At 35.4% G+C, this 72089-nt stretch overlaps 7 protein-coding genes, 1 long non-coding RNA gene and 2 other non-coding genes across 10 annotated transcripts; 5 read left to right on the top strand and 5 right to left on the bottom strand.

The window, feature by feature from the left end:
- Positions 1 to 14866: 14866 nt before the first annotated feature.
- On the bottom strand, positions 14867 to 16736 carry LOC130821575 (uncharacterized). The gene is made up of 2 exons (XM_057687365.1): positions 16253 to 16736; positions 14867 to 16167 (listed from the first exon to the last, which is right to left on the bottom strand). The coding sequence occupies exons 1-2, from the start codon at positions 16734 to 16736 to the stop codon at positions 14867 to 14869; spliced, it is 1785 nt and encodes a 594-aa protein (XP_057543348.1).
- Positions 16737 to 22985: 6249 nt separating this feature from the next.
- On the top strand, positions 22986 to 26618 carry LOC130820517 (uncharacterized). The gene is made up of 2 exons (XM_057685923.1): positions 22986 to 23434; positions 26198 to 26618. The coding sequence occupies exon 1, from the start codon at positions 22993 to 22995 to the stop codon at positions 23431 to 23433; it is 441 nt and encodes a 146-aa protein (XP_057541906.1). The 5' UTR covers positions 22986 to 22992; the 3' UTR covers position 23434; positions 26198 to 26618.
- Positions 26619 to 28508: 1890 nt separating this feature from the next.
- LOC130823003 (small nucleolar RNA R44/J54/Z268 family) lies at positions 28509 to 28601 on the bottom strand. Its single transcript, XR_009046496.1, has one exon. It is a non-coding gene; the product is annotated as a small nucleolar RNA R44/J54/Z268 family (small nucleolar RNA).
- Positions 28602 to 28684: 83 nt separating this feature from the next.
- LOC130823002 (small nucleolar RNA Z267) lies at positions 28685 to 28759 on the bottom strand. Its single transcript, XR_009046495.1, has one exon. It is a non-coding gene; the product is annotated as a small nucleolar RNA Z267 (small nucleolar RNA).
- Positions 28760 to 30215: 1456 nt separating this feature from the next.
- On the bottom strand, positions 30216 to 54058 carry LOC130820516 (uncharacterized). The gene is made up of 4 exons (XR_009045219.1): positions 53772 to 54058; positions 31873 to 31917; positions 31471 to 31515; positions 30216 to 30832 (listed from the first exon to the last, which is right to left on the bottom strand). It is a non-coding gene; the product is annotated as an uncharacterized LOC130820516 (long non-coding RNA).
- LOC130820515 (probable disease resistance protein At1g61300) lies at positions 36075 to 40796 on the top strand. Its single transcript, XM_057685922.1, has 2 exons — positions 36075 to 39081; positions 39367 to 40796. The coding sequence occupies exons 1-2, from the start codon at positions 36338 to 36340 to the stop codon at positions 39392 to 39394; spliced, it is 2772 nt and encodes a 923-aa protein (XP_057541905.1). The 5' UTR covers positions 36075 to 36337; the 3' UTR covers positions 39395 to 40796.
- A 1635-nt stretch (positions 54059 to 55693) lies between the features above and the next one.
- LOC130821574 (uncharacterized) lies at positions 55694 to 56041 on the top strand. Its single transcript, XM_057687364.1, has one exon. It carries the CDS (start codon positions 55694 to 55696, stop codon positions 56039 to 56041), a length of 348 nt encoding a protein of 115 aa, XP_057543347.1.
- A 120-nt stretch (positions 56042 to 56161) lies between these two features.
- LOC130821573 (serine/threonine-protein phosphatase 7 long form homolog) lies at positions 56162 to 57059 on the top strand. Its single transcript, XM_057687363.1, has 3 exons — positions 56162 to 56248; positions 56325 to 56814; positions 56896 to 57059. Exons 1-3 carry the CDS (start codon positions 56162 to 56164, stop codon positions 57057 to 57059), a joined length of 741 nt encoding a protein of 246 aa, XP_057543346.1.
- Positions 57060 to 57487: 428 nt separating this feature from the next.
- On the top strand, positions 57488 to 58142 carry LOC130820514 (uncharacterized). Its single transcript, XM_057685921.1, has 2 exons — positions 57488 to 57761; positions 57841 to 58142. The coding sequence occupies exons 1-2, from the start codon at positions 57500 to 57502 to the stop codon at positions 58011 to 58013; spliced, it is 435 nt and encodes a 144-aa protein (XP_057541904.1). The 5' UTR covers positions 57488 to 57499; the 3' UTR covers positions 58014 to 58142.
- Positions 58143 to 68589: 10447 nt separating this feature from the next.
- LOC130821572 (uncharacterized) lies at positions 68590 to 69864 on the bottom strand. The gene is made up of 2 exons (XM_057687362.1): positions 69843 to 69864; positions 68590 to 69062 (listed from the first exon to the last, which is right to left on the bottom strand). Exons 1-2 carry the CDS (start codon positions 69862 to 69864, stop codon positions 68590 to 68592), a joined length of 495 nt encoding a protein of 164 aa, XP_057543345.1.
- Between the last annotated feature and the right edge of the window lie 2225 nt (positions 69865 to 72089).

Here is a 72089-nt window from a genome sequence, read left to right as displayed (position 1 = left end):
CGTAACTTGCATGACAACGAAAAACGCAGGACACACACACTATGTTAACACGACACTTGTAAAGAGGCAAGACTATAAGTCAAAGAGGTTACGCCTACACAAAACACTCGCGCGAAATTCTTATCGCCTTCTACCCCCCTTAAGAAGTTACGTCCCCGTAACGCTACTAACTTGAAAAAGTTAAGGGTACTTTAGAGAAGACCGCTCTGATACCAATTGTAACGGTCCGGTTTAAGTGACCCGGAAATCCATATGAAAATACAAATTCCGGTTCACCTTTTTGGACTTCAGAGAAGACTTTTCTCTAGGACCGTCAACGTTCCGTCGATAAAGAAATATAGATAAAACAAAAATAGTACCAGCGTGAAAAATAATAAGTCAACGGAAGTTCTAACGTACAACTTGAGAGCCTAAAGGCCTCTAAACCAACTAATTGAAGTAGCGGAAGCGAAAAGAAAAACTACTCTATCTCCTGGTACATAAATACAGAGTTTCATTCTACTCATAATCTAATACAAAAGATAATAGCATAGTCTTGATGATTACAGGTTCTAAGTCAAGACCTCACTCCAGATCCCACCTACAATCAGCCTACTAGTCGTCGTAAGACAACAAACAGTAGGTTTCAAAGAAACAATTCAATACACGTCAGAGACTTCATACAAATATCAACCAGGTTGAAAAACAAGCAATGTGTTCATCCTAGCATGCATAGGCTCTAATACATTCATAATTCCGATAATTCCAACTTGTAACGTTGCCCGTCCTGTTCGGGTCGTTCAAGTATAAAACCAATCCATTTGGTGGAATACACTTGAGAGAGCTAATCCCAAGGCAACCACCGATCTAAGACGTTGCCCGTCCTGTTCGGGTCGCCAAAGGCTAAAGTATGCAGACCCCCATGGTGACCGTAATGATCCAAAACTGCCATGGGAACAATAATTATAATAATCCAAACCAATCGTTAACCCCTTTGGGTAACATAACCAAACGTCAACCCCTTTGGGTGACAAGCAAATAAATTCAATTTTCAATTAATTATTTCATATTATTTGAGGTGTCTAATCCTTATGTGATTTACAATGCCTCAATTAGAAATGAAACAACACTACTTGCACAACCACATAAACAATATGGTCTAAGCGTGTACCTTTAAGCACTGCAACCAAACAACGTTTAAGCACGATAAGAATTTCGCCCTCTGATGAATCGAGGTCCTAAATAACACACACACAAAACGGTCACGTATTAGAACGTGTTTACACATTTAATCCACTCCATACTACTAAGATATTACTAAGACTTGATAATTTTAAATTTTTTTCATCCAATTTCCAATGATTCCAAATTTAATTTCTGACCAGAAACTTTATTGGCCATTTCGGACAGTTTAGAAAATTCAAATGAAAAATCCGACTTCACCACTGCGTCCGGAATACATCAATTACCTTGGGTACCAAATTTTATAATTTCTAACATCCAATTGCTATTTTTAATTATCTCAAGCGTTTAACGAGTTTTTTTTAACGCATCGGATACACGAACCAATAACAGAACACGACTAACGTTTCCGGATCGGCACCTTTACCGGGACAGAACAGCTGCTGCCCGAATATTTTTTTATCATTAATAATATTATTATTATAATAATTATTATTATTAGGCAAAATGTTAAAAAACTACCTAACATAAACCCAACTTTGCAAATAACTACCTTAAATAAAAAATTTTGCAAAAAACTACCTTACATAATCCATATTTTTGCAAAAGAGTACCTTGTAACGGAATTTGGCGTTTGACCGGCATTTTTAACCGTTGACCATCATGTGCCTTGCACGTGGTCCCTTTATTAACCTAAAATCGTCTTCTTTTCAATTCAGAGCATTCGAAGTACTGCTTTCATTCCTTCTTCTTCGCAGCGAAGAACCCTAAATCTTCTTCGTTTCAATTCACAGCTTTCTTTCATTCAATTCGCAGCGAAGAACCCTAAATCTCTAATTCATTCAAAGATCATCGTTTTCTTCCAATTAATCAGCTATGTCCTCTTGTTCTTCAAGCGAAAATTCTTCAATTGAAAAATGTGGGTGTGGAGTTCCCTTTGCAAGGAGGGTTTCATGGACCAAGGAAAATCCTGGAAGAAGGTTTAATACTTGCGTTTTTTATGATCCTGATACAAAATCGAGGGGTTGCAAAAAGTTTAAATGGGTTGATGAACCTGAAATGGCTGTTTGGCAAAGAAAACTCACTAACAAGCTTGTGGAGGAAAAGCGACAATTGGCAACCGAAATCAAGATTTTGACATCAAGGATATCTTGCTTGGAACATGAAAAGGAACAAGCTTTTTCAGAAATTAAAATGATTAAGAAGAAATGGATGAATGAGAGGGAGCATGGAAATCATATTAAAAGCTTTGTATTAGGGTTTTTGTTTTGTTTTCTGTTGGTGTTTCTTGTAAAAATCAAGATTTCTGTTGGTGTTTTGTAACATTGATTTGGATATTGTAACATGATGATGATGAATGAATGAATTAACTTTTTAGTCAAGGCTGTGCTGTGCTGTGTTTTTCTGTTGGTGTTTTTTGTTCTGTGTTGTGCCAATTGTTGTTGTTGGTCTTGATTTGGATATTAGCGTAATTGTTGGTGTTTTCTGTGCTGTGCTGTGTATTAGTCAAGGATGCACAACCTAATTCAAACACATGATCAGTTCATTACTGATTCAAACACATTGCTGCACAACCTGAAATGGCTGATTTTAGTTCAATTACTGATTAGTCAAGGCTCACTTTTGCTCCACATGATCAGTTCATTACTGATTCAAACACATTGCTGCACAACACAATTAATGATTTGCTGCATACTGATTCAATTTGTTGATTCAAACACATTACTGATTCAAACACATTTGCTGCACATATTCAACTTCAGTAGGTATTGATTCAAACACACAGTACAACTGATTCCAATAATGATTTGATTACAACTAGTTCAAGAACTTAGTTCAAACAGGGTACATATTCTGTGGTTGCTGTGCATAATAAACTTCAGCTCAATTGCTGTGCTGTGCTGTGTATTAGTCAAGGCTCAATTGCATTGAACACTAAAATTATGAACATTGAACACTAAAATTATGTGCTGTGTACATATTCTGTTGGTGATGTGTTTGATGATCAGTTCAAAATCAACATTGAACACTAAAATGAATGAATTAATACATGCTGCATACTTATGAACATTGAATTGTTTTGCTGAACATTGAACATACTCAGGTCTTCCACCAGAAGATTTAGAAACCAAATCCATGTTTCTACATTTTCAGTTTCAACCACAGCCCATGCAATGGGAAAGATATTATTGTTCCCATCTTTACCAACAGCAGTCAACAAAACCCCAGGGAATTTTCCCTTTAGATGTGCCCCATCAACACCTATAATAGGCCTACAGCCAGCTACAAACCCCTCCTTACACGCTGTCAAGCATATATACATCCTTTGGAACAAAGGTGGGGGTGTGTCTATTCCAATGCATTTAACGATTGCTGTGCTTCCTGGATTAAACGTCCTTATTGCTTCCGCATAATCCCAAACCCTGCTATACTCTTCACTAGCATCACCATATAGCATTTTCATTGCAATTCTTTTAGCCATGTAACACTTAGAATACTTCACTTCACAACCTAACTCTCTATTAACCCGTTTCTTAAATGCCTTTAATTCCCAAGTTGGATTGTCCCTCCAATCATCTATGTATTTCTCAGCTAAATACAAAGCAGTGACTTATTTTGGTGTTTGGTGACCACATGTGTGGTTTGGAAAATAACTCCTTATTTGAACTGTCTCCTCATCTTTCAATTTCACGGCATGAACCTTAAAATAACACTTCTTCTCCTTCCCACAAACACAGTTCACAATTCTACCTTTCAATTTCATGCAATCGCATCTGTTGTAGCAATACACACTGATCCTATTTGTACCATTATGCAGGTAATAATAATTGTAACCACATTCAATAGCATGGTACCTTAGTGCTTTTCTAAACACATATGTCGAAGGAAACTTAAGGCCTAAAGACAAATTAATCTTACCCTTGAAATCAACCTCAGGGTTGAATGTAGGATAGCTGCATATACCTTCCTCATCATCATTCAAGGCACTCAAATCATAATCATCAGACTGCGGTTCATCATCATTAAAGTACATGTCTGTGTTGTTTTGCTCATCAACCTCCTTATCTAATATCAACCTAATTTCCTCATCATCTATAAACACATCATCAAGACCATAAACTACATTTTCCGCAAACAAATCAGAATCATCCTCATATTCATCTTCATTAACACATGTATAATCATCATCACTACTACTATCCTCAACCTCATCAGCATTACCATCTACATTTGCTAAAACCAACTCAGAACTTTCAATCAGGACATCATCTACCCTTACATTTCCCACCTCAGTTGACAACTCACACTGCTTCTTTTTCGAATCAATGGCTTTTTTACGGATTGTCAATTTCTTCATCTTAGCTAATTCTTACGGATTGATATAGCTAATTTTAAGAACCCTAATACAGTATTCAGATACAACAACAATCAAATTACAAATTAAAAGATATGAAACAACAATTTCAAATACAAAAAACGCAGCAGGAGGAAGCAAATCTGAAAACGAACTAAGATGCAACAAAGAAGAACAAAACCATAATTAATTAGTAGTACATACCGGATTTGCTTAGAAATTCCAATGAACTTGATCTTACGAGCTGGATGGGACCGAAATGAGAAGGTGAAAGCTTCAGGAAGAATGGCTGGAAGAGAGCAGGATTGAGTGCTGCGAATTTGGGAGAAAGGAGAATTAGGTTAATAAGGGTAACACGTGACTGGCACGTGCTGGTCAACGTCAAAATTACCGGTCAAACGCCTAATTCCGTTAAAATGTAGTCTTTTGCAAAATATTGTATTATGTAAGGTAGTTTTTTGCAAAATTTTTTATTTAAGGTAGTTATTTGCAAAGTTGGGTTTATGTTAGGTATTTTTTTAACATTTTGCCTTATTATTATTATTATTATTATTATATATAAATTATTCAAATGATTTAACTTTTAAATCTCATGACCAAAATACATCTAACAAGATCACATTCACAAAATCTTTCAAGAAACTTAAAATTTCATAAATTATGATAATTAAATTAAATACTTAATTCTCTTGACAAACTAAAATTTTGTAGAGAATGGTAAAACCCAAATCACCCTTTTAAATCAAAACGTATATGTATAAACACAATCCTTCAAACAAATCAAATTTTGCTAAAGGATTTATAATCTCTTGAATAACTACACTACTTGGTTTATACCATTTAAATTTCATCTAACAATTGAAATTTTGTTAGAGAAAAGTAAACCATAAAAATTATTTAAATATCAATATAACTTTAATTCTTAATTCTTATAACAAATTTAAATTTAATTAAAGAATATTGATCAAGAAGTTCTTTTCTTAATCCTTTTAACAAATTAAAGTTTATTAAAGAATTATTACAGAAAATTTTCATATATAAAAGAAAAATATTCAATCCTCTTATAAGTCATTGGATATCATCATACATAAATTATAATTCTTTTTAGAAATCTTTGTATATAAAATCTATAATTAACAATTCAATTAAACTTACCCTTTGATCAAAAGATTGGATTGAACAACAAGAATTGTTTTTTTTTTTTCCTTTTGAATGTGCCGAATTCAAGGAGCAAAAAGGGAGAAAGAATTTCTGAATTTTTTTGTTTACTTGAAGTTTTGAAATGGTGAGGAAAATCAAAGGAGTTTAAGGATTAATAGGCACTTAAGATAATGGCCATAATTGTGCCATAATACACAATTATGAGAGGAGTTACAAGACTCCTCCCATGCCTCCACCAACTGGCCACCCCCTCAATTTCCCCTAATTATTATTATTATTATTTTAAAAAATTTAATTAATTAATTAAGTAATTATTATGATATTGTTAAAACAGAAAAGAAACGTTACGCGATGACATCGTACGTGATAAAACTCGTTACCGTTAAAATTTAATTACTTTATTCTTATAATTATATATGTAAAATAATATAATTTAATAATCTTATTTATTTTTATCTTATTATATTTTCTTTTTAAACCCGATAAATCATGGGGTGTTACAATAACAGTAGAAATAATTATTATTACAATAACATCAAAATCTTTACATAAAAGATTTTCCAGCCTTTGAATAACTTTAATATATAAATAAACCAATGACACTAAATGAACTCAACTACATAATAATCTAAGACGTTGAAATCATTACAAATTCAATATCTAACAAAATAATTAGCTGATTTCTAATGTTCTTTCACATAATATCTTTCCATTATAAAATACTGGTCTCATTGAATGCTTAGAATCAACATGTCATAGACGTATATCTGTTTATTAATCTATTTTCTTATTTATAGAAAAAGATCCATAAAAACTACTAAAGAAGAAACAGTCATGACACGTGTCAGACTGTAGGCAAAATATTTCCCCCCCATTCTTCATGTTAATGTGGTAGAAAAAAAGATTAATATTTATAATTCATTTCTTAATATAGTAAATATGCAAACACACCTTTCTTATTTCCCTAATCAAAGTAGATGTCTATACAACTCTTAATTAATTATTCATTTTTATTGAAGCAATATAATAGCTTTCTATAAAAAAAGATATGCCAATTTTTGAAAAACACAAAATAAATATCTTATTTCTGTAAATTATGATCAAGCTCCACTAATGTTTGTGTGAGGCATTCCCCTCAAAGCAAAATAAGAATCGGAAAGATTGATTCATCCAAAAAAATCTATATTAAGAAATTAATCATTGAAAGGTTCAGATATGTTGTTATTTAAAGTATGTGCTATGGATGCTTTCTTAGATGCATTTTTAAATTTATCAGACCAAAGTAGTATTTGTTTATTTTATTTGTTATAGTCCTCATATTAAAAAAAAGGAAAAGGAAAAGAAAAAACGAGGACAAAATTTTATTTTTATCATCATTTTTATTTTTATTTTCGAAAATCCCAGCATAATTATAAGTCGAAAAATTGCAAGCACATATATTCATGAAATTAAGTTAGTCAACAAAAGATAATTAAAAGTAGCAGTCGGACCATCGCCAACTTTCATATCAAGTAAACTGACATTCTTTCCTCATTCCTTGAACCTACCCACTAACCTTTCATTCCTCAATTTTGTTCAAACTTCCAAATAAGAAAGTGAACAAATTAAAACCCAATTAATGATACCTATAAAATCGTACACCCCTTTCAAGCAATCCACTCCGACCACTACTTCACGTCACCATCAATCAGTCACACCCCAAAACTCACAATCACTCCTTCATTACAACTCCCTCAACCGTCACTCATTATCTCTCTCTCCATTATCAAGCCTTCTTCGTCTCCCTCCTTCACCATCACCATGAAAACCCCTAAAGCTCCATCAACGATAATACCCAGCAATAAATCTACCAAAAAGACTCCAAAACCCAGTAAACCCAAACCACTCAAAGTAATTCATCCTTCACCATTGATAACTACACTGCCATCATCCTCATCTTCCCCTTAACCATCTGATCAACCCACCTATTTAAACATGCATGCTAGCTCAAAACGACCTCATTCTACTTCAAAAGGAGGAGGTTCATAGTCAAGACAGTGCCTAACCTGTAGATCTCTCCAATGTGGAAGCTTCCAAAAGATTGATTCTTTTTTCAATTGTTTAGGACCTAATATTAGAAGCGAAAGCATAATGTACTTACGCTTCATACACAACCAAGGAGAAAAATTATAGATTACTAATAGTACCGGCCAAGTACGATGTTGAGAATTAAGATTGCTGAATGGGTTCTTTATCCGTACACAGTTCGAGCCTTAAATTACGATCTTCATCCTCAAATGTCTAATGCAACCTATCAATAGTCTTCCACTCGGAGAATCAGATGGACGTGTGAACAAGTGACCTTTCTTCAACCTATCTGCATGCCACCTCAAATTTAACGCATCTTTCTTTATAGATACAAGCGTTCGAATCTAGGTATTATTAGAAGATACCACGATACTTTAGCCGAGAGCCCTTTAGCATCCCGAGCTCCTTTACGCTTGTAACGCGATAATCGACACCTCGAACACTCTTCTAAGTCTTCATTTTCATTCCGATACAATACACAATCATTCGGACACGCATGAATCTTCTGGTACTCTAAGCCGACAAGACACATGAGCTTTTTGGCATAATATGTCGACTTTGAAAGTTTATTTCCATCAGGAAGCATCTCATCTAAAGCTTCTAATAACATTGTAAAACTAGTATCATTCCAATTGAACTTTGACTTAAATTTGAAAATTGTCTATACGACTATTAGTTTGGTGAACTTTGTACATCTAGGGTACAAAGGCTTTTGAGAAGCCTCTGTCAACAAGTTAAAAACACGAGGACGTTTTTTGAATTCATCCTTGACCCCATCCATCATATCATCAACACAATCTACATCCTCATCGACATTCTTTTTATCTGTCTCATATCCATCAACACGATCTACATCCTCAACAACACTTTTTTCTTTGTAAACTCCCTCCTCACCATGCCAAACCCAAACACAAATCAAAATAATTAACAAACTAATAATAACATCAACTTGAAAAAAAATGTAAAACTTAAAAGCAACTACATACATGAGTAGTAAATTATTCACATTCAAATATATAACTACATACATAAGTAAATTATTCACATTTAAATATATAACTACATATATAAGTAAATTATTCACTTTCAATTTACCCTAAAAAAGCTAATTAAATAAAATTATTCACATTCAAATATATACCTACATATATAAGGTTTCAAATGTTGAAGGATGAAGTCATAAAGAAGAACACAAATCTGAAGCAGAGAAGAACGAAAATGGTGAAGAATGAAGCAGCAACATGCAAATGAAGAAGAAGAAAAAGAAGAAGGAGAAGAAGAAGAAGAAGAAGAAGAAGAAGAATGAAATAGTGGGTTTCAATTAGAGAACGAAGGTCTCGTGGGTGGAAATGAAGAATAAGGCAGAATTGAAAACAAGTATACTATACTACTCTTAAGGGCGTGATTTTTTGATAAAAAAAATATAAAATAGACTATATGTCGCGGTTTCATGAAAACCGCAGTCCATAGTCTAATTTATATTTTAAAGAATATAAATTAGACTATATGCTACGGTTTTCAGTGAACCGCAACATATAGTATAATTTAAATTTTTTTGAATATAAATTAGACTATATGCTACAGTTCTCTAAAAACCGCAGCATATAGTTTAATTTTATTTCCCTAGTTTTTTTACTCCATTTTATGTTGTTTTTGATAAGAACCGCAACATATTACACGCAACAAATGAGATTTTTTTCCACTAGGGATTGAAGCAAACCTTGGCAAAAGAATAATAAATGCAGTATTGCATGTGAATTTGCTACTAGCTGTCTATTCAAGTGCCTTGTATATAAGTGTTTAAAGTAAACATAGTATTCATTTGGGATATAACAAAATCAATCAAAATGTTGTTCAAAAAGCCATGTGTGTACTGTATCAAAGAACACTATAAGAAATTTTATGTTGCACTCTGAAAATGGTACAAATAAAATATGTGAGAGATTAGAATATAGTTACCAAGTCAATATAACAAGCAAAAACTCGGATGTCATTTAATTGCCTATGTATAGGAACCAGAAAACGTATGTAATTTGCTGCACAAATCAACAGTTATTGTGATAGTATAAAATAGTGTAAGCAGAAATTAACTGGGAGTTGTGAGATCATATTTTTTGCCTTAAAAGAAAATGACTTGATTCAACAAGAGAGAAGCCTAGGGCAATGACAATCCCCACTAACATGCATAGGATTGGACAATTAAGTTCAATGTTGGTTATGTTATCTAGGTTTTAGATGAAACAGCTCACTACTTCTTTTCAGGATATTAATCAACTATCATGGATTAAATAACATTCTCTTTTAATCTTATCGTTTGTGAATTTGATTAATTCAACCTAACTCTCAACTTTCGTGATTTTGAATGGTGATAAAAGAGTTTAACTTGTTTTGCACTTAACACTATACACTTTTCTACCTTAATTTTCGTATTTCGGAACAATAAAAAGCTAAAATACTTTAAGGTAAGTAATTTACAACATATTCAGTCAATTCCAGATAACTATAATCAACAAATTTTTCAATAAACTAATTCGTATGCATATTTTTCATACCAAGCCCTAGAAAGAGAACTACTCACTAATTGCATAGAGACAATCAAAACCTATATAATAATAATAAACATAACTAAGATATTGATGAACAATAATACCTTGATGAATGTGATTCCAATGGAGATTGATGAAAAACAAACCAATAAAGTTGCAATAAAGAAATGTAATTGGGAATTCTTGGGTTTAACAAAAAAATATTAGATTAAATTAAGAACTAAACAAGATTAAAGGATGATTAAAGAAGGATAAGTAAAGCATAAAAGAGTAATTAGAATTCTAAACAAATTCTAAGATAACTCCATAAAAAACTATAAAAAGCAGTATATATAAGATAGGTTTTTAAAGTCGAAGGATATGAAGCGGTTGAAGAGCAGGCGCAGTCTATTTTGGTCGAAGCCAAATGCAGTTTGCATAAAATTGAGAAATTTCACACGAAGTTCCATACAGCTTCGCACGAAGCTTTAATTAGAAAGTATTAGAAGATCCTATCATTAGTGCTTCGACCGAAACCATGCCCAATTCGCCCGAATCTTTAACATATCAAACTAGAACTTGTGCTAAACTTAGTTTCGACCGAAGCTACAACAATCTCGCCCGAAACGGGTAAGTTCCGCCCGAAACATCATTAGATCCGATAAAAACTTGTGTTAGAGTAGCACATGAGCTTTCTTCAACTTAGCTTCGACTGTAGCTCTAATAATCTTGCCCAAAGCATGTGCCAGATTAATACAGAAATTCTTAGTGACTTCAAATCTCATCGTCTGAACCTCGAACTTTCCTTAACTTTGATGAAAGCCTTCATGAGCTATGCAATGGTGTCCAAACATGCAATGATGTATTTATGAACCTCGGCGGACATGTTTGAGAACCAGAATGGCTAGAAACATGCTTGAATCAACTCGAATATATCATTAAGGCATGAAAAGGTGTACAAAAGAAAAAAAAAACTCAACTTAGCAAATCTCGACCACATTCAACCTTAAAATGCTAAACAAAGCTCTCGATAAACCCCAAAGAAGAAGCAATAAGTGTAAAATACTAAACTTATCATCCAAACTAAAACGCGACATAATTTAAGTTAACAGAAAGAAAAATAAATAGTAGTATTGCATTACGATTCGCTGCATAAGGGCACTTTGGAAATGAATGGAAAATGGTTGGAATTAAACCAATAAATACGAAATTTCAATTTTTCTTTTGCCTAAAGTTATGACCAAGTTTTACGAGGAATAGGAGTAGAATTAACGAGGTATGGAAGCAACATGCAAAGGACATGATGGACTAGTAAGGGAGAAGAAATAGCTTGTTCCTTTTTTATGGAGTAATAATAGTAACGGAGAAGTTGACAAACGAGAATGTGAAAAAGAAGTAGACAAAGCAAACTCAGATAGGTTGCTAACATATGCTTTTGCAAAAAATTTAACACTTTCTTTTTTCATTGAAATCAATAATATTATAAGTCTTAGAGTTTTTTATATTAAAAAGAAAAAGATATTATCTACATCCTTTGCTGTATTTACTTAACATAAGGATAATATGAGAGAGAAAATAGCATAATAGAGGATAGAACATATCATAATTAATTATGGAGAAGTATCACCCGCACTAATTAAAACCTGCACAAAATAAATACCTGCACAAAATAAAAACCTGACATGTGCTTGGTTAGTTTTAAGGGAAAATAGAGGGAAATTTAAAATTTTATAATGAAAAATGTTCCACCAAAACATTACAAATATAGTCTTTATCAATATAAGACTCACATAAAGGCAATTCAACTACTAATCTTGAACTTTCTCAATAAAATTTTGCCTTCATCTTCAACATTCACTATTACATAATGCTTAAACTGACCTTATCGATTAGAAAGTAGAAAATAAACTTATAAGAAGCTCATAAAAAAAATTTGAAACAATTACTCAAAATAACATCATAAACTGGAAATGAATAAACAACTCATAATTTGGTCATAAGAATGAATTCAAAGCATACTCATGTCATAATAGGAATTCTCACAAGTCAAAATAGAAAATCAGATTATATGCTCAAAAACATATCATAAAGTGTAAATTGAGAAATATAACAGCGGAAAGTTTGTGGTTAATCCGGTCTCATTTATCAATGAGTAAACAACCCTCCAATATATACATCAACTTAGAAAACTAAGTATGGAAACAAGATAATCTCTATGATATTGTACATAATTAGGAGAATAAAATCATCTAGAAAATCCTATAGAATATACAGTAATATATTTAGGAGATATTTCTTCACTCCCCCTCAAGTTAGGCTGTAGAGTCACAAACACCTAACTTGCATAGGATGGTGTTGAAGGCTTCTGCTGAAACAACTTTAGTGAGGATGTCTGCTAGTTGATCTTTTGATCGGATGAATGGTAGACTGATGATATTTTTCTCCAGCTTCTCTTTGATGAAATGTCTATCTATCTCGACGTGTTTTGTATGGTCATGCTGAACAGGGTTTTCGGATATGCTAATAGCAGCTTTATTGTCACAGTATAAGTTGCTTGCCTCTCGCTGTTGACAGTTCAACTCTTCCAGCAACTTCCTAATCCAAAGAATTTTTGTAATCCTTTTCGCAATTCCTCTGAATTCTGCTTCAGCGCTAGATAGAGCTACCACCTTTTGCTTCTTGCTCTTCTAAGTGATCAGGTTCCCTCCAACCAGAGTAAAGTATCCTGATGTTGACCTTCGATCATCCTGGTCTCCAACCCAGTCTGCATCAGTATATGCTACAAGATCTAAGTGTTGATTTCTTCTGAAGAGAATCCCCCTATTATTGCAAGTCCCTTTTAAGTACCTCAAGAGTTTCATTATAGCCTCCATGTGTTGTATTTGAGTTCGATGCATGAATCTGCTCATGACACTTACTGCATAGGCAATGTCTGGTCTAGTGTGAGATAAATATATGAGTTTTCCTACCAACCTTCGATACTGATCTTGATCAGTCATCTCAGCTCCCTCAATGAATTGAAGCCCATGATTTTTTATTATAGCTGTTTTTGTAGGTTTGCAGTCAATCATTCCTACCTCAGCTAATAAGTCCAGTATGTACTTTCTCTGTTTGATGAAAATCCCTGTTTTAGATCTGAGAACTTCTATCCCAAGGAAGTATTTTAAGTTTCCCAAGTCTTTCATCTCAAATTCCAAGAAGAGGTGACCCTTTAAATCATTGATCTCCTTCGTATCATCTCCTGTAATAACCATGTCATCAACATAAATAACAAGACATGTGATAAGACCATTTCTTTTCTTGAGGAATAGAGTATGGTCAGAATTACTCTGCTTGTACCCAAATTTCTTCATAGCTACAGTAAATCTTCCAAACCATGCTCTAGAAGACTGTTTTAACCCATATAGAGCTTTCCGGAGTCTACATCCTTTCCCTTTATTGTACTCATGTAGGAAGCCCGGAGGAGCTTGCATGTAAACTTCTTCCTCAATCTTCCCATGTAAAAAGGCATTCTTCACATCGAACTGGTATAGAGGCCAATCTTTGTTAGCTGCAATGGAGAAGAGAACCCGGATAGTATCAATTTAGCAACTGGACAGAAGGTTTCAGAGTAGTCTACTCCAAAGGTTTGAGTGTATCCCTTTGCGACGAGCTGAGCTTTGTATCTTTCATTGGTTCCATCTGCATGATACTTTATTGAAAATACCCACTTGCATCCTACTATTCTTTTCCCCTTTGGTAGCGTGCAACGTTCCCAAGTCTCATTTTTTTAAGAGCAAAGATTTCTTCTTCCATAGCTTTCTTTCATTTTGGGTCACGAAGAGCATCATCAGTATTTTTTGGTAGATTGCCTGAGTAAAGAGAAGCATTGAAGGCAACCGCTGTGTGACACAGATGATCTTGGGTTTCTTGATATATTGGGTATCGGGACTTTTGAGATTCGAATTCAGGATCATATCTCCTTGGCGGCATACCTCGTGTACTCCTTGGGGGTAACTCATATCTGCTGGAAACATCATCACTAGACATCACATCATTATTAGTATCAGTAGAGCTAGGGGTTACCTCCAGTTCGGCGGGATACTCAGGGACAACAATGGAATGAGTAGGTGGAAGTATTGTAGTTTCGGTGACAGTGATAGTGATGTCATCTACTTGCTCTTTTGGGTCTCGACCATTTGCCAAAGGATAAATTAACCAGCTTAGATCCTCACTAGTACTCTCCCCCTGAGATCGAGGCTGGGTAAAAAAATAGGAGTGTTCAAAGAAGTCACAATCCATAGTGGTGTATAGCTTATTGTGAATAGGATCAAAGCACCGATAACCTTTTTGGCCAACACCATACCCAAGAAAGACACACTTAGCAGCCCGATAAATTAACCGTTTCGGGAGATGAACATAAACTACACAGCCAAAGATACGGGGTGGAAGAGAGTGGGAGGAGGGTATAGGATGAAAACTTCCCAAGGCAGCAAGAGGGGTTTTGAATTGTAGAGATTTAGTGGGCAGGCGATTGGTGAGGTAATTAGCAGTGGAAATGGCCTCAGGCCAGTAGGAAGCCGGCACATGAGACTCAAACATAAGGGCACGGGATATGTTAAGTAAGGTTCGGTTTTTTTCTTTCAGCAACTCCATTTTGCTGTGGGGTGTCAGGGCAAGTAGTTTGGTGAAGCATGCCATGTTCAAGAATAAAATTTTTCATTTTATGAGAAACATATTCCCCACCATTGTCTGAGCGAAGAATTTTTAGGCGAGTATGAAATTGAGTGAGAATCATATTGTAAAAGTTAACAAACACATCAAAGACTTCAGATTTGTCTTTAAGAAAATAAATCCAGCTCACACGTGTACAGTCATCCAAAAACAAAACAAAGTATGAGTATCCTTGAGAATTACTTTCAGGAGCAGGACCCCATACATCAGAGTGAACTAAATCAAAAGGTCTATCAGTTTTAGTAAAGCTAGGAGAGTATGAATGTTTATGACTTTTAGCTAGAACACAAGTCTCACAGTCCAAAGAAAAATTACAACTATGAAAAGACGAAAAAAAACGTTTTAAATAACCTAGTGAAGGGTGACCTAAACGTCGATGCCATGTCCATAGTTGTTGTATGAGAGTCCCGTGAACAAGTAGTGAATGACCCTTTTTGACCGTCTCGTCCACATAGTACAGCCCGCCTTGCTCAGTACCATGCCCAAGAGTCGTCCCCGTCCGAGTATCCTGCACAAGACAACCATCAGAAGTAAATAAAATGGTATAATGAAGCTCTTTGGTTAGCTGACTGACAGATAATAATTTATGAGATAGACCGGGAATTAATAAACAATTTTTAACACTAAGAGACGAGGAAATATCAGCCGGCCCAGCTTGATGAACTGGAATAGTTGTACCATTTGCAGTTTCAACATGGGTACGAGGAGTGGAATGAACGGAAGATAAATCATGTGGGTCAAAGGTCATAGTGTCCGTAGCACCACAATAAAAAATCCATTTGGAATAGTTGTGAATTATGAGACTAAATTTATGGATTGGGTCTTGGATTGGGCCGGGTAATATATGGGTAAGGTTGGGGGGTGTCTCAGTATTTAAGGGAAGGTTAGTAGGGTTATAAGTGACCCTTTCATTTCCTTTTCCCTTTTCTGTGTGATTCACGGCCGTTTCTCTCTCCTCTTTCCTTTTGCGTGTTCCCTGTTTAGTTATGGCTGCCTCCCTTTTTTTCAAATCCATACCTGAATATGATGATGTGATCTCACCGGGGTGATCTACAGTTGCAAGGTTGGCCTTGCCGCCGGTCCGATGTGCCGGTGCCTTGGTGGCGGCCTTCCTCTTTTGTAGGTCATCCCACCAATCGGGGTATCCCACTAGCTTGAAACAACCTTCCTTAGTATGTCGTGACCCTCCACAGTGATTACATCGGAGTTTTTTCCGGTCGTCGCTTTCACGGTTGAGGAAAATTTTTGTTTTTCATTGCTAGACCCGAACAAAACTCTGAGGGATCTATTCCCGGTGATGAGACGTCGGTTATAATTTTTCGGCGTGAGATTTCCCGTCTAATGGTGGCATAGGCTACATCTACTGTTGGGAGATGATCCATGTGGAGTAAGTCTCTTCTTTCTTTATCAAGGTTCTCGTTTATTTCGGTAAGAAATTGATATAGCCTTTGTCTCTGTATAAAGTTATTAAATGCAGTGATATCTTGAGGGCAAGTCATCGGGTTGGGCATACGTTTATCAATTTCCTTCCATAACATACTAAGTTTTCCAAAGTACGTTTCAATGGTACTATTTCCTTGCCTTAAGGTGGCGGCCGTTGAACTCAAATCATAGATTTGAAGTTCATCGTGCCCACTATTTAAGAGATTTTTAATCCCTTCCCACAAATCTCGAGCAGTATTGTAATCAATGAATCGATTGACGATTTCTGCATCAATGTTCTCGATAATCCAGGAGGATAACAATTGAATCATGTCGGGCCCATTGTGGGTAGTTTGGGTCGGTAATTTTGGAAGGTTAATTGGTTATATGGTTCAATGTGCCTCGACTGTTGATAGCAATTTGCATTAATCTGCTCCATTTTGTATAATTGTTGTAGTTTAATTTTTCAGAGAATTGGATTGTGGATAGGTTTTCTGTGGGGTTTGGTTTATTGAGTTTCTGGAACATTTGAAACATTTGTTCCATTTGTTCCATGGTAAACAGTTGAGCCATTGCAGGTAAGGGTAGATGATGAGTATAATCAACGGTTTATCGGAATTTTCCCGGATCTGAACCGTTTGACTCTGATACCATGAGAAATATAACAGCGGAAAGTTTGTGGTTAATCCGGTCTCATTTATCAATGGGTAAACAACCCTCCAATATATACATCAACTTAGCAAACTAAGTAAGGAAACAAGATAATCTCTATGATATTGTACATAATTAGGAGAATAAAATCATCTAGAAAATCCTATAGAATATACAGGAATATATTTAGGAGATATTTCTTCATAAATTACTTAGGTGCAGAGCTGTCTTGAAAATTTTTAGGGCCCTGAGCAGCTTTTATTTTGCGTCTTATTTATATTAATATATTTATTTTATTAATTAACTTAAGATATTTCTTTTCATTATTAATTTTTTCATATAATGGAGAAAGAGGGGCCCTATACGATCGATTATCTCGCACACCGTCAAAGACCTCTCTGCTTTAGAGAAGAGAAAGAAAAGAACTATTCGACTAAAATTCTTTAAAAACGAACTAGAAATTACTTTAGGGAAGAGCAATAGAGGTGAGCAGTGCTAAAAGATGAACAAAGAAGATAGATCAGAAAGTCGAAAATAGAGGATATAGTGAGAGATACAAAGAGAAGAAGAAAAGAGGTATGTGAAATTAGTGTTAGGGTTAGGGTTAAGAGGTTTATATATTGTGGATTCATGATTCATCATTTATGATGAATCTTCAAGAAGTAGCAGAAAAGGGTGGAAAGGGGTAATAATTTATGAGGTAATAAATGAGAGGGGTGAAAAGAACGGTTAGAAAAAAGATAGATTGATATTTGGAGAGGGTAATTAGAAGTGGATAATTAGGTAGTTGTAAAGTTAATAATGGTACTATGGCAGTTAGTAAGGATGCAAGTAGTAACGGACTATCAAAAAAGAAAATGGTTTAAGTAAAAAAATAGGGGAAATACATCATAAGGTACCTTATTCTATTTATTGTCTACCATGCAGTGCTAAAAATGGCTTATTCAAAGTTTACGTTTTTACATATTTACTAGAATGCGGGAGTATATCCCTGCTCGCTTAGATCGAGAGTATATATTTAAAGTGATAAAAAAGTCAAGTTAATGGAATAAAGGTAAGTAAATGTATAAATGAAGTAATTCAAATAATTTTGAAAAAGGTATACGTAGAATGAGATTAAATTATTCCCTCACCTTCCTCTAGGTTAAATTTATACTCCAAAATAAAATAAGTAATTATTTTTTTATCCATTTTTTATTACTTTAAACCAATTTTTTCACCTCTTTAACAATCAAATTCCTTTAATTTTTTATCTAATTAACTTTGTTTTTCGACTTTGACTTTTTTTTACCCCTTTAGATATTTACTCTCAATCTAAGTGAGCACTAAGAGTAGCAATCATGATGTGATTCATGCGTTGGGTTGTGACATAGACTCCCCTATCCTGCTTATTTTGCATAAATTTCCGTTTAGTCCGTTCTAATTATTTTGCATCATTTTTATTTTTGGACAATAGACCACCACTTTGTTTTAATCTCTTTTATACATTTTAATTCTCTTAATTTTAATCAACACAATTTGTTTTCTCTTTATCCCATTCATTTTGCGTAAATTCCATTGTAGTCCGTCCCACTCATTTACATCATTTTTATTTTTAGACAATGACCCATCTTTTTCTTTTAATCTTATCCATACATGTAATTTCTTTTTTAATTTCATCCATATAATGCATTTTCTCTCTTTATTTATTACTAATATCTATTTTTCTTAAAAATCACCCCTTTCTTTTTATACTAATCTATCATAACAAAGTGAGTACTAGTTTTCTATTGCTCTCTATTTGAAAACTTAACTAGAGACGGAGCAAAAATTGAAAAATTCTTTAAAATCGTGAGCAATTTTAAAGATATTTTCTAACAATTTTGTATTGTTAAATATCTAACATATACTACATGATTTAATATTAAGACTTTTAATTTTTCAGAGTCGGATACGATTGAACATATTGAATCGGAAACTCTCATAAAACTTAACTTTCCTTTTGATTGATCAACTAAGTAAAACATCCTAGAAATTAAACAAAGGTGCACACTATTTCTTTTCCTTTCATGTCGTGGCTATCAAGTCATACACATCGATCATCATGCATCCTCATTCTTTCCATCTCAGTTGACTTTGATGAGCGACAACTACACTTATATAGACTTTGAAATAAAAAGAAATAGGTTTCTTAAACTATTTTTAGAGATTATTTTGAAGATAAATTTATTTTTTTTAAAATCTTGTTAGATTCATTTTAATGTGTACTTTTTAATTATATATTTTTTATAATTTACTATTATACATATTTAGATATATTAAGACGTGAAAATTATTTTAAAAACCGTAAGAAAAGTAAATGAAAAAAAAATAAAGAAAGTATTACAAAGTGAGTTCATTTATTGAAAAATTAAGAAGCTATCATGAAAATGACACTTTGATAATCACATAAAATTGGACTAATGAAACAAATGATAGAATATCATTTGTTTTTCTTTTTTCCTTATATTCGTCACTGTCTGTATGTGTACAGAATCATGAAAAGGTAAAATTCGTACATATGAGATGTATATTCGTAAGGCGTTAAAAGAGAAATTTAATACTATCTTCCATGTCTTCTTAATTGTTATGCTTTCAAATTTTACAATAGTTTATACGCTATTTATTTGACATTATATATTTTCATTTGAATGATAAAAAATAAAAAAAAAATTGATATAACGAAAATATGCAATGAGAAACAAACAAAATTCTAATTGAATATATTTTTCTTTACATTTAGGAGATAAATTAAATATTTTATGTTGCAAGAATCACTCTTTTTGAAAACTGTTCTCGAGCCGAGGAACTCTTTAATCGCATCTTTTTTTACGGGTATGGGTTTCCGTCTTTATTTGCCTTTCCAGACTCTGGTCATAGTTCCTATATTGAATGGGATACATTGGGTACGGTAATGATGCACTAGTGAAAAAAAATGTATTTGCTGCTCATCATTTGCTGCATAGCAGCAAAAAGTAGGAAAATGTATTAGAAAAAAAATATATACTCTAATTGCTGCGGTTGTGCCTTTGATCGCAGCAAATAACCTAGCATCATGCACTAATTGCTTCGGTTTTTTCCCAACCGCAGCAAATACTTCTTCAAAGTTGATTAATTGCTCCGGTTTTTCCACAATCGCAGCAAATAACTCTTCAAAATTAGATTAATTGCTCCGGTTTTGTTATGAACCGCAGCAAATGACAGTTGGACAAAAATTTATTTTGTTAAAACCCGCCAGTTTCTTAATTTTTTATTCGCATATCTTCTCAAATACGTTATACAGTTTGCTTTGTTCTTCATTGAAAAAATGCTTCATCTTCATCTTCATCTTCATTTGCTTCGTTTCTCTTCTACATCTTCACAAACGTATAAGATTAAGCATCAAGATCATTTGTGTTCGTTTCTTGTGTTCATCTTCATTTTCACAAACGCTGTTATTCATTTGCTGTTATTCATCATTCTTGTTGCTGTTCATCTTCACAAACTTGTTGTTGTTCTTGTTGCTTCTGTTCATCTACTGTACATCATCAAACTTGTGTTCTGAAGGTAAATCCTTGCTTATGTTCTTGTTCATCATCAAACTTCGAATTTTCATAAACCTACTTGTTGCTTCTGTTTTGTTGCTGTTCTTGTTGCTTCTGTTCTTGTAAATGTTCTTGTTGCTTCTGTTCATCTACTGTACGTGTGATAAATATCTAAAAAAAACCTAAATTAATTACCTTATTTTTATTTTGAACCAACTTCGAATTTTGTTGCTGTTCTTGTTGCTGTTCATCGAATATAATTATGTTTCTGTTCATCTCCTGTTCTTGTAAAAAAATCTTGTTGTTGTTCTTGTTGCTTATTCTGTTCTTGTTGCTGTTGTCTAAATGCTAAAAATACAAGTAATTTAAGTTGAAAACGAAAAACTATTAAGAAAGATGCACAATATATAATTTAGAATGGAAATGGAATAAGTTGATATAACTCATGACTAAAGGAATTAGAAATATGACAAGAATTTATTCATTCACTAATAAAATTAGAAAAGGAATTTGGAATTGAAATCTATGTAGTTTTAAATCTGAAATCCAAGTATTAAGTTCTAAAAGTTTGTAAAAGAATAAACAAAGACAAATTTATGCTATCTTAAATAGTTTATATTTTTGTAATTCAAATTTTTTGAAATTTTATAATTAAAAAATTTAATATATAGAGATTTTATAATCAAAAAATTAATATATAGAAAGTTGATTCTTGTATCAGCTAAAGAGTAAAAATAACTTTTTACGTAAACTTTTTAAAACGATTTTCGTCTAATCTTTACTTTTCTTAGTTTACCCAATAATCTAAAACTAATAGCTATGAGTGAGACAATAATGATTCAAACATTAATAAACACATTATCATCCGAAACTTTCATCCATCGATTCATGATTGAGGTATGTATTAACTTTTGAACTAGCTAGCTTAGAATAATAATCTTTAATATTAACTTGAAAAGTCCTTTTCTATTATTTAATTTAATTACCATTAAACCACTTAATCTTAATTGAAATTAAATTTTGTGATGCTCACTTCTAACATGACTAGAGCCCTTTTCAAGAAGAATTATCCATCAATATAAATCCAGATGTGTGTGGTTTTTAAGTTTTAAATTTATCGTAATTTTTTAAATTTGTGTTAAATGAATGATTATTACTTAATTTTGTGGTTAGTTAGAGTTCGTTAAGTATATATGTTTAAAAGTTGTGTATTAATTTTGTTTTGAATCAATTAATCACACTAATTAGGATGACAAACGATCGTTCTTGGATGTATGGAAGCATTGAATCGTCGGAATTTATTGATGGCGTATTAGAATTTTGTAGTATTGCGGTTGAACATCAAGTTAGGACGGGGGGAGTTGGTTTTTATTGCCCATGTGTCAGTTGTGGCAATGTATCAAAGGTAGATAGTGTTGATATCCTTAGAGAGCACATACTTCGACGTGGGTTTAGGCCTCAATAATGTTTGGGTTTGGCATGGTGAGGAGGGAGTTTACAAAGAGAAAAGTGTTGTTGAGGACGTCAATAATGTGGCCGATGTCAATGAGGATGTAGTAGATCATGTTGATGGGTATGAGACAGATGAAGAGAATGTCAATGAGGATGTGGATCGTGTTGATGAGATGATGGAGGGAGTCGAGGATGAGTTAGGAAATAATGCCCCACTTATTTGCTGCGGTTTTGCCTCTGACCGCAGCAAATAATGCCCCACTTATTTGCTGCGGTTTTGCCCCTGACCGCAGCAAATAACCCTCCTTATTTGCTGCGGTTTTTGCCCATGGCCGCAGCAAATAATGCCCTTATTTGCTGCTATCACTATTGCTGGGGGCCAAAACCGCAGCAAATAATGGCAAAAAAACCGCAGCAAATGAGTTTTTTCCACTAGTGATGATGAGGAGATAAATAATAAAACAAGATTATTAATTGATAAATAGTAGTTATTGTTGAATTGTGCACCTACTCTATTAATTACATGTAAATAATACTCTCAAATTATTACTTATTGACGTAAAATATCTTTAATTATTATTTAACTCTATATATCTCCAACTATTGAGATACTTATTTTTAAACACTCTAGGCACATTAAAAACAAGTTGTTTTGAGGTACTTTGAGTTTATAAGCAATAGTTGAGAATCAGGATATTATTATTATCTACAAATTTTCTTAATTAAAAAGGGAAAATAGTAATATATAGAGTTTGACTTGTGAAGGATTGTATGAATTTTTCAAACTTCAAAGTCAATGAATCATTTTTTAAGAAATTAAGAAAGTATCAAGAAAATGACACTTTGATGCTAATAATCCCATAAATTTGGAATCATGAAGCAAAAAAAAAATGCTCTAACTTCCCCTCTTTTTAATCAATCTGCTTTTACCTTCAACATATAAATGGAAGGTTTAATAAACTCATGTTGTGTTATTTGTGTTTGCATGGGAGACTGCTTTTTAATAGGCAGAGATGTTCATGCAAATTCCACAAGCAAACCAGATGATGATCTACAAATCTTGATTATGACATCATTGAAAACTAAAATGGAGGAATTAAAATCCATTGGAGATGATGTAAAGTTGAAGGTAATAAAGTTAAGAGAAGAGGAAGGTATGAAGCCAAGCAAAGCAGTTCAAGATTGGTTAATAAGATTGGATGCAACACAAAAACAGGTTTATGAGATTTTTCCAGAATTTGATGATAAAATGGATCATAAGATAAGTCCAATAAGTATCAGTAGAAGTGAAGCAGCTTCAAAGCTTAAGAAAAAGTTGACTAAATTGATGAATGAGTTTAATGATATGAAAAGGAAAGGTGAATTTCCACTGCTGGCTAATTGAGGTATTAATAACTTTTTTGTCCATTACATTAATAGAATTTTAGGGTTACACTTATAAATTAAGGAGGGATGATTCATATATTTTCTTTGCAAATCTTTCTAATGTACGTTAAAATGATTTGTTTAGTTTAAAACGTCAAAGAAACCTTCGTCGTAATTCTCTTTTCTCTATTATCTTAACTTTCTTTTGGTGTCCAAATAAAAGAGCTGATAGAAAGTTTAGATGCATGTGAAATTGTATTTGAATCCAAATAAATATTGCATTACATTAGCTTCATACAAATATTTGATTACATCTGGGACAAATGTTAATACGTTTTTATGTGATCTAATGTCTCACACCTCTCGTTTTAAGGTGTACATCACTTATGCACTCACACATATTATTGGTTCATCTCATACTCTGTAACTCTAGTAAGCCAAAAAATTTATTTATACTAGTCTTCATGCCGGTTGAGGGACTTGCATTGTAAGGAGTTTGTTACAAATCTCCACATTTCACTAGAGTATTCTTGTATTATAACTTTTCATCTAGTTATTTCTATTATCATTTAGTTTTTATATATATTTTTTTAAGAGGAGGTAGCATTTATTTATTTTCCTCAACTTTCTTTTCCAACATTTCCTTTCATCCAGGCGCAAATTTAGAATATAAGTATACGGGTGCCGAACACGAGTACAAAGCCAACTTAAAAGTAATTTTGTTGTGTTATATGTTACACAAAACAATAATTCGGAACATGAAATACAGGACATGTATGACAAAGTGGCAATTAACATACATACACCAGTAGGTATGACAGAGTCTTTCCCAATTAAAGTGGGACTATATCAGGGATCAACACTAAGTCCTTTCATTTTTACAGTCATTATGGAGGAAATCTCTAAATCCATCTGGGAAACCGTACCATAGTACATGCTTTTCGCCGACGATATAGTTTTGGTCGTAGAAACCAAGGAGGAGGCTAATAGTGAAATGGAAGAGTGGAGGGCAGCCTTTGAGGGTAAGGGGTAGCGAATAAGCCGTACGAAGACAGAATACTTTCGATGCAATTTTAGTGGGGCAGAATCGATAGGGAAGACAGAGGTGACCATAGGTGTAACACCCTGAGATTTCTCGACGTCATCAATTAATATTTTAACGACTTTTAGGGTTTTTATATTATATTAAATCAATTTAGAAGTAGTTTTAATAAATCCCTTTTATATACGAATTTAAATATTAACATATAATTATATTAAAAATACGATTGCGACCTCTAAAATAAAAAGGTTCGAATCAAAATTATTATTTTATTTATATGTGTGAGTACACAAAGCTGAGTCTCTTAGTTGAACCTCGCAAGAAAATTAATCCAGATTAAATAATAATAATAATAATAATAATAATAATAATAATAATAATAATAATAATAATAATAATAATGATAATAATAACCATGATAAAAGGGCATGAAACCCGTAGCTAGACTGCGTCGTGCAGCCCGTGGTCAGCAGCCAGGCTGCATTTGGACCCTTCAACCATCGCAACCTTCATCCACCTCTTCACCATTTTGTTTTTTTTACTAGTTTGAACTTTGTAAGCCATCTCCTCTTCTCCCATTTAATTATTCTTATTTTCAATTAAATGTTTTATGAAGTTTAGAGTGTGATGCTGATTTTTGTGTTATTTTTCATTGAATCTTTGTGGGTAAGAGTGTGATTGATGAATGGAGCATATTTATGACTTAGGGTTTGAAGTATGATTAGAAATTATGAGTTGTATGTTGGTTGTGTGTTAGTTTCTTTGAATCTTACTATGAGTAATAATTAAAGGTGTTATCTTTGAAATTAGAAATGGTGTAGGCTTTCATGTTACATTTTGGTGGTGTATTAGTTTTATTGATTCTTGCTATGAATAATGGTTAAAAGTGTCATCTTTGAACATGAAAGGACTAGGGTTTGAATTTAGAGATGAAATCACTAGTAATGTGTGTTTATACTATATTTTGGTGGTGTGATGATTGACTAAATAACCTTAAAAGTTGTTTTAAGACCTAGTCGATTGGTTTTGTTGTGATAATTAGTAATGGTGATGATTTCGGTTGACTATGAAAGTGATTTTGATTGATTAAATGGGGAATATTAGTTACTAATTGTTGTGAATTACAAATACCCTTATTAGGTTGTTATTGAAGTTATAGATACATGATATTAGTAAGCCAAGAGCAAAATGTCAACTTATCGTTGATGGTTGCTAAAGTAATTTGTCGTGTTGTTTTGACTATATTTCTTAATAGCTTTGGAGAATGTAACAAATGATATCCCAATACAATAACTCTAAGATTTGCTTTATCGTTATATTAATGTTATATTAAAAATGTAAGATTTAGTTGTGATTAGTTATTTTGGGTAACGCGAGCCGATATGCTCAAAATTAGTTAATGTAAAGAAACGATTCACACATACTTCTACCTTAAATTGATGGAAAGACTTATGTTGCATTGAGTTGATGATTTTGACTTGTATTGAATGAGTTGTGTGCGTGCTAGAGTGATCGGAAACTCATGTTGAATGGGTGATGGCGGTTACTTGGATATTTAGTTTGGTATGTCAAAGTAGTTAAGGGAACTTATTAGTTCTACTCATAACTTATATAGTAGTTGGCCTTATTATATTTGATGCTAGTTACTGACGTGTACGTGTTTGTATTTATGTTTGTTTGTTGATGACTTTCTATGATTGTCCTGCTATGACACATTGGCCTTTGGTCTAATGTCGAGCAGCAGGGGGATCATAGACAAGCGTAGCAGGTCCTGGAGCTTCTTTTGCATTGTATTGCATTTGGGAAGAGTGATGAGAACGAAGCATACCCTGTGTCATACCACTATCTTTCGATTTTGTAGTTTTTGTTATCTTTTGTAAACCTTGGTTGTATATGTTTTGTTATGAGGCCTTGCGTCCTCCCTTGTATATTTGTATTTCCGCTGCGTAGTTTATAACTCTGTATGGTTTTAAGGAGTTAAGTCTTTTTAAAACACAAACGTCGACACTGGAACCACGATCCATGCTTGGCATGTTGATTTGAGAAGCCGGCGACGAATTATTCCGCCGTGACATAGCTTTGATAGGCCGTTGGTGCCTTTACTTTATTAGTTTCTGAATTAACTTTTGTTTTTCTACAAAGGCGCACAGTTTTAAGGCAGATGCTGCCAAAATTTCCACTCACCTTTTTAAAGTTAATATTTAACTTTTATCTAAATTATTTTCCTTTTCTTTTGTGTAACACCCGAATTTCCTCCCGCCCTTTACGGTTTTGGTTTCGTTAAGGGGTTGAAAATTTAGGGGTGTTACAATAGGGGGAGAAGTTGTTGCATGTACGTCCAAGTTCAAATATTTGGGATCGGTGATTCAGAGTAATGGGGAGATTAATGGAGAGAGACGTTACTAATCGTATACAAGCGGGTTGGCTTAAGTGGCGAGCAACAACCAGGATGCTTTGTGATAAAACGTTTTCGAGGAGATTAAAAGGAAAATTTTACTGCGTTGTAATTAGGTCGGCGTTGTTATATGGGACAACATGTTGGCCTGTAAAAAAAGGTTTTCGAACGGAGGATGGAAGTAACAGAGATGCGTATGCTGAGGTAGATGTGTAGTAAATACTATGATGGATGGGATAACAAACTAGGAGTTCAAGGAAAAGTTAGGGGTTAAACCTGTCCTTGCAAAGATGCGGAAGAACAGTTTGAGATGGTTTGGACATGTGTAGAGAAAGACACATGACGCCCTAGTAAGAAGGATCGAATGCATCATAGTGGAGGTCAACAGAAGTCGAGGAAGACCTAGGAGAACGTGAGAGGAACACATTAAAAGTGACATGTATGAACTTCAACTCTCCAAGGACCTGATCAGGGATTGGGCCAGTTGGCGGCGCCTTATCTAAGTCTTAGATTACTAAATCGTCCATTTTACCCATCGTTTGTTATTGTTCATTGTCTTTATCCATTGCTCTTTACCTCCTTTTCTTTTATCTTTATTTTTAGTTATTTGTTTGTATTCTGTTTATTCTATTTGCAAGTTGCGGGTTTCTCTTTCTTTGAAGACCATTCTCGAGCCGAGAGACTCTTTAACCGTACTCTCCTCTATGGGTATGAGTTGTAGTCGTTCTTCCCTCCCCAAACCTTAATCATAGTTTTCTATGAGCGGGATACACTAGGTATGATGATGATGATGATCTTAGTAGATTCGGAGCTAGTCTATTCGCATCCAAACATAACATTAAAGTTCCATGAAGCCAACTCCTATTACCAAAGTACTCTCATCATGTATTCCTAAGTTCAATGTCATCATGAAGTATAATTTGCTACATTAATCAATTGACTGGTCTGATTTTCTGACTTGATTTTTTGCGTTGCTAAAGTTTGAGATCCAATATGTTTATTACGCTCATGCTTTTCCCAAAGACATTATATCAAGTTTAAAAATTGTATTTATATGTTGTTTTTATAGAAAAGAAAAAAAAATTGCACTATTGTTTGAAGAAAAAATTTGAAAATTGTATGTGTGAAATAGAAATACTTTATTAATTTAATGATACTATTGTGTCCCTTCTCTCTCTCTCTCCCTCCTCTCCTGTTTTCTCTCAAAAAAACCATAGTCTCCATTGTTTACTTTGGACTACTATGGTAAGTTCTCAATCTCTTTATTTTGTATTTTTTTTCTTTTTCGGTGACAAATAAAGTTCCTCTTTGCTTTACCCTAATTTACGCCCTTTCAGCTATATAGAGCTGGTATTTAGGGCCACAATGCAAACCCTTATAACAAATAAATTGCCAATTTGTAAAACTCTTATTTTCCATCATTAGTATAGTAAAAAAATTCATCAAAATCAAAAATCAAGACTTGGCACTGATCAATAGAGGAACATCAAACAAAAAATAAAGCTGGCATTTAGAAATCTGATAATACGTGCATTTAGAATGCATCATTGGCATTTGGCAAACTAGAATTAACAATCTAAGTATCAAACCATCAACAAATAGCAAAAACTTTCTAATACATATATTTGTAAATCAAGAAATTATGAAAAAGTTGATGAATACATCAAAGAGATTCCCATTTTAGACTATTCATCATACATACTCCTTGGAGTTTATGATGTCCCTGTCTAACTTTATCATCATATGTAATCATTAACACTTCAATTAAGAAATCCCAACTATATATCTTCAAAATTTGCAAGAATAGATATGAAAACTTATTAAAAAAACACTCAAAAGCCTCAGAGGAAAATTCTTTTCTTGGTATTTTACTACTCAAAGTATATTTATAACCATCATAGGCAAATAGGGTGTTCATAATCATTCAAAAAATAAAACATGGATTTAGATCGGATTTAATAGTTTCATTAGTTGCCTTTCTTGGCCTAACGTCTAGTTGATGCTTACCTGTTTATTTTCTCTTCTTACCCATCGTATTTATTTGTTTGTTATTTGTTGAATTGGTTTGCTATATATGGTGTTTTGTGCATGTAGCTTTAGTCTTTAGGCAATCATGCCACTCCAACTCCTTTTTATGCAAGGCTCTTTCTCTTTTGGGAGTAAAATTGACCACATTTCTCTAGTCCTCTCTTTGAAAGGAGGACGGGAATGGAGTGTCTGTCATCTTCCCTCACCCAGACCCTGTTTATAGACAGGATATTGGGTTAATGATGATGATGATGATTATGATATTCACAAATAAAGTTTATTCTCTTTATATTACAGTGTTATTCTATTCATTTAGTGCATTCGATCTATCCATATATTGGGTTTTAAAGTCTCTCATGGTGAGAGTTTGAAGTTTTGTTATTAATTCGATGGTAAAAAGGTATATGACTTCATCACAGGTATCAATTCGGCTAATAGAGCCAACAGTATCAAACTTCTTTCTATTTCAAAGCCATACTAGATATAAACTAAAGACCCCCCTCGGAAGAGGCTGTATTAAGCAGCGATATGATAGAAGGAATACTTCAGTGTAAGATCTTCTTTATAATGATCTTAACCTTTTCTATATAGAATTTTGTTTGATTAAATTGTTATGTATTTGATCTTGTTACTCTATTATAGATGTTTCATTTCAAAACAAAAAGAAAAACTAAAATGTTAAATAGAAGTAAAACATTACTAAAAAAAAATGTTAAAATTGTGCAATTCAGCAAAACCCTTGTGCCCGTCATCTATTTTTTAAAATGGCAACGACTGATCGACTACCGGACAACGACAAAGGTCAGGTTGAGCTTCCTACGCGATTGCCTCGTCGTCGCCTATGCACATACATGATTTTTTTATATTAAAAATTTTAATCCCGCTGACGACGACACCAAGGTCGTCACCTGGTAGTCGTCCCAATACGAACATGATTCTGATTTTATATTTGACATTTTTTGGATTTGGCGAACTAAAGACTTTTCTTAGTTGTCTCATGTTTGGGTCATATGAAGGCGAGGATCATAGGCAGTCTTACTTATTAAAGTCATGTATAATGTTTGAACAAAAGCATAACATCTATTATTAATCATGTTGTCTCCATCTGTCGAATTTTTCACCACCTATAAGAAGAATGATTCCCAATAAATGAACTTTTATAATTAGTATCATTTAAAATTCCAGGATAATTAAAACCTAATTAAAATATTAATGCAATTCAACATATTCTAGAATTATCCTATCATTAAATTTTTCAGAAAAATAAGCACATTTAGTCACATTAATCAAAATAGACAATTAAATAATTACCTTGAATCTTGATTGTAATGGAGTATCTCGTCTTAATAGGCCAATTAAACAAACCCACCACAAAGGATCAATTATTAATGCAAAGTTTATTGTGCCACAAAGTTTCATTATATAAATGAAAGCAACAAAGTAAATCAACCATAGAAAAATCGTTACTTAACTCATACACAAAACCCTAAAAAATAGCTGGACTCGAATCAATCAAATTCAGAGGTAGATTTAGGTTAAGTAGAAAGACTAGAATTTTAAAGTTACCAGACAATCTAGACATCGCTTTGTCTTCAACCCTGAACTCCTCAACTGCACTTTTTTCGTTATACTTAACTCCATTTTATAGCCTTAATTATGAAATAATCCAGGGAATACTCACTTGGAATGAAGAAAATTTGGTAACTTATTTGAATTTGGTAAATCCAAAATCCAGCTCTTTTGGACATTTCATCAAACAGTTTATAAGCAAGGCCTAATTTCCAAAAACGAACAAGTGAATAAAACTTAATAATAATTAGATGTTATAATGGCTCAGCAGCAACAAAAACAACATCACCAAAAACAAAGCAGTCACTAGCAACATCGTCTTCACCAACTTCAGTAGAATAGGCTTTGTGCAACAAATTGAAACGAGATTCACGTATCAGCAAACTGACAAATAAAAATAATATCTTTAATTTTATATGATGAAAAATTCTAAAAATTTAATATTAAGAAAATATGCATTAAGAGAAATCAAATAAGATCCCACTTAACTAAGATCAGTTGGTGAATAGTAGTTGCTACACTGTAGCAATTATTAAAATCCAAAGGAAATATAATAAAAGTAACCCTCTACCTTTAACAACTACACAATATAAAAGTACCCTGAGGCTAAGATCCATTATTTTCCAAGAACTACATTAATTATCTTGCTCTTAATTTACAAATCAGTCTGTGTCACCACTTTTCTCATTTATGCAAGACTTAGACCTCCCAACATACTACTCTCAATTGCCCAAAAATCAAACCTAATTAGCCAATAATTTCACCATTATCCTAAATCCTTATTTCCAAACAATAAAATCAAAACATCTAACCATAACTCAACAAAAGCATTAAGTTTTAAAAAGATCAGTGAAGAATTTAAGAAGATAGTAGTAGAATTACCTAGCAAATAGAGTAGCCATAATCAAGCTCAATTCAAATAACTCATTATCAAACCCTAATTTCTTCCCCCAAAAAATCGCAGTGATTAATAGAAATAAATTGAAAAGAACAAAATTCATAGCGAAAACCATTAAACATACCTGAAAACGAGTTGAAATTGGTTGAAGCATCAAATTGCGCTTAACCTGAAAAGGAATTGAAATCCAAGAAAAAAATATTAAGGAACTAGACTTTATTAATTCGAAGCCCTAAATTCATCAATTCATAAAAAATTGATTTTTTTCATTCGAACCCTAATTCCAGCCAAAGGAAAAGAAACAGGAAAAGGAAGAAAATGAGAAAAAAAAATTTTAATAGTAGAATTCATAGCGAAAACCATTGTCCATACCTAAAAACAAATTAGAATTAAGAAGAATTTAGAAAAAAAAAATGGATTTTCTTCATTGGAACCTAATTCCAGCTTAAGGGAAAAAAAACTGAAAAAGAAAGAAAATTGAGAAAAAAATTAACAACAGAATACATAGCAAAACCATTATCCATACCTGAAAACGAGTTGAAATTGGTTGCAACATCAAATTGCGCTTCACCTAAAAAGGAATTAAAATCAAGGAAAAAAAGATTGAGGAACTGAACTTTACTAATTTGAAGCCCTAAATTCATCCAATTCATCAAAAATGGATTTTCTTCATTCGAAGTTTAATTCCAACCAAAGGAAAAACAGAAAAAGTAAGAAAATGAGAAAAAAATAAAATAAAATTAAGTAGCTAAGAATCAAAAGCTAATAATGAAAAATTAGGAGATCCTAGGATTGGAGAAAATCAGGAGTAGTTGAAAAAACTCAGGTAATTGGAAAAAAAGAGATGAAAGGAGAGCCAAAAACAGCAAAAAAAAAAAAAAAGGTAAATGAACAGGAAAAGGAAAAAGAACACAATATGAAACCTTAGATGGTGATGTGGCCAATAAGAAGATAACGTGGCGTCTTACATGGCAAATGCACTACTCATTTGCAAAGGATGAATAATGTTCACCTCTTAGAGGCTTTTTATAGTTCATGGATTCTATTTAATGATATTTATTTTAATGTAAGAAATTCAAAGTTATTTTTTGATGAGTAGTATTTAATCAATTGTTTAATGTATTTATATTTTTGTATATTTGTTTTTTGAATGTTATCAATGTGTGTGTATGCATGCGTGTGTGCGTGTGTGTATGTGCGTGCGTGCGTGTGTGCGTGTGTGTACTTGGCTATTTTATGTATTTATTGAACACTTCTATTATCATAATAGGTTTTAAAATGAATGTTTGTAATGAAAGAAGTTAGACATACAACAAACGTAAGAATGAAAAGTTTAGTTTTAGATTTATAAAAGGGTTGGAGGAACTTTTGAATTTATCTCGCAGCAATAGTTTAACTGTGTAGATTTGTTGTCCTTGTAAGAAATGCAAAAATTGTATTTATGAGGAACTAGATTAAGTTAGAGAAATGTGAAAATTGTATTTATAAGCAACAGTTTAACAGTTTAACATCAACTATCTTTATATATCACGGTGGTTAGAAAAAGATTTGACGTAATAAGGGTATTTTTTGAACCATTGTCTAATGTTCCGATATCTGAAAATGTGTTTCAAATCCTTCATTAGTGATTGTGTATGATGCAGCTGCTAGTATTTTTCCAGTCACTTACCATCAGTTTCTCCTTGCACACTATGATCATTTATCCACATATGATGAACCATCGGTACACGTCGACGAAGATCTAACTCCTTATTCTAGACTATAACAGCCCGTTAAAATCAACATTTAAAATATAAATTAAATTAATGTATAATCAGTGAACAAAAATGTAAATGTGGTCATGCGACGTATTCGTCATCATAACGTATATTGTCATACTTTTACACCGAGCAATTAGATGAACCAACAATAATAATGATACCAAGGAAGATGCATGGAGTATACTTAGGTTCAAGTTTGTGATGTGTATAAGGACGCAAATAGGGGTAACATAAACATTTAAAAGAGCAAAGTTTAGTGTAATTGGGTTTAGTTTTAAATAGGACTATAAACGAGGAATTTGCAAGAGTAGGTATTAGAAGCCTATTTATCAAACTTTACTACAGTGGAAAAATCATGTGTCCAGAAGGAGAGACTATTATGTTGTGGAGTGTGTGAGGGTGTAGTGAGATGAGAAATGCCATTGACTGATACACACTCCCTAAGGCATTCATATTCATTTCTATTGTCTCTATAAAGATGGATTATGGGACGTTAAAGTAATTTTCAACAAGGGATTTAAATTATATGAAAATTTTAGAGATGTTAGATTTGTGCTTTAAGGGATAAAATCAAATATTTTGGGAGAAATGATCAACAAATATAATTTGGTATTTGTAACCATCATGAGAATTTAGTGGAGAGATTTGCAAGGTCATTTTGTTACATAGTGCTAAAATAACTTGTTGAAACTTGAGGTGGAATGGAAGAGAGTTCAAAAGCTCGAAGTTTAGCAACCCCTAATCGAGTGTAATCCCCAATATGAGATCCTGAAATACAAAGATATTAAGGGAAAAGTTAATAGAAATATGATTGTGTTTGCATAATTATGAAATAGAAATGATGTTTCGTGCTATATCGGAACACACGCCACATTATTGAGATGAAGAATATGATTGGAAACATGAATAATTAAAGTGGCAATGTGAGAAATATGAAGACCCTTACCATTTTAAATTATTTGCTCTTCGGTGCCGTCGTATGAAGCGTGAACAGAGAGGTTTGCAAGGTCATTTGCTACATAGTGGGAAGCACCACTGCCAAGAAGCCGAATAGAAATGTAAGGGGGTGGTGAGGCGAGTTTGGATAGAATGTGTTTGGGGTTTGGTATTTTTCTAAGAGTGTATGGTCAGGGCAGTCACATTGGGATAATGTTGGAGAAGCAAGGGACAAGTCACTACAACGTGACCTTGCTCACGACACCATTCACATTTGCCAAGGACAGACCTAGTATGGTGATGCTGAGATGGTGGTGTAGGAAAAAGGCGTGGTTTTTTCTGAGATTTGTTGTATTTCTAATATGGACAAGCGGATCGAGGATATGGTTTTGAAGGAAAGGAAGTTGCCGAAAGTGTGGTGGTTGCCTCAGTCTCATGTTGAATGGCGAGTTCACAGTTAATTTGTTTTATCGTGGAGCTCTTCGAAAAAGATAGTAGTATCCCTTCAATCAATAGACTCTTTGATGGATGCATAGTTTGAGTCAAGACCGTCGCGAATGCGTTCCACAAACTTTTCATGGTCAATGGCTTTTCCAAGGAATGCTAATTGATCAGTTATAGCCTTGAGAGAGTGAAAGTAATCAGTGATGGTACGTGTTTCTTTGGAAAGTCGGTGAAATTGATGTTTTAATTGTTTAATGTGGTTGTGTGACGGGATGGTGCATGGTTTTGCAAGAGAATTTCGAAGTTCTTGGGATATGGTGGCACAAGAGACAAGAGAGTGGAGGGAGAGAGGAAGTGTTCCTATGAGTGCTCCAAAAAGAAGTTGATCTCGGCATAGCCAAGGAACATATGCAGGGTTGGAGACGCCACCTTCATAAACTACGAGTGGTGATTAATGGTTATCAATCTTGGCATATGGAGAGTGAAAAATATTGAAAATGTCACAGTAGCCACCCCACCCACCCACCCACTATTCCAAAATTCCCCACACCACCACACGTCCATACCCTTCCAACAACCACCAAACTTTCACCATTCAAACACCATCGAACACCACTACCTAGGCATTGGTCGAAAAAGCCACCCCTCCATCATTCAAAGACGAGCGTGCACCATTGCCCTCAAGCTACTCCTAAAAAAATTCAATTCCTTGTGCGTCACCTTGCAAAGGCGCCCCTTTACGCCACCATTTGAAGACAAGGAGCAAGCTCGATGACGTGAGGAATGAGAAAGAGTATATTGCGTATAAATTCCTACAACCATACAATGTTTTCTAATGATTTGTATTGTTCAATTTACTAGTCCGCATTGTTACTTGCTCCCAAAATCCAATTTTCTGCAAAATTTATTTTGGTATTGTTTGATAACGTATAAATAATGATATTATCATTATCAAAGTAAATAAATAATTTATTACTGGTATAAATAATGATGTTATTTTATAAAATTAATTCAATTATAACATAAACTTAATTATTAAATCTTTGTATTTTTTATGATATTATCATTATCAAAGTGAATAAATAATTTATTATACAACAATATTAAAACATATACTCATAGTAATTATTTATAAATGAGACAAATAAAATTTAAAAAGTGTTCAACCATAATAGATAGGAGGGAGGATTTAGTTGAAAAAATAGTCAAATTAGTTAGTGTATTCATTACAAGGGTATGATGATGATTTATTATCTAAATTAAAATAAAGATTTACATGTATATTATTTTTTGGTTTATATAAGGAAATTTAGTATTTCAATAGATCATCACATATTGTTATAATCAATCACAAATATTACATGTTTTAATGAGATGTAACCCTAAATATCAAGTCAAATATAAAAAATGTCCCTGTCAATAATAAGAAAAATGCGGAAAAAATTTTAATAACAGTTTGACACGTGTTTTAAGTCGTTTCTTCATTAGTATATTTTATTGATTATTGATGGAATTGACCCAATTTCATAATTCAAAAAGAATTGTCAAACATAATTTTTGGACCAATTCAACATTTGAAATGAATTCCTAATTGCCGTAATTCGTAATCTACAGATAAAAGTTTATTGGAGTAATTGACACTTTACACTCAGTCAAGAATCAATCGATAATTATTTCCACCGGCCAAACTTGCAATGTTCCAAGAAAATGCAGCACAGTCCCCTCTTAAGATGGGTATCTCAGATAACAGTTTCAACCTTAGCTTGGTGTATAATTTAATCTCTATAGTTTGTTATCTACTGCTTATACTACCTGAACCAGCTAGCTTAGCTAGAAGCACAAACAAAGGGTATGGAGCTTGCCAGCCCAATTTTAGATGTTGCTACTCGACTGTGGAATTGCACGTCAAGTCGAGCAGCGTACATAACTCGCAGGGCAGAAACCATGACTTCGTTGAAGACCAAATTGGAAGAATTAAAAGCCATCAGCAATGATGTGAAGATGAAGATAAAGGTAGCACAACAGCACGGAATGAAGCAGACTGAACAAGTCCATGCTTGGCTCACAAGGGTGGAACAAACAGAAAATAAAGTTACTCAGATTCTTCTTGAAGATGAACAGATCGCGGATCATAGTTGTGGATATCGATCTTCTTATAATCTTGGGAAGAAAGCGATGAAAACACTCCATATTGTCGAGGATCTGATAAAAACCAACACAAAATTTCAGGAGGTTGCTAATGAGCAGCCCCTTCCCGCTTCAACTACTGCAGAGACAGACGGTTTATACATGATGCAAATGGAAAACCCTGTGGGCGTTGAATCTGTTTTACAGAGTGTTTGGGAAAATCTGAAGACTGACTCCATAAAAGTTATGGGTTTGTATGGGATGGGAGGTGTAGGAAAGACAACGATTTTGAAAAGAATCAACAACGAGATTCCTAGTAGAGCAGCAGATCATGTTTTTGATGTTGTAATTTGGATTGTGGCTTCCACAAACGCAACTGTGGAAGCAATTCAGACAGTCATTCTTGCAAAAATGCATATACCGCCTAACTCTTGGAAAGACAAGCCAGTGGATGAAAAATCAGCACTGATTTATGAATTCCTGAAAGATAAACAGTATATTCTGATGTTGGATGATGTGTGGCAAAGGATAGATCTTTTAGAAGTTGGGGTCCCTTTGTTAGATGATCAAAATCATGGTAAAGTAATTTTCACGACTCGATCAGAAGAAATTTGTGGGCTTATGCAAGCAAATCTGAGAATAAAAGTTACATGCCTTTCATGGGAGACATCATGGGCTCTATTTAAGGAGAAAGTAGGCGAAAATGCGCTGAATTCCCATCACGATATACCAAGGCTTGCAGAAATGGTTGCTAAGGAGTGCGATGGTTTGCCTCTAGCGCTCATCACGATTGGAAGAGCTATGAGTTGTAGGAAAACTCCTTATGAATGGTCACATGCCCTGCAAATGTTGAGGAAATATCCTTCAAAATTCTCAGGTATGGGTGGGCACGTGCTACCAGTTCTTAAGTTCAGTTATGACTATTTACCTGATCCCACCATCAAACAATGTTTTGTATATTGTTCATTATTTCCCGAGGATTATGAAATTTCGACCATCAAGTTAGTTAATCTTTGGATTGGGGAGGGATATCTAAAGGGATTTGATGAGATATCAGAAGCCAGGAATCATGGTTTTTATGTCATTGAAAGTCTGAAACTTGCTTGTTTGTTGGAAAGTGGAAGTATATCACCATTAAAAGTGAAGATGCATGATGTGATCCGTGATATGGCTCTATGGATAGCTTCAGACTGTGATGAACATAATAGAAAATTTGTTGTCCTTGAAAACACTGGGTTGATTAATGTAAGAAGCCACAGCCAAAACTGGACTAAGGAAGTCGAGAAGATTTTTGTGAGGGGAAAAGCAGTCGAGGAGCCCATACTGACTCACTTGTGTGTTCAGCTTTCTACTTTGATTGTGAATTGTACCTATTTGAAGGGAATCCCCTTGAGATTGCCTCAGCTTATACCCTTTTTGAAAGTTCTCGATTTGTCAGGTAACTCTAAATTAAAAAAGTTACCAGAGATCTCAAAACTGTCGTACTTGGAGTATCTTGATCTTTCGAGGACACATATACGAACTCTAACAACAGATTTAAGCAATTTGAGTCGACTAAGAGTTTTGCTGCTAAATTACATGGAGAATCTCAAGGAGTATCCTACTGATCATATAATTAATGATCTAGAAAATTTGTGTATATTTCACATGAATTATGGTCCGTGTTATTCTGAAACGTTTTTGAGAGCCTTAGAGAATTTGAGATACATCAACGAGATAAGTATTTATCTGCATTCCTCACAGATGCTCAACATATTCCTGAATTCAGAGAAATTGCAGAATTGTACAAAGTACCTGAGGATTGACTGGTGCAATAATGTTGGTGACATGATTACAAAGCCGCTACAGTTATCCACCATCAATATGAAGAATTTGGAAGCCCTCCAAATATATAACTTATGTTCTTTGAAAACTATACAAATCGAGGATGGTTGTACTGCAAACAAGTTCTGGAATCTTCGACATTTAATTATCTACAGGTGTGAGCAGTTGGAGGACTTGAATTGCCTTGTCTATGCTTCATCCCTTGAAAACTTATGGGTGCGAAAGTGTTGTGCATTAAAAAAGATCATTAGCCTTGTGAAGAAGGATGTTTTTCCAGGTCTCAAAAGAATATGCTTGGATAACTTGGGGAATCTTGAATTTATTTGTGCTGAGCCACAGTCTTTTCCTATTTTGGAGAGGATGTACATTCATGATTGTCAAAAACTACAAGAGCTTCCTTTTGCTGATATCCCAATTAAGAGCAGTTTAGAATTCATTAAAGGAAGGCAAAACTGGTGGGATTCACTAAGTTGGAGGCATCTGGACCTCAAGCTACATTTTGGTCAGTATTTTCAAACCTGGGAGCGGTTCATGATTTATGAAACTACTCGTGGCCTTGAGTTGATTGACAGTGTTGAGTGGCCTAAATCATCGAATCCGTCATCAAGTAATCTGCTCGAGAGCGAGAAACTCCAAGTCCTTAGGTAACTTGAAAGATTCACTTATTTTGCAGTCGATGGTGTTCTTGATCGAATTTATATAACATATCACGAATACCAACCATCAGCTAAAGCTTTTGCTTGAAACCCCAAATATGTAATAACACTATATATAATCCACCCTTGACCCAGGCTTCTTATGCCATGTCAAGAAAACATCTTAACCATCAACTTAAATTTTCAATGAGATGTTCCTTGAATGTTTTATTTTCGATTTTTATTGGTTTGTAGCATTTCATTATACTTCCTAATTTAATATTTTTGTTGTAGGTCAAGTATGGATATCTGGGAAGAATGAAATACAGAAGGCAAGAAATGTTGGCTGGTTAGCTGATGGAAGCCTTTATGTGATCTTTTAAATTTAAGGTGTTTGGTTGAGAGTTTTGTAAGGATGATAACTGATAAGCAAAGGTTTTGTTTCACTTTCAGTGTTGATACTCTATTTATGGATGCATATATTTAATAATCTATAGAAGGTAGTAAATCTAGCGTTCTAAAATTCTTGTAAATGTCCCATACTCCCATGCCATGTTATAAAAGGATGCAAAAACAGACTATATGAAGAATTATAGTTGGAATTACTATATACAAAGTTTGTTGAGTATTGGCTTGAAGAAGAAGGAAAACATTGTAGTTTATATTTTGCAGTGTCTTGCCTGTTGAAATCATGCAAGTCTTATGTGAGATGGTTGCTAAGGTATGTGATGGCTTGGCCCTCGCCCTCACCCTCGTTACTGTAGGACGAGTCATGCAACCATCAACTTAAACTTTTGATTGAGATAGCAATGAATGTTGGCAGGTTAGCTGACGGAGCATGATATATAATATTATAAGCAAAAGTTTTGTTTTAGTTTAAGTGTTGCACCTACTTTGGAGTTTCTCATAAATTAAGGCATTTGCTTATGAATTACAAGGAAAAGTTGCAAGAGTGCCCCCACTGATTTGTTTCTGGTCAATTTCACAAACTTACGAGTGTTTGATAATCCAGCTTTTCATGTAAGATTATTGAGTTACTTATCTCATTATTTATGTAAAGATAGTCTAAGCCTTTAGTTTTTATCTAATACTTATAATTTAGTATGAAATAGGATTGGTTAATCCAATTCGGCTAGCCTACGTATTGTGGGAAGTACTTCACATGTGAGAAAGATTTCACATCACTTAAATAGTGGGTTATGAATTTGCATATAATGCTTGATGGATAATCTTCCTACTACCATATGGTTTTGGGAAAATTAAACCTCATCAAGTGTATATGCAAGTCAATGCTCTTTACTTGTGGGTTTGTGGCCTTCGTCCATGAGTGCCCCATGGGTGTGTCCATACAAGTGCGCCCACGGTGTGATTATGTGACGAATTTTCACGACCTAATATGGTATTAGAACACTTAGTATTTTTCAATTCCTTAATCTTAGGTTTTTCTTGTTTTGTATTGTGTTATAAATCTATATAGGGGCTCATACTCTACATTAAGAATTGAAATTCTTCGTGGAATCAAAGCCACGTTTTGTGATCAACTGAGAACAAAAAATCTTGGTCTTCCATAAAAAAAATAATGTGCGGGTTCGAAAAGAAAGATGTTCCCACAATTAAAAACATGGATTCACATTTGAATGAAGTGTTAGAAAAATAACTTATATGTGATCTTATGTCGAAAAATTAGAGAGGGGTTGGCTAACATATAAGTTTGATGAGCTACTAAACCAATTACCAATTAGCTTTAGGATGGAAACTCATCAGACTTATGTGTAGTTAATTCCCCTCTTGTGAGGGACCTGTTTTGTACAAGCCCCATGACAAATTTATCATGGCATCAGGGTGTGGGGAACCCAACTTTACAGCAGCTAAATATAGAAAGAAGAGAAAGATTTTAGAAAGTAAGGGAGAAGAATTTCTGAAAAGAAGGTACAGAAGAGTACAGAAAAGAAAGAGAAGAAGGACAGAAAGGAATAAGAGAGAGTAGAGAGAGGGAAAAGGTTGTGTGTATTAATTCTTGGATGATTGCCTCATTTTACATAAGGATATATATATATATATATATATATATATATATAGTCCCTAAGCATAACAAACACACAAAGATTCCTTTTCTAGAACTTTTCCTAAAACAGAAAATTAGCTAGAATATGCCAGCTCAACATGGGAGTTTGTTACGCCTTTAATACACAATTGTCTTAGCTGGTTTGGTAGCCTTGGTAGCCGTTGTGACAATACCCTCGGTCAGGAGCTGCACCTTATCCTCTAGGTGAGAATCAGGATAGGCCAAGAGCAGCTTGTCATAGTTTTCCCATGTAGCCTCAGATTGAGAAAGACCATTCCATTGCACAAGAACTTCAGTCTGAGAGGGGGCAGGGTGTCGAATAGCTAGCAAGACAGCAGGAGTAGCATCCAAAACCATGCCATCGGTCACTGGAGGAGGTATGTCAGAAGGTACAGTGTATCCTCGGGCTGGTTTCAATTGAGAGACGTGAAAGACGGGATGAATTTGACTTTGTGGAGGCAAGTCCAGTAAATAAGCTACCTTGCCCACTTTCTTCTTGACCATGTAAGGACCAAAGATACGAGGTGCCAATTTTGCATTCAAGCGTTTAGCCAAAGATTATTGCCGGTAAGGTTGAAGTTTAAGGAAAACCAAGTCGTTCTCTTCAAAGTAGAGTTCTCGACGTTTGGTGTCGGCATAGTACTTCATAATCTGCTGAGCTCGCACCAAATTGAATTGGATTTCATCCAACATCCCATCTCACTCTTATAGAAGTTGATCAAGATGATCCACCAGTGTTTGGGAGGAACCAAAACGAACCAAGTGAGGTGGTGGACACTTATGCCTAGGCTTGAAATAGGGTCATCTTGATAGATGAATGTGGGGAAGTGTTGTAACAAAATTCAGCCCAAGAAACCCATCATGCCCATTGCTTAGGATGACCATTGATGAAACAGCGCAAGAAAGTCTCCAAAGCCTTATTGACAATTTCCGATTGGCCGTCGGTTTGGGGATGATAAGTGATGCTACGGACCAACTTTGTACCTTGGATACGAAAAAGTTCCTTCCAAACAGAGCTCAAAAAGATCTTGTCACGATCCGAAACAATCAAGGAAGGAAACCTGTGCAACCTTACAACCTCCTTAATAAAGAGCTCCGCCACAGATTTGGCAGTGAAAGGATGCCTTAATGGAAGGAAGTGAGCGTATTTAGTGAATCGATCCACAACAACCAAGATTGTGTCAAGCCCTTGGGACTTTGGTAGGCCCTCAATAAAATCCATGGAAATGTGATCCCATACATAAGTAGCTATGGGTAATGGTTGGAGGAGACCAGCGGGTGTCTAATTTGAGGCCTTTTGTTGTTGGCAAACATGGCATTGTCGAACATAATTGTTTACTTGCTTCCGCATTCCATCCCAAACCATTCCGTGGCGAGGCGTTGATATGTCTTGACCTCTCCCCCATGCCCCCCAAAAGGTGAGTCGCGGTATTCTTGAAGCAATACGGGAATAAAAGGAGAAGATTTGGCTAAGACGAACCTGCCTTTATAGTAAAGACAATCATGTAGGAGGGTAAAACCAAAAGGTGTTTCCAAGCCGGATTCAATAGCTGCTCGGATCTTGGAGAGATAGGGATTGGCTTTTACCTCTTTAACCAAAAAGTCCCAATCCAATGAGACTGAACTGAGTGCTGCACATGACATATTTGAGTCAGAACCTCGTCGTGAAAGGGCGTCGGCTATTGTGTTCATGCTGCCCAGAGTGTACACAATGGTAAAATCAAAGCCAATGAGCTTTATCGCCCATTTTTGATAAGCATCACCAATTTCACGTTGCTCTAACATAAATTTCAGGCTGTGTTGGTCGGTTTCCACCTCAAAACTGCTAATACGATGGCCATGAGTTCCCGTTCATAAATGGGTTTTTGTTGAGATCGAGGGCCCAAGGTGCAGCTAAAGAAAGCAATCAGATGATTCTCTTGTGTGAGAACTGCCCTTAGCCCAAAGCCGGATGTGTCAGTTTCCACCACAAATGTTTTAGAAAAATCAGGCATGGCTAACACAGGTACATTTGTCATGGCAGTTTTGAGGCTTTCAGAAGCTTCTGTGACAGTGGCTTCCCAACAAAAAGCGTCTTTCCGCAGCTGATCCGTGAGTTTCTTGGCCTTCTGGGCGTACCCAGATACAAATAGTCTATAATAGCCCGTTAGCCCCAAGAAACCTCTTAATTCACATGCTTTTAGGAACTGGCCACTTAGAAACAGCAGAGATTTTCTCTTGGTCTACCTTGACTCCGTGTGCTGAAATAACGTGGCCAAGGTAGGCCACTCTTGGGACCCCCAAAACTACATTTCTTCCCATTAATTACTAAAGAATGAGTGGTTAGGGTGGCTAGTACTGTCCCCACATGGCGTACGTGTTCCTCCTCATTGCGACTACAAATCAAGATATTGTCAAAAAATACCAACACAAAATTACATAAATATGGCCAAAATACCTCATTCATCAAGCATAGGAAGATGGTTGGAGCATTGGTAAGACCAAACGACATGACGAGAAACTCATAGTGACCTTCATGCGTTCTAAAGGCTGTTTTAGACACGTCCTTAGCTTTCATATGGATTTGGTTATATCCAGATTTGAAGTCGAGCTTGGTGAAAATTGTTGCCCCCTTGAGCTCATCCAATAATTCGTCGATTACTGGAAAGGGAAATTTGTTTGGAATCGTGACCTTATTCAAAGCACGATAATCAATGCAAAATCGCCACGAGCCATTGCTTTTTTTGACTTATATTACGGGGATAGCAAAGGGACTGGTTGAAGTTTGGATAGTTCCCGCCTTAAGCATATCTTGCACCATGATCTCAATTTTTTTTTTTTTTTTGCAGGTATGGGTATCGGTAAGGTCGCAAGGATACTGGATTACTCTCTTCTTTAAGAGTTATGGCGTGGTCTTGAGGTCGGTGATGAGGTAATTTTGTGATGGGTTGAAAAGCTTCTGGGTATTTGGCTACTTCATCCGAAAGGAAAGAAGGTATGGTAAGGTAACTATTTTCATTTTCCCCACAAATGCCATTACACTCAATCAAAATGCCATGTTTCTCCTTTTTGAGAACTTTAGTCAGCCCTTTTAGAGAAAATTTTGGAACACCTCAAGGCTGGGTCCCCCACTAAAAGGACATCTCTACCCTCCCACTTAAAGGTCATGGTCTGAGATTTCCAATTGACCAACATTTCCTAATCTTTCTAACCACTGGACCCCCAATATTATATCCAAGCTCCCTAATTCCAGGACAAAAAAGTTATCACAAATTTCAATTCCTTGTACCCATAGGGAAACTTTTCGACAAATGCCTTTCCCAAAAACCTCAAATCTGGTTCCAAAAGTCAACCCAAATTGCTTGCATTTTGCAATCTTCAACCCTAATTTCCTAGCTGTTGAGGAGGATATGAAATTATTGGTGGCACCTGAGTCGATGAGGTTAATCACCTTCGTTCCAGCCATTTCGCCCTCCAATTTCATGGTTTTAGGTTTGGTAAACCCTATAATGAACTGTAGGGTAATACCAGCCATGGGGTCATCGATGTCGATCAAGGGTTGTTCCTTCTCCACCAGGTTTGTCTCCCTTATTTCTTCCCTTTCCTCTTCCGTCAGGATCACCCTTAACTCACGGTTCTTACAAGCATGGTTAAAGGACCATGGTTCATCACAATTGAAACACAATCCACGAGCCCTTTTTTCTCGAAGCTCTTTTTCGTTAAAGGCGTCGCCCTTCATACTTGTTGAACCTCCACCAGGTTTGTCTCCTCTATCTCTCCTTGTTGAACCTCCCATTGATACCAAAATAAGGCATCACCCTTCATACTAACCACAATAGCTTCTAATTTTTCCACCTCGGACATGTGGTAGAATGAAAAGAATTGTCCGACCTGCATAATCCAACCATCCGGATTCCCTCCCATAAAAAGAGGTATTTCAATCCTCTTCAACCTACAACTATTGTCTCGATCACCCGTTCCCATTTCATCCCTACGGTTTTCCGACAATTCTAGAGACTCCTGGAACAAGTTACTAGGCCAATCCGCAGTATCATTGGCCACAAAGGTTGCTCTTGTTCGAGGAACGGGAGGAGGGTTCCCCAAAATGCTTCCCCTAGTCAACGGCCTGGATTGGCTGCTAATTAGGTGATTGATACAATCTTGCATCTTGGTTTGAGACTCCAACAGTATTGTCGTGGATTTCTCCAAATTAGAATGTTTATTTAGCTTCCAGGATGGCATGATTCAATGACATTTTTTCCTCTAGTTGGGACAGCTCAGTATGCATCCGTGTATTGAAACTTTGAGCAACTTCTTCTAACCCATGCTCGAGTTGCTCAATGCGCTGTTGATTGGTAGGAGCCAGACAAGGTTTTGGCTCTAATACCACGTTGTGGTGAACCCAACTTCACAACAGCTAAATATAGAAAGAGAAAGATTTTAGAAAGTAAGGGAGAAGAATTTTTGAAAAGAAGGTACAGAAGAGTACAGAAAAGAAAGAGAAGGACAGAAAGGAATAAGAGAGAATAGTAAAGAGAGTGAAAAGGTTGTGTGTATTAATTCTTGGATGATTGCCTCATTATTACATCAGGATATATATATAGTCCTTAAGCATAACAAACTTACTGAAAATAAAGGTGATTACACACATAGATTCCTTTTCTAGAACTTTTCCTAAAATAAAAAATTAGCTAGCATATGCCAGCTCAGCATGGGAGTTTGTTACGCCTTTGATAAACAATTGTCTCAGCTGGTTTGGTAGCCTTGAAAGCCGTTGTGACACAGGGCCAATGGTTTTCGATCAATTGTGATAACAGCGAGTCATACAATATATTACTACATCATTTAAACTTAACCACAATAACGAAGGAGCAAGATAACAAGTAACACTTCCATCAATAACTTACAACAACAATAACAACCACTACAATAACAACTTTTTACTCTAACAATATTAATGAGAACAAATCTAACTATACTTACTACCACAATGATAGTTTCTATAACACCGCGACTAACATTCTATCAACGATTGGCAACGATTAACAACAATAGCAAGAACTAACCAAGAATCAACAATAATTAACCATAATTGAGAAGGTTTACAATGATAACTACGATAACTAAAATACCCACCAACAATAGCAACAAGGATTCCCAAATTCACAACAATGACAATAATAATGCCAGCAAAACTACCAATATCACCACGTCAAAGGTGTGCAAGTTCAAAACAACACCAAAACTCATCAAATTTAGCACACAAAGCCATAATTTTCGTTCAACCAACAAACCCTAACCAATATATGTTTAATTTACAAGTTTAACTATCACCCATGATAAAATCTAGATATTTATACTCAAATATCGAAGGAAACAATAACAATTAGTTACATGAAGTCAGGAACAAGAATTTAACAACCAAAAAAAGGAATAACTCACAATGGGGTGAAGGAGAAGTGAAAGGGTTTAGTGGAAATCATGGTGGCCGTGAGTAGGGAGGAGAATTGCCACTCGCGGTGGCTGTGACCTGGCGCGGTGTTATGGAGTAGGAGTGATGGCATCAATTCGCGCAACAACAGATGGTTTTGCGCTGAAGGAAGTTGGTCGTGTCTGTTAGCAGGGGCGGCGCACGGTGGTGGTTAGATGGCGGCATTGTGGCGGCTAAATGGCAGGGCACTGTGGTGGTATGGAGTGGAGGGGAAAGAGGCGATAGAGAAATGAGGGAGTTAGTGTTTTCTATATATTTTCTTGTTCATGAACCAACACTCGTAACAATATGAACAATTGTTTACAAAATCTATAGCAATTGAATTTATTATCGATTACAGTTTTAAAGTTTAGTTATTTAAAAATAAATAACTTAAAAGTTTTTTTTACAAATAATAACCTTTAAATTAATAAATAAATACGACGTTGATATCGCCACTTCACCGGATGACCTGTTAAATAACCGTTGATCAAAGTAAATGACCTTTGACTTTCAATTAAATTCATAATCTAACCTAATTAAACAAATACCCCAAATTAAACCCTTCTTTCCCAACCTCTCTCTATCCCTCCCCAATCACCACCATTGCCCCACCCTAACACCACCACCACCACCACCACCACCATTAAAACCCCTCCTTTAATGACAACCCTTCCTTTAGAGATAACACCAGTTGTTGCTGCTAAAGCAAACCATTAAGCAGAGAATGATCTTGATGGGTGCATTTCAAACGCCAAGAACAGTCATAATAAGTCCCATGTTGAGTTTAGTTTCTTTGAATTCAAAATTCAGATTCAATCAATGGAAACCTAGATGATTTTCTTCCTTAAAAACCACTTACAAACTCTATTCATCTTTCTCTTCCCTAACCTTCCTTATCCGCACTCAGGTATAATAATCCCTCTTTTTCTGGGTTCAATTTTGTTTTTAGTTAAAGCTTACAAATACGTATATAAGACATAAGATTTAAACTTTAATTAGAAAGCTTACAACTACAATAGATTAATTAGGGGTAATTGGGGAGGACACATAAGATGCCAGAAAAATGGAGGAATAGCATACTAGTACCTCTGTTTAAGAACAAAGGCGATGCGCAAGTATGCGGCAACTACAGAGGTATCAACTTCTAAGCCACACAATGAAATTGTGGGAAAGAGTGATAGAGGGGAGACTTAAACAGGAAACGGTGATCAGAGAGCACCAATTCGGTTTTATACCAGGAAGGTCAACCACTGAGGCAAGTCATGTTTTGAGGAGACTTATGGAGAAATATAAGAAGCAAATGGAAGATCTGCATATGGTGTTCATTGACTTGGAGAAACCGTGTGATAGCATACTACGATGTGTTATCTGGGATAGCCTCAAAGCTAGAGGTATTTCTCCAGTGTATATTGAGGTCATACAGGATATGTATGACAGCGTTTCGATTAGCATTCAAACACCAGTGGGGATAACAGAGCCGTTTCTAGTTAAAGTGGGACTACATCAGGGATCGGCTCTAAGCCCTTTCATCTTTACTGTCATAATGGAAGAGATTTCTAAATCTATTTGGGAGACGGTGCCATGGTGCATGATATTTGCGGACGACATAGTGTTGGTAGCAGAAACTAGAGATGAGGTTAGTAACAAATTGGATGAGTGGAGGGAAGCTTTAAAAAGTAAAGGTTTGCACATTAGCCATACGAAAACTGAGTATTTGAGATGTGACTTTAGTGGGGTATCACCGGTAGGTGGAACAGAGGTGTCCATCGATGATATTGTAGTTAAGAGCACAACCAGGTACAAATATTTGGGATCGATCATCCAAAGGGATGAGGAGATTGACGGGAATATAAAGCATCGCATACAGGCGGGTTGGCTTAAGTGGCGAGCAGCCACCGCGGTGTTTTGTGATAGGAAATTCCCAAGCAAGTTAAGAGGAAAATTCTACCGGGCAGCAATCAGACCTGTTTTGCTATATGGGACCGAATGTTGGCCTGTAAAGTAGATTTTCGAACATAAAATGGAAGTTATAGAAATGTGTATGCTGAGGTGGATGTGTGGGCACACTTTGATGGATAGAATTAGGAACTAAGAGTTTAGGAACAAACTAGGGGTAGCCCCTATATCTGGAAAAATACGAGAGAATAGATTGAGGTGGTTTGGTCATGTGTAGAGGAAGACTTTCGACGCCCCTGTGAGGAGGGTAGAATGCATTATAGTAGATGATAAAAGGAGTCGTGGTAGACCAAAGAGAACTTGGGATGAGCAAATAAGAGTAGACTTGCAGGAGTTAAACCTCTCTGATGACTTGACTAGAGATAGGAGCAATTGGAGACGTTATATCCACGTCTTAGATTACTGATGTCCGTCATTTGATCTCTTAGTGCCCTCAACCCCTTGCCCTTACCGTTTTCTTTCTATTTAGTTCTTTGTTTTCTTTCGTAGTGGTCCTCCTGTCTATAGGCCTTTCAGCTGTCTTGCGTGTGTTTTTCGCGTCTCTTTATCTTTCTCGAGTCGGGGGACTCCTTTGTCGTGCTCTCCTCTATGGGTATGAGTTTCCGCCGTTCTTCCCTCCCAGACCCTGGCCTTAGCTTTCTAAGAGCGGGATATACTGGGTAGGATGATGATGATGATGATGAATTGGGGAGGGATAGAGAGAGGTTGGGGAAGAATGATTTAATTGGGTAATTAGGTTAGATTAATGAATTTAATTGAAAGTCAAAGATCATTTATCTTGGTCAACGGTCATTTAGCAGGTCATCCAGTAAAGTGGTTGTATCAATATTCAATATCGTATTTGGTAATTTGAATGCTATTGTTTGCAAAATAAAAAAATCGAGAAAAAAAATTCGAAACCGTTTATTCTAGAATGACTAAGCTTCAAGGCTGTAGTTGGTAATTGATCCATTTTGTTCAATATGAGTAACTCTCAACTCTTGATGAATTGGTAAAACAAAATTATCATTATTTTATAATTTTATCATTCTAATTATAATTATTATTTTTATAACCCATATAATACAAAATGTAAATATTTTATACTTATAATTTAGTAATTAATTTAAACTAATTCAAAAAATGTTCATTTTAATAATAAAATCCAAAAGTCATTAACATAAATAATAATGACCGACAGCATATATAGAAAAATTGTTACAATTTTACCAAAACAAATCTCAAAACTAAAGTCTTTGGAGTATCTTGATCTTTGAAGGAAACTTCTAGAAAGATTGCTTGTGGAGTTAAAGGGTTTAAATAGACTAAGATGTTTTCTTATCATCATATCATCATATCCAGTTTATCCCACTTATAAGAAAACTATGATCAAGGTCTGAGAAGGAAAAGAAGACGACAACTCATTCCCATAAAGAAGAGTGCGGTCAAAGAGTTTCTCAGCTCAAGAAAGAGCTTCAAAGAGTGTGAGAACCTGCAACTTTCTGGAAAGCCTACGACTTACACGCACGATGACAATTAACAATAATTTAAAAAAATAAATTTAAAATACATATAATAAATAAAAATACAAATAAAAAATAAAAATAAGAATGTAGAAATATAAAAACGAGTAAGAGCGATATGTAAAAGGCTAAGAACAAAGACAACGATAAGTAAGTGGTACAAAGTCAGAAATCTAAGACGTGAATAAGGCGCCACCAACTACCCTTATCCTTAGCCATGTCCTTAGAGAGGTGTACGTCATGCAATTCACTTTAAATTTGTTCTTCCCACATTCTCCTAAATCTTCCTCGACTTCTCTTACCCTCCACAATGATGCTTTCGATCCTTCTCACTGGGGCGTCATATGTTTTTCTCAGCACATGCCTTAACCATCTCAACCTGTTATCACGCATCTTTGCTGAGAGATGTGCAACCTCTAACTTCTCCCTGAACTTCCAGTTTCTAATTCTATCTATCATTGTGTGCTCGTACATCCACCTTAACATACGCATTTCTGTAACTTTCATCCTCTGATCGAAAATCTTTTTTACGGGCCAACATTCTATCACATACAATAAAGCCGTCCTAATTGCAATACCGTAAAATTTACCTTTTAATCTACTAGGAAACTTTTTATCAGAGTGCACCCCAGTTGCTACTTGCCACTTAAGCCAACCCACTTGTATACGATGAGTAAGATCTCCATCAAAATCCCCATTAATCTGAATTACCGATCCCAAGTATTTAAACTTGGACGTACATGCAACAACTTCTCCCTCTATAGTCACCTTTGGTTCATCTATCGGTTCTTTCCCTCTAAAGCCTCTATCTTTGTACGACTTATGCGCAACCCTTTATCCACTAAGACTGCTCTCCACTCTTCCAATTTCCTATTAGCCTTCTCCTTAGTTTCTGCAAACAAAAAGATATCATCAGCAAAAAGCATGCACCATGGTATTGTCTCCCAAATATATTCACAGATTTCCTCCATAACTACTGTAAAAATGAAAGGACTTTGTACTGATCTCTGATGAAATCCCACTTTAATTGGGAAAGACTTTGTTATACCCACCGGTGTAAGAATGTTGGTCAATACTCTGTCATACATTAACTGTATTTCCTTAATGTATCATTGTGAAATACCTCTATCCTTGATGCTATCCCAAACGATGCTTCGAGGTATGCTATCATACGCTTTCTCTAGGTCGATGATCACCATATGCAAATCCTTTTTTTTCTCCTTATAGTTCCCGCACACCTGTACATCGCCTTTGTTTTTATACACTGGATAAGTGTGCTAATTCTCCATTCTTCTAGCATCTTACTTGACCTCAAGATGGTATTAAAGAGGTTACTCAGCCAATGAATGCCATCTTCTCCTAAACCCCTCCATATCTCAATTGGAATGTTATTAGGTCCAACTGTCTTTGTTCTCCCCATCTTTTTGAGAGCTTCTCCTACTTCCTTTGTGGTAATATCAGAAGTCAATCCATACCTGAGTTCTATGGATGTTAGAAGTTTTTCGATCCTCCTCCTTTACACCCCTAGTCTCATTGAGCAATTGGAAAAAATACTGATGCCACTACATTTTAATGTCTTCTTATTATTTACATAAAGAAACTCCATGAATTTCCCCCAGAGATAATTTTAATCTTAAAACTACCATTGTTCATTGTTGCTTTAGTGATACAGTTAGTAACTTTAGGCCCTAATCTTGTTTCATTTTAGTTTTAAGGAAATGAAATGAATACGACTGGATGAATTACCATCTATAGAATATGTTTGTGATGACCCATTGTATTTTCCTTGTTTATAGTGGGTTTAAATTATTAAGTGTTCAAAGCTAAGGGAGCTTTGTTCCATGCTAAATTTTTGAAGATAAGGTTGGAGTTAATCAAAGGAGATGAACTTGGTGGAATTCACTAAAATGGAGTCATTTTAGCCTCCATCAATAGTTCTTTCACTATTTTCAAGATGGGCAGACTTATGAAGGGATCCCATGTGGCACATGTAACATGGACAATTAAAAAAAAATGTGAACTCATGATTGCTTTTCTGAATGAAACATACGAGTACTCTTACTCTCAAGGTTATTAAAATTACGATTCTGATATACGATTCTACGATTTAAAAGTAAGCGAGCTATTTGAATCATAGGTAGAATCATAAGTTGGTAGAATCTTACGATTCTAATTACAATAAAATTTGTAGAGGTAGAATCATAACACGATTCTACGATCCTATGATTTAGCGATCCAATTCTACAAGTATATTCTTAATTTTTATTAATTTTTCTTATGTATCTGTTTCATTGATTTTTCTTTCAATTCAACGATCCTACATCATAATTTTTAAAAAATAAATTTCTTTATCGGTATAAAGATTCAAGATAACTATTAATCGTTTTTTCATTTCATTCTTAAAAATGAATTGAATCAAACTTTAATTCATAAACTTAAACTTTTGAGATGAAAATATTATCACTAAATAGCAAATTTAGGTTTATCATATAATCTTACGATCCTACGATTTGATTCTACCGATACGATTCTACTTTTCTTAACGATTCTAATTAGAATCCCGATTTTAACAACTTTTCTTACTCTCCTTTCCATTCTCCCTAAATTTAATGTCACTAACACTAGGGGTGTTCAAAACCGGGTACCGAGTCGACCCGGATTCGGATTTCTAGGTACCTTATTTTTCGGGAATCTAAAAATGCGACCTAGTTCCAACCCGGTTTAAATCGGGTACCCGGAGTCCGGATACCCGTAACCGAGTCGAAAAACGGATATCCAGTTTGGTTTATTTCCTTTAACATGTGTTTTTTTCTCTTATTTGTTTTAGAATATTTTTTGATATAAAATTCATATACTAAAAGACAAACATTAAAATCCAAAAGACTTAACTTAATTAGTCATAATTCATAAAAGACAAATCATGGGGTATGTAAAGGATAGAGAGAGTTTAAAAATTATGAAAAAGGCGAAGAAGACTAGAAAAGATATCGTGTGCGGCAGATAGTAAACTAATACATTAGGCCAAACTCCCAAGTTACTTTACATTTGGGTTTATATATATAAACCGGATACCTGGTACCCGAATTCAGGTCTGTCTCTGATATTTTAGGGGCACTAGGCAAAATAGTATAATGGGGCCCTTAAAAAATAATAATAATAGAAGATTTAATAACATTCATTCATTGTCATTGAAGCTCACAATATTCCGATAAGTTGATCTTCAATTTCACTACTACTCTTAGTAACAATACTACCAAATTATATCATTTCAATCTTGATTTGAAAACAAACAAAGTTAGATACTCTATTAGATAAATAACAACATGACAAAAATGAATCATCAGAACAAAATAATAGACTTGGAAAAAATAATCCAGATTAGATAAGATTATTAAGAAAAATTATAAAAAAAATAAAATTAGATCCTTATGTGGGAGGGCTTACCTACAGATTAAATCCATTCAAAGGAGGGCTTACAAAGTTACAAATTGTAATTTTTACCATTGTCTTTTTTTTTCATTTTTGGGTTAGTTATATATAACAGTTCAGCCAAAAAAAAAAAGGAAAAAAGGAGATTAAGTATGGAAGTGAAGATTTTGAATTTTAATGGTGCTGCATCTGCAAACAATGACCAAAGAATTTCAATTTCGAACGAAATTCCAAATGAAAATACCAAACAAAGTATATTTTGCATATTCAATTTCAAACAAAAAATTGTACTTACATTAATTGAATTCCAGAACCACCATGAATAACACTATTATAATTGTTGCGAATGTCATTGAAGAAGCTTGTAGCTCTTCAAATTCCACTTAAGAGGCATGAGTTATTAGGGAAGAAGTGTATCAGTAAATTTGTGTATGATATTTGTTAGTTAAGCAAGAAATTAAATGTAAAAGGGGATGGATGTTAGTAATAGCACAGGTCTTAGTTTTCCAAGGAAAGAGAATAAAGGTAACTATTCTCAAGACTGAGTTATTACTTGGGCTCTGATTTCTACTAATTTTTAGAAACATTGAAATAAATAAGATTATTTAGCATTTTAATTCCAAGTATAAGATTGGGATAAACTTATGTCCCAAAATAAGCTTCCGTACGTTCAAGTCTAGCCTCGGGTAAGTCGCTGTTAGTAACAGCGACTTAAGGCAAAAAAAAAAAAAAAAAAAAAGTTGAAAGCCGCTGTTAGTAACATCGACTTATAGCTTTATATTTTTCCAGAATCCTTCTTCTTCCTCACTTCATTTCGCGATTTACTTTTTCTCCCGCAATTCTCTACTTTCTCCTTCTTCATTCCAACCTTGTAAGGATCTTCATTCCTTCAACTAAGGTCATCAAGTTTCAAGTTTGTACCAGTAATTAGTGCTGTAGTCTTCTTAGATCGATCTAAGGTAATTTTTTTTGGTTTTTTTTTCAATATTCGAAAAATTAGGGTTTGTTGTGTTTTATTCAATTTTCACATTAATGTAGGTTGACAAGCTTCCAATTACGTAATTCTTCTTGATCTACAGCTAATTGAGGTTCGTTTTTATTATAAATTTTTTTCATTTGGTGGTGAATTTAAAATGTATGTCATGTGTAGTGGGCATTTACACTTGAGCTCTACGATTATGTCAAATGTAGTTGTTATTTACATTGATCCTCACTTTTAAAAGTTTGTTCCAGAATTATTAGTTGAATGTAAAATGTATAGTGGTCATATATTTATGAAGTTGATGGTGATGTTGATTTTTTATGTGTTGTTGTAGAAATGGCTTCATTTCGTGTCACCGTTGTATGCTTTTGGAATGGTTCAATTCGATCAACTAGTAATAATGTTAAGTATGTTGGGGGAAAACGTAAACTGTTTGCATGCAACTCATACATGGATTTGAATGAATTTAAACATTTTATATGCTCTAGAATTGGCATTGACACTACAAGAAGTACTATTAATTTAAGTTTTAAATACAATCTAAGTGGAGATTTGTTAGCTTTTCCGGTTGAGGATGAGGAGGCTATAGATGCAATGTGGGAGTATTCAAGGTCTACCCCTAGTCCTTCTTTAGAGTTATATGTAGAAGAGGTACCCCTAGGGAACGAAGATGTGAATGTAGTGGAAACAAATGCATTTATGAATATAACTCCTTCTGCTCCTTCTCATACGCCCTTCCCTACCCAAGAAACCCAAAATCCCTTTATGCCATCTTCCTCTTATCCTTCTAATGAACCCAATCAACTTCAATTTCAAGTGACAAATGATGATACTTGTAACTTAGAAGATACAAATGAGTTGGTGATATGTCTAAATGGTCAATATGTCACGATGGAGGGTATAGGTACGGTGTTACTAATACGAACTTGGCCGAAGTATTCAATAACGTGATGAAGGGTGTGCGTTTCTTGCCGATAACCATTCTTGTGGAGTTTACCTTCTATCGTGTTAATGATTATTTTGTAAAAAGACGCGAGAATGCAAACGCGTGGTTAATTGGGGGAAACAAGTACACTTCACACGCCACTAGAATTATCACCCGTAACACCGAGAAGGCAAACTACCATGAGATCATCGCATTTGACTACAGACGAGGCCTTTTCCAAGTTAAGACTAGGCGTGGTAATAGAGGATCGGCCAAGGGTGGAAAAATACAAAGTGTGGATATGAGCGAGATGAAATGCACTTGTAACAAACCGTCCATATTTCACTTACCTTGTTCTCATGTTCTTGCCGTATGCATTAAACGACACTTATCCTATGAGCGATTTGTGGACTCCTGCTACAAGACCCAGAGCTATGTTAACACGTATGAATGCATATTCTTGCCGTTAATTGATAAGAGGGCATGGCCTCAATACATCGGTGTTGAGGTGTTACACGATCCAGATCACATTCGTGGATTAGGAAGACCTAAGTCCAGGAGGATCGCGAACGAGATGGACGAAGGATCGCGAAGACGCAACGCTTGTCGACGGTGTGGTATTGACGGTCATAATACTAGAACTTGCACGTCAAGGTAAATAGTATATATATTTGAGTATATAAAGTAAGGATTATATAACAAACAAATAAACATTTTCAGTACTTCTTAATTAATTGTAGACTACATAAGGCTTACTTATTATTTAATTGCAGGAGAGATGGATCCAGCAGCTCCAGGCCCTCTGGACCCTAGTGTCCTTACGATGCAGGCGAGTCACAGGAGCAGTGTGCTATGGGATGTACAGGTCATTGAGCTTACCCCTTTTGAAATTATTACTTCATAATACTTTAAATTGAAGCTAACGTAATATTTTGATTTAGGTGTCCGATACGGAAACCATATACACCAGGCATCCCGATTCAGCTCCATGGGCGATTGACGCACGGATCGTCCCGTACCTTCAGCTTGCGAGATTGCATGACTTCCACCTGATCGCGTACGGGAGAGTCGATCGGGCGCTACTCACGGCTTTAGTCGAGCGGTGGCGCCAGGAGACTCATACCTTCCACCTACCTATAGGTGAGGCTACCGTCACGTTACTTGACGTAGCTGTTCTTACACGGCTTCCCATCGAGGGACATTCCGTGTGCATCGATGCACGCCAGTTCGAAAGCTGGCAAGACAAAGTCCAAAGAGTATTAGGAGTGCGACCTCCGGCTGAGGTAACCAAAGGGAGTAGCCTGCGTGTAACATGGCTTGCACAAAACTTCTCACAACTCCCTGAAGGTGCTGATGACGCCACCGTTGAGAGATACGCTAGGGCGTATCTCCTTTATCTGATTGGTGATGTCTTGTTCTCCGACAAGACTGGCAACCGAGTACAACTATTGTACTTGACGTTGCTTGATGCGCCATGGGAGGTCATCTCCGGGTACAGCTGGGGTTCGGCAGCCCTAGCGTATCTGTACAGGAGACTTTGTGAAGCTTCACAGAAGAATGTGAAGGAGATCGCTGGTCCCCTGATTATTCTACAGGTAATAATAAGTTATAATGCTTATTCTACAGGTAATAATATTGTTGTACCTCTTTTACTTACTTATAATGGTAATTCTTAGCTTTGGGCATGGGAGCATGTTCTCATTGGTCAACCGATGAGGAGTGTGGGTCGTGGTGCATTTGCGCCACCACTGCTTCCTCCCCCGCATGTGCCATATGGATCGCGATGGTCCTTTGAAAGACGATCAAGGACCCACACTGGATCGGGCGTGGGGTTCTACCGCGATCAGCTCGATCTATTACGTGCTGACCAGGTAACAACTTCACCACAACTTGTTTTATAAGTATCAAATTGAGTAATTTATTAATCGAATTTTCACGTTTAGTTTCTATGGGACCCTTATCCCGCTGAGGCATACGCTGCATTGCCTCAGCACTCGGGCATATTGTCAGGGGCGTGGAGAGCATCTGTACCTCTGATCTGCTTCGACATGGTCAAAGTGCATCTCCCTGAGCGCGTACTGCGCCAATTTGGGATGGTACAGGGCATCCCGCCTCCATGCGACATAGAAGCGGAGCTCCACCACTCTCGCAAGGGTCGGGATCCCAAGAACTGGCTAGAGGTCAACTGGTGGCATGTCGCTCGTTGGGAGCACAGGCTAGATCTGCTTGCCCAAGGTGCGCCGATCGAGGCTGCAGGCGCACCTACTACGGCGGATTACATGCCGTGGTTGCTCTCCATTACTCGCCGATGGATGACACCACGAGGTATCTTGGCGGCATCCCAGTACAATCCCGCAGCACCGACGATGACACACTTTGTTAGTATTCTTCAACTTTAATTATTATCCTTACAACTTACACTTTAAACATTTCATTAATAATTAAGTCTTACTGCAGGCACAGGGCATTGCATCAGTCATCGGCTCCTCCCAAGAGGAGCCCGTACGGGAGATTGCCCAAGGCATACTCCAAGGCACGTAGTTTCAACACTTCATTCCGAAAGTAACTGCGCCCCACACCACTACGTACGCGTACGAGTCATCTGCTCATCAACCCGACGTTCATCTTGAGGAGGTTGACTTAACGTGTCCGGACTACGGTGTCGGGTCCTCACAGGGTGCCACATCATCAAACTATCAATCCCCTCCCCTACCCGAGCGTCATGCGACTGCATCTTACTATCGTAGGAGGCGTCGTAAACCGTCACAGGTACAGGAGGAGGATTAGCATTCCAATAGTTTTGTAATTATTGAACATTTGTACATACTCATTTGTAACTGTTGGTCTTTTGTGTGTAAATTGTAACATATATGTACATGTATATATTTTTACCGTAGTATCACACGTTTATTATGAGTGAATTGATGTTAACTACTCAAACTTTTGGGCGTTGAATCATTCCGCGAACAATGCAGCATAAATTTAATCAAAAACATACAATCATATTCAAATAAGGATGTTGCTATTCAACATTCAACACAATTTCAAGCTAGTTCAACAAATCCAAATCCAATTACATACTTCATGCATTAAGTTAAACTACCGTCGCTAACTAAGAAGGCTTAGTTAACTTTCTCATAATTCTTTCAGTCTCTTCTTTCCTAAGTGCCATATCATCCATTTGTCTCTTTAGATTAAATACCTCATCTTTAAGCTCTTGTTTTTCCTTCTCAAGCCTTATTATTAAGTCTCTCTGCCATTTTGTACCCTCCGGAGCAATCCAGCGAAAGTATGTGCATCCTAATCCGTCAGCCAAGTAGAAAGGGCAAGCAACAAATTCACGCCCTGGATCGAAGTCGCTCCAATCAGTATTAATCTCAACTTCATAACCACAATCACAAAGCTCTTCAATACAATGCTCCTTTGACATCTACATAATACATATAATATATTAACGTTAGTGAAGTTTCAAAAATAATGTTTACATTTACAATAATAAAACTAACAAAATACCTTATGTTAACTTTAACAATTGATGGAAAAGAATAAGAATGATGTAGAATGGATAAAATGAAGTATAAGAAATGATGGACCTATTTATACAACAACATTACAACGGCTATTTTCACATTCTAACGGCTATTTTTCTAATTAACAACGGCTAGTTTAGTTTTTAAATTTAAAAAAAAAAAAAAAAAAAAAAAAACGTATAAGTCGCTGTTACTAACAGCGACTTTCAACTTTTTATTTTTTTTTTTTTTTTGCCTTAAGTCGCTGTTACTAACAGCGACTTACCCGAGGCTAGGCTTGGACGTACGGAAGCTTATTTTGGGACATAAGTTTATCCCAATCTTATACTTGGAATTAAAATGCTAAATAATCTTATTTATTTCAATCTTTCTAATTTTTAGGCCCCAAGTTTAATTACGGACTCTGGTTTGAAAATTTGAAAAAAATAAGATTATTTAACAACTTAATTCTAAAAATAAGCTTTGTGAAAACTTATTTCCCAAAATAAGCGTCCGTACATTCAAGCCTAGCCTCGGAAAGAGTCGCTGTTAGTAACAGCGAAAGTGAAAAAAAAAAAAATTAAAAGCCCAAAGTCGCTGTTAGTAGATTAAATTTTCAATTGAGATGTTCCATAAAAGTTTTATTTTTTCATTTTTGTTGGTTGACGCATTTCATTATACTTCCTAATTTAATATTTTTTGTTGTAGGTTAGGTCAACAATTCTTCGAAGAAGAATGGAATACAGAAGGCAATAAATGTTGAGTGGTTAGCTGATGGAAGACTTATATATGATCTTTTAAATTTAAGTGTGTTTGGTTGAGAGTTTTGTAAGGGTGATAATTGATAAGAAAATGTTTTGCAACACTTTCAGTATTGATATGCTATTTATTGATGCATACAATTAATAATTTATAAAAGTTAGGAAATCTACTATTCTAAAATTCTTGTAAATGTCCCATGCCCCATTATAAAAGGATGCAAAGAACAGACTATATGGGGAATTATAGTTGGAATATATACAAAGTTTGTTGAGTATTGGCTTAGAGAAGAAGGAAAACGTTGTCGTTTTTATTTTGGAGCATCTTGCGTGTTGAAATCATGCAAGTCTTATGTGAGATTTTAGGTTGAATATTTAGAATATTTAGACTATCACAAATTCTTGTATGAGGCGTGTATGAGACAGTCTCACCGTGATACTTGTCTCATATTTGGGTTAAATAGCTTAATAATAGAAACTTTTAGCTTATGAGCTTCTTCTTTTGAGGCCGTCTAACCGTGAGACCATCTTATACAAGACGGGCTGTTAGATTATGCATGAATAATTGCAAAGGTATGTGATGGTTTGGTCCTCACCCTCGCCCTCGTTACTATAGGACGAGTTATGCAAACATCAACTTAGACTTTTGATTGAGATATCAATGAATGTTGGTAGGTTAGTTGATCGAGCTTGATATATAATACTCCCTCCTATTCAGGTGAGATGTCCCATTTGACTTTTCACGGATTTTAAGAAAAGTCAAAATGGGACCCTAAGAGAGGAGAGAGAGTAGTATTATGGGTTTTTAATTGTAAAGATTAAGGAATTAATGATTCCCACCAAATTAAAAGCTGATTTTTTTGGCACCAAAAGTTTGAAATTTTTTTGCGCCACAATTACATCGATAATTTAATTAAGTCCTAAATTACATAATTAAGTCCTAAATTACATAATTAAGTCCTAAATTGCGCCACAATTACGTTTACAATAATTTTTGGAAATTACATAAGTTTGTCAAGAGTACTAAAAATTAAAAACATCAATTACGGTATCTCCGAGAGCCTTCTCAATTCTTCAACAGTTTCGGTGTAGTTGCAGTCGTTACTGATCATGTGAGTGCGAATTTTTTTGCGATCATTGACTTCAGATTTTCCAAATTACCCAAAAAATGCATTAATAATTTCTTAAATAGCCTCCAATTTATAAACAACCAATTTTTCAAAATGGAAAATATCATCACAGTACCCACATTATTTTGAAACTCAAAATGAAAATGTCCAAAAAGAAGGAATTGAATACATATTCAGAAACTGCCGCCAACAATTGAAGAAAATTCCCAAAGCACACAGCCAAAATTTCAGAAAACAGAAGCAGATGGCGCCAAAAATGAAATGTGCAACAAGAAGAAAAAATCAATCATAACATTACAAAACAGAAAGCATAAATAGACAATGACAAAGCTCATTTATTACACAATCAACTAAAACACGATAAGGAAGAAGGTGAAGCTTTCAATGGAAGATTAAGAGAAACGGCAGAATATCAAATGGGGAATGGGTAGGGTTTTCAGAGAAGAACAAGAAGAACGATAAGGAAAAAGGTGAAGGTTTCAATGGAGGATTAAGAAAAACGGCAGAATATCAAATGGGGAATGGGTAGGGACGTAGGGTTTTAGGATTATAAAGGGAGGGAGTGTAAATGGGTGGGATTAATTAAGATTTTATTATGTTGATTAATTATAAGGGAGGGAAAATTAGTAAGGGTAATAAAGGGTATAATTGAAAATAGGATAAAGTACTAAGGGTATAATAGTCAAAAATCCATGCCAAAAATAGAAATGGGACATTTAAGCTGACTTGACCATAAAAGGAAATGGGACAGTTCAGCTGAATAGGAGGGAGTATGATAAGTAAAAGTTTCATTTTAGTTTCATTGTTGCATCTAATTTGGAGTTTCTCATAAATTAAGGCATTTGCTTCTGAATTACAAGGAAAAGCTTCAGGAGTGCCCCCACTAATTTGTTTCTGGTCAATCTCATAAACGTCAAGTGTTTGATAATCCTGCTTTTCATGTAAGGTTATTGAGTTACTTATCTCATTATTTATGTAAAGATAGTCCAAGCCTTTAGTTTTTATCATCTATCACTTATGATTTAGTATGAGATAGGATAGTTTAATCCAATTTGGCTAGCGTATATATTGTGGGAAATACTTCACATATGAAAAAGATTTCATATTACTAAAATAGTGAATTATAAATTGACATATAGTGTTTGGTGGATAATCTTCCCACTGCCATATAATTTGAGAAAAAAGTAAACCACATCAAAAGTGTATACAAGTTAATGCTCTTTACTCGTGGGTTTATGGCCTTAGCCCATGAGTGCTCCATGTGTGTCCACACAAGTGAACCCATGATATGATTATATGACGAATTATCACGCCTCAACATGGTATTAGAACAATTAGTCTCTTTTTAGCTCCTTAATCTTAGGTTATTCTGTTATTTGTATTGTGTTATAAATATATATAGGGGCTGATACTCTACATCAAGAATTGAAACTCTTTGTTGAATCATAGTCGATGGTTTCTGATCAACTGAAAACAAAAATATAGGTCTTCCATAAAAAAACAATGTGCGGGTTCGAAAGAAAAATGTTCCCCTAATTAAAACCATGGGTTCATCACATGTGAAGGGAAGTGTTGGAAAACAACTTACATGTGATCCTACATCGAACAATATAGAGTAGTTAACTAACGTATATGCTTGATGAGCTAATAAACAAATTACCAATACGATGGATCTCATCAAACTTGTGTGTAGTTAATTCCCCTCTTGTGAGGGACTTGTTTTATATAAGCCCAATGATAAATTTATCATGGTATCATGGCCAACAACTTCGCTCAATTGGGAAAATATCTCAGTCTTCCATAATAAAACTACATGCGGGTTCAAAAAGAATGACGTTCCCGCCAAATTAAAAAGTTGGGTTCACATGTCAAGTGGAGTGTTGGAAAAATAACTCACATGTGATTCTAAATCGAAGAAATAAAGAGAGGTTGGCTAACATATTAAACCAAATCAAACATCGAGCCGGGCCGAGTGGAAAAAACGGCCCATTGATGCGGGCTGGGCCGAAGTGCGGGCCTAAAAGTTCCTGCCCAAACCCGTAATATGCGGGCTTGCGGGCTTTTTTGCGGTATATTTTATACATAATTAAAAACACAAATTACAAAAAATTGAAATAAACAAATACAATTGTTACATATTATACATAATTTAAAACACAAATTACAAATAATTGAAATAAACAAATACAATTGTTACATATTATACATAATGTAAAAAAAATTCAAAATGCAAATCATGAATAAGCTCCTTTTTGGGCCGTCCCACGGGCCAAATGCCAGTCCCAAAAAAATTCGGGCCACTTATTTTCTGCCCAAACCCGCCCATCGGGCCATATTTTGGTACCCAAACCCTCACTTTTTTGGGCCGGGCCGGCTGGCCGGGCTGCCTAATATAAGCTAGATGGGTTATTCTTCTTATTACTATTAGTTTTAGGATGGAAGTTCATCGTGCTTGTGTGCAGTTAAGGATGGTCATGGGTCCAAGGCCTTGTTGGACCCGCCCATTTTTAAGGGTCTGGGTCTTATTTTTTAAGACCCATCGGATCCGGGTTGGATCTGGATCCAAAATATATTTGACGAGTCTCAAGGTGCAGACCCGAACCCGGACCTAGACCCGGACCCTAAACCCGCCCCTCAAACCCGGACTCGGACCCTATGCAATTAAAAAAAAATTTTATTTTTTAGTAATTATTTTGTATTTGAATTTCATGGACTCGAATAAAAAAAATCACAAATGGTTCAATTTTGACAATCAAAGAGACTTTGTTTAAAACCCATTAAGGACCCATTAAAGACCCTAGACCCCTCAAATCCAGAGGATTTGGGTCTGGGTTTGAAAATTTTGGACCCTTTGGGTCCGGATCTGAGTCTGAATCTATAAAAAATAAAAGGATTCGGGTCCAGACCCGTCCCATGACCATCTTTATGTGCAGTTAACTCATTTCTTATGCTGGTTTTATTGTGTATAAGCTCAATGAAAAATTTATCACGTATGCCATCGTGGAAAAACTTTAGACTTCTTGAAAACAGAACTGGAGGAACTAAAGGTCATTAAAGATGTCAAAACAAGAATACAAGTTACAGAAGAGCAAGGTCAAGGCAGATGAATAAGTCACCAAATTTGGCTTTGATGAGTGAATGCGTAAAAGATTGAGGTGAACTGATTTTACAACTACAACAAGGTCAAGCAGTAGATGGAGGAGAATGGAAAGATGAGCTTGTGGCTGAAAAATCTACACTAACAATACTAATACATAGAAGAAAAGCTCTCTTGGTGTTTAACTTAGCCCCCTTACAATGAATTAGCCATCTCTACAAGTGTTGCGGTTGTTAAGTGATTCTACGTCATAAGCCTTTTGTATAGAAGGCATACAGTCTTTTAGAATTCAGACCTAACTGAACAATAAACATAGAAATCAATAGACATAAAGCCCCCCTTCAATGCCCAAAGCATAAACAAACTAACCATTGGAGAATCCTCGGCTAGCTGCTTAAACGAGTCTCTTACTATCTCGCAACTCTGTCTATGAGAAGCTACTGCTTGTTGTCAATTGTGTGTTCATACGAGCATTGTCCTTGCTCAAACGAGCATAGTGTTAAGCAACCGTTTGTTTGTTGTTTCTTCGTTGCCTTGTTTGAGCAACCTTCATACCATGTCTTGCCTCGTTCAAGGTATAGTTTAACACCCTTTGTAGAGCCTCTTTTTTCCTTGACTAAAGCCTCCTTGTTTTGCCCAAAGCACCCCATACGCTACGTTCAACGCACTCCACTCCATCGCACCCTCATCGTTGCTTACAACATGGCGTGCCTTGTCTTGAGTCATCGAATCCAACATGAGTATGTCATTTAGCTTACTCAAGGATTGCAGATTTTTCTCAGACTCATATCTCTAAGTCTTGATTTCAGATTCAAGATCATAATTTTTATTCGAAAGTTCAATAAGTTGTTTCATTTAACTGATGTTCTTCTTTTAAGACCTTGACATTCTCTTCAAATTTTATTTTTATAGCCATAAACTTATCATTTTTTATAAGGTCTTAACAACCTTCGACATAGTGACGTATCCTATCTTCTAATATTTTCTTTTCGTCTTTTAAAATTTGTTCAATTTGAAACATGTGGAAAAGAGCTTTAACCAATTTATCTTTAGAGCAAGAGTTAAGAAAATCTAGTACCTCTTTAGATTTGTCTTCCTGTTCGTCCTCTTTATCACTATAGGCCATAAGACACAAATGAGCTTGTACGTCTTCATTTTTCAATTGACTAGACCCCTCAGAGTTACTCCATTTAGCTAAAATTGCTTGTTTCCTTTTGTTCTTATTGTGATATTCCTTTTTCTTTTTAGGACATTCTTTAACAAGATGTTTTGTAGATCCCCACTCAAACAAGCAAGTTTCTTAGATTTAGAATTGGAATTGGAAGAGGACTTAACTTTATAATCGTTTCTTGATTTAAATCTTTTAAATCCTTTTTGCATCTTCATTATGCCGTCTACACCTCTTGTAATTAGAGCAAAGGGATCTTCCTCATCATCACATTCTTCGGTTTCACTTGAGGATTTTTCACGTTTCATTATCTTTAGTGCAAGGTATTTCATGGATGAAATAACGTCAACTTTCACCATCATGAAGGGTGAGTTCATGAGTAGTGCATTTTCCAAGAAGATCATCAAGTGGTAACATTCTCAAATCTTCGGCTTCTTCTATGCCTGTGACTTTTGGACCCTATTTTGATCATGGAAGACATCTCAAAACCTTCTGGACCTTTCTGCATTAGAAAAAGTTTTGCCAAGAGAGTTCAAACTATTAGTAATTAATGTAAAACTAGTAAACATTTCATTAATATTCGCATCCTTTTTCATCTTGAACATTTCATATTAATGTATGAGGATGTTGATCTTTCTCTCCTTAACTTGGCTTGTTCCTTCATATGTCACGACCAATTTGTCCCATAGTTCCTTGGCACTTGTGCATGATGAAATCCTAATGAACCCGGTACCATTTGGAGCACAACAAAACTGATTCATGGATCTATAGTTCTTCGACGTAGATTCCAAATCATCAATGTTTTCAACATCATTTCCTTGCGTAACCTCTTTCATTAGTTCCTTAGGTCCTTTAGTAATGATGTCCCATAACTCCATTTCTTGATCTATATTACGAACATCTTCATCAATGTTTTTCAATGTGAAAAATTTGTTCCACAAAACAAGGGAGGCCTAAAGCACGAACGACCTTGAGGTTTAATCTTTACATGTGAAACTTAGCTCTGATACCAATTGAAGGTTCATTAGGAGATCAAAAACTCTATATGGGGGTGAATAGAGAGTATTGTTGTTTAAAATTTGTTGTACAGTTAACTCAAGAGCATGTAAAACCTTTAAAGTAGTTTTTTGGAAACTGTTCTTAGGTTAAATAACAAATCTAAAACTTAAGTGCGGAAATAAACTTAGCCAAAACAAGTGATTTGTTATTGAGGTTCAGCTATTAATAAATTACTCCTCGTCTATGGGTTCCTTTCCAACCTTTAGGATTCAACCTCTTTTATTAATAGAACCTAGATCTTCTTAATAGAACATAGATCTAAGAAGATCTCTCTATCTTCTCTCACCACGTTCTTCTCCTTGAAAAACAATCTACAAGTTCCCTTTAATAAAAGACTTAAACCTAATCTCATAAATGAGAAAACAAACGAATACTTTTAAAAGTATTCTAGGACTTGAGGCATAAAATGAAATTACATATCTAATTCTCTTGAACACTATGACCTTTTACAATAGTGAGAGATAGACAACTAATACAGAACAAAATTTACTACTCTTTTGGAATTCTGTGTCAAAGCCTTAGACTGCAACATGTTAAATGCTCCCCTAGACTTCTTGACCAACGCGTTAAGCTATTTTTAGCTTTTTCAAGACTTAGACAATCCTGTTAAGTTAGTTTTAAAAATAACAATAACCAAGTCATATTACAATTATTCAGTTTGACTCAATTTAGATTAAACCGACTTTTGACTTTAAAGACATTTTTAAATCAAAGACTTTAGAACTTTTAAAAATCTATTTTTTCCTATAATGTAGGAACACTTGACAACACATTCGTAATCTTAGCAAAAATCGATTTCACATTATTAGGAAGGTCTATATTTAGCACAAATAGTCTCATAAACGAATTAATTTACTTATTATAATTTAGCATATAATCCAATTTAATTTAAGATTAAAACCATATAGTCTAAACATGAATAATGCTTAGTCTAATTTATTTATTTCATAAAACACAAGACTTAAGTAATTTTTAGACTAAACATGTTTTGTTGAATACATCATTTAAAACACTTTATTACTAAATATGATTTGTATTTATTAATCAATTATATAATTATTTAATTTATTAATTAATAATTAATTTAAGAGAAAATTACTAAAAACTAACTATTCTATAGCAACCTCTGCAAAAAACTACCTATTCTAATTTTTTTTGCAAAAAACTACCTTGAATGACATAAACGTTTGCAAAAGACTATCTTGATGGAATCCGTTAGTTGACCATTAGTTCTATGGTTGACTTTACACGTGAATTGCACGTGACTTCATTTAAAGCTTTGAAAGTGTTCTGTTGGCGTCATACACGATTTTCCCCAAGTATTTCTTCTTTTCCCTTGAAATCATAAGAGCCCTAATTCTTCCCCCTTCCCTTTCAATCCCTAAGAACCCTAATTATTCCCCAAATTAACTATGGCTTCTCACTCCAAAATCTCGAAGTTCGACAGATGTGCTTGTAGATTTCCTTTTGCATAGAGAATTTCGTGGACTAAGAAAAATCCTGAAAGACTGTTTAACACTTGCAAATTTTTCGAACCTAATATGAATTGGAGGGGATGCAACAAGTTCAAGTGGATTGATGAACCTGAAATGGTTGATTGGCAAAGAAAAGTGACGAACACACTTATTGAGGAGAAGCGACATTTATCAACAGAAATAAAGATATTGACTTCAAGGGTTTTTGCTTGGAACATGAGAAGGAACAAGCAATTTCAAAACTTAAAAGGATAAAGAAGAAATTGATGAATGAGCGAAAGCATGGAAAAGAGATATCAAGCTTTTTATTAGGTTTTTTATTTGGTTTTTCTTGGTGTTGATTGTACTAATGAAGGTTATGTAACCTGCAAACAATATACCAACATAGGTGTTACGTAATAGTGAACAGAGATTGTAATTGTTGTGTGAAAGCATTTGTAAACATGATTATGATGAATGAAGAGGCTGATTTTCTTCATAACTTTGTTGCTAATTATCTAATATCAATAGATGTTCATTACATACAATGCATAAACTAACCATAGTAGTTCCATAACCTAGCATAAACAATCTAAAGTAGTTCAAAAAAGTTGTTCCATAACCTAACCATAGTACTTCAAACATAAAAAGTTACAAATTCTTCATTACATACATTGCAACTACATTTTTTCTACTTTGATTTTGTGAACTTGAAGATGCTTGGGTTGAAATCACCCTTGGGGTTGCACCTTTTGCTCCTTTTTTGTTGCATCCATACGCCCAATATTTCTTTCTACCTCCCTTTGATTGAAATGAGGTGGAAGCAGTGTTTGCAGGGGCAACAGAGCTTGCAGTAGGTGTTGGCACCATTGGTGATGAGCTTTGAGTTACAGAAGGGTTGTGCTTGTCGTTGTAGGAGGGGATGTTAATGTTGGCACCATTGGTGTGGTTAATGATGAGGACACTGAAACGTTTTTAGGCCTTCCTCCCTTTGATTTATCCATGGTGGAAAGGGGTTTGGGAGGGTTTTTTCACTTCGTTTTGTTATGTCCTAGTGTGCCACAATTGCCACACCTCTCTTGCTTATACTTCCTCACCATAGAGCCTTGTTTTTTCCCACCCTTAGCTTCATTAACCTCCAACCTCTTCTTCCTCTTATTAGGCCTACCAGACATTTTTCTAAAGGGAGGTGGTAATGGTTTAGGGTTTGTGGAGGTAGGCCAAATTTTATGCCCTGGCATTCCAAGGAACCTAGGTCCGTATGTCTTGGCATATGTCTTAACATGGTAAGCCTCATGGACAAAATCTGTGTAGTCCAATTTTCTATGCACAATGCAAGCAATAGCATGCTTGCAAGGGATTCCAATCAGGGTCCGCCTACCACAATGACAAGTCTTATTTGTCAAGCTCACAACATAAGACTCCTCTCCATCATCAACCTCAAACTCAAAGACATCAACAAGGATAACCCTAACACCATGACATGACTTTGATAACCAGGTTTCTAGCACGTCGTTAATACTAAGAACCAAGTTATACAAACAATATTTATAATCACCCTGATACTACTACAACTAGTGTAATGGTAAGTCGGGGGTCAAACCACAAGGACAAGGGATGCTAGACTAAAGACTTAGTATGGGAAGGTTATATGGAAGGTTGTTTAGTGGGTGAACTTAACTAATAACAAGAATAAAAAACGAAACTCAACAATGAAAGACAAGCGTGGAGTAGGCTATGTCCACCCTAGGATGGTTTATTGAAAATAAAGATAAGCTAGGTCAAGGGAGTTCGAACGATAATCAATCAAGACACTCTAGATATCGAGAGGAAGTTGGTGCCTTATAAGCCACACGAACGACCTATAGGAGTGGAAGGACAAGATTCGAATCGAATATCTATCAACAACCATCATCAACCTCAACCCTAATCCTAAACATTAAAGACAAGACCAAACCTAGGGTTTCTCTAACCTAAAACCCCTAAAGAAACTACTCTAACATACTAGAGATAAAAGCAATAAACAAAGAAAGCATTAGAGAAATTGAAGAACATGAAAGCATTAAATCTAGACTAAGAAAGCATTAAAGGAAAGAAATAGAAGAAGGCAATAGGAGAAAGCAATAAAGACATCAAAGCATCAAAGAAATAAACTTACATAAATAAAGTGACATAAAAGTAGATAGAAGCATAAATGAAGAACAATAAATCTACACTAGGGAAAAAAGAAAAGAAGAGCAATGAAAGAATGATGTTCTAGAGTGAGGCACAAAGGCACTCATACTAGGCATCCCCTTAGCATCCATCGGGTTTTACAGAAATGAGGGGTATTTATAAGCTAAGAAATAAATGGGGTAAAAAGCCCTAAAAGCCCTCGAAGTTTGGTTTGCAAAGAAAAGAAGTCGCGCAGTCTAGGGCTTGAATTCGGCCGAATTGAAGGTGTATTCGCCCCAATGGGCACCCATTCGACCGAATGAGGCTCCATTCGGGGTTTCCAGCAAGTCCAAGCACGTTTCTTTGATGTCTTAGATCCATTCGCCCGAACCAAACTTCCATTCACCCGAATCCACTTCCATTCAACCGAATGGTGTTTGGGTTCGGTCGAATTCTTGTTCTCCTTGGCCCATTTTCGTCTTTTGAAGCTTTAGATGCCTTCCGGACTTTGCGAGGACCGTGAGGAAGACTTAGAATGCTTCGGAAAGCTTTGGTACGCGTGGCTTATCTTCGATCAAAGCATCTAAGTCTCGTACGCAACGTAAAATACCTTGAAATCTCCGAAAATACCTGAAATTACCTCAAAACACCATGGAGACAAGAACAAGGTAAAATCATGCGTAAGGTGTGTAAAAACCATTCTGAAATGAAAGACTCGACACTACAATGAGGAGATAAATGTGCTCTAAAAACGAGCACATCAACTCCCCCAAGCCAAACCTTTGCTAGTCCCTAGCAAAAGAACTAGCAGGGCAACATGAAAGCGTAGGGCAAAAACAAAACAAAACTACGAAATGCAATAAAACCTAAGACTCACTTTCATAGGAATCACGGTCGCACTTAGCATGTGCAATAAGCCCTTTAAACCCCTAGGTCTCTCGTAGAGGACGAGTAAGGTCTCGTGAGGGTTTTCAGAAGGAAACCCACAAATCCAATACGAACATACATGGTGAGTGGAAAGCAACAAAAGTTGTGCACGAGCAATACTCTTCCCTAGCCATAGGTGTGCAAGTACAATGGTCTCAAAAGAGCGCAATACCAAGAAGAATGACCAATTCCACGGACTCGGGATCACAAGGTAAGCTACAACACAAGCTATGCCACCCATTACCTAGAGAGGTCACAAGTCTACGCTCCTCGAGTTATTTCTCAAAAGATGTGAGAAATATGCAATGACGCTCATGTGTTTGATTATGGTTCGTGTTTTGCTCATAATCATCCGACTAAAAATGAGACGGGAATCAAACACCTAATAAGGGCAAATCTTGGGGATCGTGTCATATCTACACTCCAGCACAGAACATACTAATCAGACCAAGTCGAACAAGTTTATGAAGGGTTGTAACGTTGGCTTTGGGTTAAGGTGGGATACATTTGGGAATGTGGCACTAAAGTAGAGGATAGCAAGTGACCCAAGGCTAAAGATACCACAAACACCTCATGAAAAACCAATAAACACCGTATCCAATAATGATATCAACCCAAAAATCACAAATAAGCACGAATGAATTCTATCATAAAACACCATGAAAAATTTTGAATTTTATCACAATTTGTGTTTTCAAGCTCATCTCCCTAATGAAAGTATAGATTTCCTCACTCAAATATTACCCATTATATATATGAAAAACAAGAGGAAGGTCTCCTCACTCAATGAATGTGTACGTATATAAATGTGATAATCACTATGTGAAGCACAAGAGGAAAAGGGAGAAATAATATGAGCAACAAATGAATGAATAGAGTCATGATAAACCAACAACCACTAGACTAACCAAAAAGCCCACAACACAATGTAACTCACACCAACCCCACCATCACTACGCTATCCTCAAGGTCAAAAGAGGGAATATTTGGCTCATGTGGAGTTTAAATAGCGTGACTACAAAAGAAAAGGTAAAGGAAAAAACTTGGCTTAACCTAAAGTCAATTTACGTCCATGGTAGGCTATTTGGCTATTTAGTTCAAATCTAACAAACGTGTTATCATCCCTAGCCTAGGAAAAGCAGACTATGCTGAAGGAGAACAGACACAATACTTAAACCCCCTAACTAGCACTCAAAATAAATGGAACTCGCAAGGAGTCCAAAAGGCTCAATCCTCACAGGCTAGTCGAAATGTACATCTAAAGGTAGTCATTCAGGCCACCAACCAAGCAAACCAAGATCCCCCAAGTTAGGCGGAAAACGGTCTATTACTTGGTCCCAAAACAGGCACAGGGCTAAGAAAATATGAGTATGCATAAGGCCACAGATGTACACACCAGAATCTTGCATGCTAGTTTCACAACTCAAAAACATTTTTATTGAAAACAGAT

This window comes from Amaranthus tricolor, chromosome 8, assembly GCF_026212465.1.
Source record: "Amaranthus tricolor cultivar Red isolate AtriRed21 chromosome 8, ASM2621246v1, whole genome shotgun sequence".
Lineage (NCBI taxonomy): Eukaryota > Viridiplantae > Streptophyta > Magnoliopsida > Caryophyllales > Amaranthaceae > Amaranthus > Amaranthus tricolor.
This window is presented reverse-complemented; position numbering and strand designations above follow the sequence as displayed.

Coding starts and splice junctions, on each gene's coding strand:
- LOC130821575 (XM_057687365.1), bottom strand. CDS start 16,736: ATGATTCAATTGTTATCCTCCTGGATTATCGAGAACATTGATGCAGAA. Junction 16,168..16,252: donor AATAGATCCCTCAGAGTTTT/GTTCGGGTCTAG, acceptor ATCACTGTGGAG/GGTCACGACATACTAAGGAA.
- LOC130820517 (XM_057685923.1), top strand. CDS start 22,993: ATGGAAGGTTTAATAAACTCATGTTGTGTTATTTGTGTTTGCATGGGA.
- LOC130820515 (XM_057685922.1), top strand. CDS start 36,338: ATGGAGCTTGCCAGCCCAATTTTAGATGTTGCTACTCGACTGTGGAAT. Junction 39,082..39,366: donor GAGAAACTCCAAGTCCTTAG/GTAACTTGAAAG, acceptor TTTTTGTTGTAG/GTCAAGTATGGATATCTGGG.
- LOC130821574 (XM_057687364.1), top strand. CDS start 55,694: ATGAAATGCACTTGTAACAAACCGTCCATATTTCACTTACCTTGTTCT.
- LOC130821573 (XM_057687363.1), top strand. CDS start 56,162: ATGGATCCAGCAGCTCCAGGCCCTCTGGACCCTAGTGTCCTTACGATG. Junction 56,249..56,324: donor GTGTGCTATGGGATGTACAG/GTCATTGAGCTT, acceptor ATTTTGATTTAG/GTGTCCGATACGGAAACCAT. Junction 56,815..56,895: donor CTTGTTCTCCGACAAGACTG/GCAACCGAGTAC, acceptor GGGGTTCGGCAG/CCCTAGCGTATCTGTACAGG.
- LOC130820514 (XM_057685921.1), top strand. CDS start 57,500: ATGCGACATAGAAGCGGAGCTCCACCACTCTCGCAAGGGTCGGGATCC. Junction 57,762..57,840: donor CACCGACGATGACACACTTT/GTTAGTATTCTT, acceptor GTCTTACTGCAG/GCACAGGGCATTGCATCAGT.
- LOC130821572 (XM_057687362.1), bottom strand. CDS start 69,864: ATGGATGCTAAGGGGATGCCTA. Junction 69,063..69,842: donor GGATGCTAAGGGGATGCCTA/GTATGAGTGCCT, acceptor ACGACGTGCTAG/AAACCTGGTTATCAAAGTCA.